General features: G+C 37.7%; 1 long non-coding RNA gene across 1 annotated transcript; it reads left to right on the top strand.

Annotated features, from left to right (window-relative positions):
- Nucleotides 1–16,281: 16,281 nt before the first annotated feature.
- Nucleotides 16,282–65,564, top strand: LOC114051531. Its single transcript, XR_003570171.1, has 3 exons — nucleotides 16,282–16,433; nucleotides 61,950–62,054; nucleotides 65,369–65,564. It is a non-coding gene; the product is annotated as an uncharacterized LOC114051531 (long non-coding RNA).
- Nucleotides 65,565–72,089: the final 6,525 nt, after the last annotated feature.

Here is a 72,089-nt window from a genome sequence, read left to right as displayed (position 1 = left end):
CTTTGTTAATTTTAAAATTTGTTTTCTTCTTGACATTTCTTTTAATTTAATTTAATTTTATTACATTCATCAACAATTTGAGAAACTGACTTAAAAGTCCATTAAAAAGGAATAAATGTGTTTTTTTTATGTTGCACTAGTTTGTCTTTATTTATAATTAGGCTGAGCTGGTAGATAGAATAAAGGCAACTTAATTATTAGTTTTAACATTAATGTGTATTTTTTTTTCTTTTCCCCATGCATATATTCAAAATAAATATACTTTCAGGATTTGTTGGAGGGTAGTAAACTTTATATTATATCACCATTTTCATTAACAAATGAACAAATGAAAAGGAAATGGAAGTACTAAAGGGCCTCTCAGATTAGGACAAAAGAATCTGTATTTTAAATAATATCCGGGTGTGAAATGAGAGAATCATGCTGGGTTGGGAAAGGGAACTATGTCTTATTCTAAACGATGTCAGAGTACATACCTCGATGGAAAACAAGATTAAGGGCATGATAAAATGAAAATCAAATTCCTGAGCATGATCATTTACATGTAGCTGAGCAAGTTGGCACTTGAATATAATAGACATGTGTCGCATTGGGGGCCATCATTAGTCAGTCATCTGTAGGGAGTTTACATGGTATAGTGGAATGATCACTGGCTTTGAAATCCAATTACCTGCATTCAGGTTCTGACCCTATCACCTCCACCTGTGTTGCTTTGAGCAAATAATGTCACCTCTCAACCTCTTCAACTGTAAAATGAATGAACTAGACCAAAAGACTCCTAAGGTCCCTTCCCAGGTTCAAAACCATAGTTTCAGGAAAATTATATCCTCAATGTCCTAAATTAAATCTACTAAGCTCTCATTGCCCCACAGCAACTCCATAAGACTTAAAGCACTGAAATGCATCAGTGGAGGGAGCTGCCATACTGAGAATTCCTTATAGAGATAAATCCACAGATGTGGTCCAAAACAATTAAATTAATCTTACTCATGAACATACCAATACCACTGCATCTTTTGGTGATAGACATTATTTCAGAGAATTTTTTAATGGAGGGATTGACAGGGTTCTAGAAATTATACAGCTGGAAGTTTCTAGTCCTACCTACCCCCCCATTTTAAAGATACAGAATCTATGGCCCATCAAGTTTGTGTATATTGTAGGTATTTAAGTGCTTTTTAAAAGAATTTCGTTATCTGAGCTCAGATGTTTCCCATCATCTCACTCTACTATTTCCCAACTATTGATTTGGTCACCCAGAGTGACCAAAAATTAAAAATAAAATAAAATAAAATGGCCTAGAGTTTATTGATTAGCAAGGGATGAGGAGCTATACATGATTCCTCTTGGGATCTTCTGATGAGAGCAAAACCCTCTACTTGACTGTGAAAGCACTGTCATTTGCACACTTTTTTTTCAGGCCTTTCAAGAATAAGAGAAAAACAAAACTTTCGTAGTAGCAAGCAGGAAAATTTACATGAACAAATGACACATTCTCTCAGGGAATGTAACAGTAAAGATAGAAATAGCCTATGCTCAATATTCTGTGCCAGTTGGGACGCAGGTGTAATTTGGTGTAATTTTTACTCAATGCAAAACACTACTGATTTTAATGATTTTCCATTACTTTGGGTTGGCATCCTCAGTTCTGTGATAATCCCCTCACTCCCTCAACCCCCACCCCCACCCCTGCCCCATGTCTCAGTGCCTGGAGTACAACTGGTTATTAAAGGTGAACCAAAAAGAGAAGACAATAGTAACAGTCCATATAGACATAGGGACTGGTCCAGTGATAATGTAGGCATAGAGGACTCCCAAGTGAGGAAACTCCCTCTATGAAAACAACTCAGCACCTTCCCTGGAACACATAGACTTTATTTATAAAGTTGGCTAGAGGACTGGGAAGTTGTGACCTACCCATACTATGTGACAGATCTTGAATTGAGTCTTCCTGGTTTTAAGGGTGGCTCTCTATTTGTTATGTCATGTTCACTCTTGTCCAATTGAAATAGTAAAGAAAAAGAAAATTAAGAAGAAAGAGCCTGTAGAGAAAAAAAAAAGGTCTTATTTGATTAAGCAGAATACAAGATTTACTTTATTCTAAGTTTTGAAAAAATGTATTTAGTCCATGAGTACATGTCATCTATCTCACCACAAAATCAAATGGCTGTGCTCTGCTTCAATATCCAAAATGTTTTGGCTATTGGTAGTTGTAAAATATTTGGAAGAAGCTCCCCCCCAAACAACAACAACAACAACACATTTTGCTGTGGCCACTACTTCCAAAGCCTTCCTTAAGCAGTTTCTTAGCAGATCTTTTCCAAAGGATAGCACCCAAAACCTTAATTTTTTGTACTCAGGACAAGCAGTACAAAGTATGACTGGGTTATGTGGCAGAATAAGCCTTCTAATCAACTAAAAGATGAATTCATTTGGGGAGAAAGGGATCCTGAAACTTTGTCAGATATAGAGGATGGAGAATCAGTTGTACCCCATGAAGGACCTGGGACATGAGGTCTCCCACAGCCCTGGGGCAGAGGGAGAGAAGAAGCCTGGCTAGGCTTACATAAGGCAGAGTTTCCCAACTTTGGGGAAAGGAAATATGTCATCTCATAATTTCCTATTTTAAATAATTATTCTTACTTGTTAAACACTCAATTAAGTTGTTCCCATGCTGCTTCCATTATTCTCTAAATTTTGATAGCTTGAGGCAAAGCTCAGATCACCCTACCTTATTTATAATTTTGGATAGACATGTTTTGAAATATTGTGTTACAATCTCTTATGTCTTCTGAGAAGTATTTCATAATCTATTTCCTTGGAATAGTCAGTGGACTAAATGGTGTTACAAAAAGCCCTTATATTCAAAAATACCTTGCCATAGGCTTGACATAATACTTAAAGTTCTCATCATAGTAAGTACTTTTTGGTGTTAAGGTGTTGCCACCAGAAAGTTCACTGTCAAAATCCAAACTCATTACCTTGAACAGGAAAATAAACCATTATTATATTATCCTAGAGGTTAGTCTATCAAGTTAGTTGATTATGTATTTAGGTAGCCTAGATTGAATCATTAGCATGAGGCTTTGCCAGGAACAGGAAGTTTATAGGATCACTGACTTCGAGCCAGAAGGGACCTTGGGGATTACCTAGCTCACTTCATTCATTGAGAAGACTAAGGTATAGAGAGGTCAAGTGACTACTCACTGGTCACAAGTGGCAGAACTGGGTTTTAAATCTGTATCTTCTGACTTTAATCTCGACACTCTTTGATATGGGTTAAGGTGGGGTCCTCAATCAAATAGTAAAGACAGAATTAGAGAAATTAACACTAAACAAAGAAGTTGGCTAAAGGCCATCAAAAGTATAAAAAAATGGATGAGAGTCTTCACCTACTTCTCATTTTTGTGAAGGATGAGACAAATAAACCATTAGTTAGTAAAAATAAGTCCATCCTTGAACTAAATTCAGTTGTTTTTTCAGATGTTTAATCTTCCTAATTCATGCATTCACTTGGCCATTTAAATAGGTTCAAGCAGTGAGTACACTGTAAGGTAAGGTACTCTCAGACTTGGACTCAGATAATCTGGCTTCAAGCTTTATTATTTACTGCCTTTGAGTAAATTCTCTGAGACTCAGTTTTCCCATCTCTGAAATGTCCCCTACCTAAGAGAATCAAAGCACTGGAACAACAGATTTTATTGATATCTTTCATTTATGTGTCATTACCTCTTCTACCCTGCTTAATCCTTCTCAGAGAGCTAGCCCTAATAACTAAGAACTTAAAAGGTTAGAGGCTAGGGAGATTTTAAAAGTTGAGAAATGGAAAGAAAAATAGACAAGTCAACTAAAATAAACTACACACATCAAGCAAATAGCATGTCATAATCCTTTGCCTCTACTAAGAAGGTAGAGTCACACAGTATTATAGCTCTTTGCCAGGGGAGTGGGGGAAATGGGGTAGGCTTAGTCATCACAGTATAATTCCAGAGTATTCAGTTCTATTTATTTTGTTATTTTTTTCAGCTTGCATTGTTTTCATTATATATACTCTTTTTCTTATTGTATACTGTCATTCTTATTCTCAGTACTTATGACTCTGGGTAAATTACTCCCTTTCTTTCTACCATCCAAAAGAGAACGTTGGACTAGACATCAAGAGTTCTTAACTTGGGGTTCATTAATTTGAATATCTAAAAAGCATATATATTTGACAATTACATCATAATATACTTGGTATCCTTCGAAATCATGTACCCTTGTCTTATACATTCAAAGACATTCTGGGATGTTTTTGTCTATGTTTGTCTATAGGTTTCAGCTTGCCGATGGGGTCCAGGACATAACATAAAGCAAATTAAAAACACCTGTTCTAGGTGGTCAGGGACCAGGAACATTTTCTTACAGCAGGTGGCTTTTAAGCTGACTCTTCAAGGAAGTTAGAGATTCTAGGACACGGGGGTGAGAAAGAAGAGCGTTCCAGGTATGCAGGACAGCCAGTAGTACAAAGGCACTGAGATGGAAAATGGAGTGTTATGAGGAAGGAAGGGCAAGTAACCAATAAACATGTATTAAAGACATCCTACATACTAGACACTGAGCACTCATCAAAAGGAACTGTTCATTCCAGTAGACTGTAGGCTCCATGAGGGCAGAGATTGTTTTCATTTTTGTCATTTGTATCTTCAGCACCTAGAAGAGTACCTGGCACATAGTAGACACTTAGTTAATGCATGGTAAATTTAATTAAATTGAATTTGAAACCATCTAGTTTTGTCTCTAACCTAGGGGTTCTTAACCTTTTTTTTAATGTGTTGTGGGAAGAATATCTGTTACCTACATCATCTGCCTCATTCACCAATAAGACATAACACTGGAAGATTGTGTTTCTTAACTTTCTCTGTGTCATACATCTCCTTGGGCAGTCTGGTAAAGCATATGAACCTCTTCCCAGGAAAAAAAAAGTTTTAAATGCGTAAAACAAGACATAGAACTATGAAGAAAATCAATTATTTCAAAATGTAATTATCAAATATTTCTTTAAAAAATGTTTACAGACTCCATAGGTCAAGAACCGTCGCAATTAATTACTCTAAGTACGGAATCAACTCTATGGTGGCTTTATGGAAACATTTTCCTTAATAGGAAGGGATGAGGCAGGCCAAATGGTTTCATAAGAATCTTTTGAGAATCCACATTTCATAAATTGTAACTACAAATTTGAAATTTCTAGGATTAACAAATTTCTGTTAATATTTTTAAATGACCATGGCATAATAAATATTTCTTTGTTTTTGTGTCTATGCGTATACATGTTTAATCCTATTATATTTTGGGATTTGGGAAATGGATATTACTGAACCTTATATCATAAAGCATATATCATAAAACATTTGAAGCCGTGATCCTATATATTAAAAAGGTGACACTTATTGATAATATAAAAAGACATTTTTAATATGTAATAAAAAAAAGACTTATCCTTCAATCTATTTTATGCTATCCATTGTCTGCCAAATGCATTCCATTAAAGAGCATAGACACTGGGAAGGGGCACAAGGCCCTCAGAAATTCATTTGAAAACTTTTAGATAAGTTCAAGGTGCAAAATCACAAAATAAAACCCCTGTTTTATTTATATAGGATTTTTATAATTGATGACATGTTCACAGGTGGGAAATTGGGACTCTTAAAGGAAGCAATAAGGAGAGCCCCATCCCCAGCCTCGGTAAAGAAACGGTGGCACTTCTATCTCCTGGTAATGAATTCTCCATTTTATAAGGAAGTCAGGGAGAAACATTTCTTGGTAAATTATATTCTCTCTTGTGATCCTGCCAAATGAAACACTTGAACAAGTGCAATTTCACATCCAAAGCTTGATGTGAGTCTAATGTCACTATATTTGGAATGAAACAGTGCTTAAAAATTCGGAACAAAAATGTTTTTGTTTCTAACAGCTCTCAACTGTTTTTCTCCTCTTGTTTCTGCAAAGTATTCTACTGAAACTCTTATGGGAAGGATCAAAAGAGGCTCATTTAGCATTTGCATATCATATCTTTGACAATGAAAGTCCAGACTAGAATGAGGGACTGGGAAAATACTGCAGGCCATTCCATATTTGGCACAATGGCCTTAATGTATGGGAGACATTTCAAGAAATGTTCAGTGTCAAAGCAACAGTGAAAAGACAAAATAGTAATCTCCCATGCTTTCATCTGTATAAAGCCAAACAGTGCCCACATGGTATAATATAGTACTGAGTGTAAATGGAATCTAAGCAATTCTATTTTTCACTTTTTTAAAATTGTTATCTTTGATTTTGTCTACTTCCTTCATGGTTAGATATATCCTCTCTTACCTACCCCAAGCAGCATCATCCCTCATAAAAATGAATAAAAAAGAACAGAAACAAACAAAAAAGTTAATTTAAAAAAAATCACGGACCAACGCTAATACTATATAGACAGCATGCATTTGAAGCATTAAGGGTGGCTAGGTGGCACAGTGGATAGTGTCGGAACTGGAGTCAATAAGACTCATGTTCCTCAGTTCAAATCCAGCCTCAGACATTTACTAGCTATGTGACCCTAAATGAGCTGGAGAAATAAATGACAAACCACTCCAGTATCTTTGCCAAGCAAACTCCAAATAGTGTCACGAACAGTTTAACACAATTGAACAATGATGATGCATATAAAGAATTTTATTTTTTTCCCACTTTTTTCAGTGAGCCAATCGGGGGTTAATTGACTTGCCCAGGGTCACACAGCTAGTATGTTTCAAGTGTCCCAGGCCAGATTTGAACTCAGGTCCTCCTGACTACAAGGCCAGAGTTCTATCTACTGCGCCACCTAGCTGCCCCTGAGAATTTTAAAGTATTAACCTTCCATTGCCTACCCTTATACATCCCACATAACACTTGCTAGAAAATCTTCCTTAAGTGATTGAGGTATACACTTCCCTCTTCACAAGGTTTCAATGACTCCCTATTTCATGCCATGCAAAGGCTGTTTTCTTTTCCTGTCTGATTTCCAAGACTCTAATCTATTTATCTTAATTTTTTTTTTCCAATCACTTCCCCAAACTCACCATGCTGTAGTATGTATGTACAAGCTCATTCTTACTGACGTGTACATACCAACTCCTTTTTCTGAAATGTCCATTCTTAACCTCAGACTCTCCAAATCCCATCCTGCCCTAAGCAGCTAAGTGACACAGTAGATAGAACACTGGAGTCAAGAAGATCTGAGTTCAAATCCAACCTCAGCCACTTACTAGCTATGGGACCCTGTGCAAGTCACTCAACCTCTGATTTCCTCAGTTTCCTCTATTATAAAATGGGGATGATAGTAGCACCTGCTTCCCAGGGTTGTCATAAGGATCAAATGAGATAATATTTATCAAGGGCCAAGCACAGTGCCTGGCACATACTAGGCATTTAATGCCAAGTTGATGAATCAAACCTCAGTCTCCTGAACCAATCGAATCTCAATTTCAATGACTTTCAAATACACACACACACACACATATATGTATACATATATATATGTGCTGTATATATATGTATATATGTATTATATATATATATATATATCAGCACATTTGGAGAATAGCAAAGAAATAAAAACAAAAAGGCTGCCCATCGTTTGGGGGAGGGCTTAACAAAATGTGGCACATGAATGTGATAGCCATCATGACACATTCAGAAATGATGACTAGTCCAGATTCAGAAGAATCTGGGAAGACTTATACAAACAGATGCTGGGTCAAATAGGACATGTTTATGGGGTGCTGGGAGAAGAATGCAGTGAGCATGATTTCTATCTTTAAATATTTGAAAAGCTATCACATAGGAGTTGATTTGTTCTGTCACAATCGCTTTATACCTTGTTTTCCTCTTCCTTAAAAATAAGGATAAGAAGACCTGCAGCACCTACTTCACCAGGTTGTTGTGAGGCTTAAACAAAATAATGTGTCAAGTTGTGTTGGAAACTTTAAAATGGCACATAACTGTTAGTTATAATTATTATTCTGTTTGGACCCAAAGGGCATACTAAGACTAATTGGTGAAAATTGCAGGGAAATGAAATGTAGTTCAATATAAAGAAAAATGTCTTAATAATTAGTGTTGTCCAAAAATGGAAGAGCCTGCTTTAGGGGGTCACCACTTCCCTATTAACAAAGTTCTTCAATCTTGAACAGGATAACAAGATGTCAGAGATGTTACAGATGTGATTTATGCTTTGGGTAGGGATTGGAGTATGAGATCAATTGGGTCTCTTACAAATCTGCAGTTTTATGGTTCTATTAGTTACTCAGAAAGTAACTAGTAATCAATTTCCATGTTTTAGGGACCTGTATTACCCTCTTATTCTTCACTGTTGTTGTTTTTCCATGTTCCTCCCTTTCAAATCCTATATGGCAATGGTATCAAACCCAAATCAAAACACGGGCCATTAAACCATATATATAGATATAGATACACAGATAGATATCTATATAAATATACATAGTAAGTGCACATTGATTTAGAGAAACACATATTAACATTGTCTATGTTTTATTGTATTTTTTTTATTTTGTTAAATATTTCCCCAATATATTTTAATCTGGTTCAGGCTGCGCTCAGGAGGATTTCAGGCCAGATAAGGTCCAGAGGCCTCACATATATGACACCTCTTTTGAATGGCACATACTAGGAATTTCCTGTAAGTTTAAATCATTTCATTTTGAGTTTTATTTGAATTTTGAAAATGTCCTAACAGCCCTTAAGATTAATGGAGACATGCATGGGAGCCTCTAAACAAGAACTAGGAATTACTATTCTAGAGACTGGTGAAAGAAAACCATGGCATACAGTAAAGCTGTTGGTTTCTGGGAATCAAAAGTGACAGACAGACCAAATGGCATTTAGCAATGCCCAGAAAGGATGTTTCTGTTAGAACCAGGGTACTGTATGTGCTTTGAAGCCAAGAGACAGGAGCCATCAGCCACGTACCCTGCCAGAGATTTTCATAAAAGAATTGATTAAAGGATCTAAGGGCAGTTAGCCTTGGAAAGTAGGAGACATGATAGACACCATAAAATGTGTGAAAGGTTGTCTTATGGGAGAGGGCATATGTAGCTGTCAAGGGCAAAACTGAAACCATGGGGTGGGATTTTTAGAATGGAGTGAATGCTAGCTGAATAGGAATGGAAACTAGGTCTGACATTTGGTTGGTTTAGGGAACTCCCAGGTGAAGAAACTTCCCCTACTGATACAGTTAATCAACTTTCTCTGTATCTTTTCTTAGAACAGGGAAACTTTGTGGGTGTGTTGTGGTACCCTTTGGCAATTTGATAAAGGCTATGAACCCTTCTAAGAATAATATTTTAAATGCATAAAAATAAAATGCATGGGATTAAAAAGGAAATCACTGCCTCTTTATGGCTTGATATAAGGGAAAACTTCAAAATTATTGAAGCTGTCTAAAAAAGGCAAATATTAATCACTTGAAGCAGTGAATTCTTTGCCACTGCAGGTAACAAGATCACAGATTTACTTTCAGAAGATTGTTTAGGGGCCATTGGTCTAATTTCTGTCATTTAACAGTAGAAGAGACTGAATGCTATAGAGCTTAAGTAACTTTCCTAAGATCACACAGGTGGCAGAATCAGAATTCAGACCCAGCTCCTCTGACTCCCTATCCAGCTTTTCTTCCACTACATGATGCTACACATAAGCAAAACCCAAATCATTGCTTCTTAGGGAAGGGTGATGTAATGCATTACTGGTTAGGTGAAAAGTCAGATGCAGTAATCTCTAAAATTTCTTCAGATTCTCAAATTCTGTGGCCATAAAAATGACTGAATGTGATTTCCAGGTAGAAATGTCCCTACTGCAGTCATTGCGGGATGCATCAAAACTTCCCTAGAGAGATCAACACTTACTGATCCTACTTCTGAAGCATCTTCCCTAAATAAGTACAACATCTTGCATGTCAACTACAGTTGTCCTTTCCACATCTCAGGAGTTAGGGGCACAGTTCACGACCTGGAAAATCTATGTAAAATTTTTTGGCCCTCCCTTTGTATCGGAGAAGAAGTCTGAATTTTTTTTTCTTTTTCTTTTTCTTTTTCTGTTAAACGGTGTTTACAGTACCTTATTATAGAATTTGGGTTAAGTATCTTGTCATTGATTCAGTGTTGTCTGCTGGATTTCATGTGTCATCTGCAGCTTCTGCAAAACTCACCCTTCTTATGCTAACCCATGATACATAGAAACCGCAAAGGGGAAAGCCACAACGTGGAAGGGATAACTGTACGCCTCTTCCCATTCAAGATTTGCAGCTTACTTTCCTGCTTGCTCTAACTTTTTGATGTGGATACATATGCATGAGGAAGGATGCAAGGGTGGTGGAGAAGCCCCCTTCTTCCATAAACAGGAACTCCCTCCCACTCCCGGTCTCACCAACAGAAAATGTCAAAAACTGGAGGATTAAGCCATCGACACAGGATTTGTTTTTGTGATATTTGCTAAATCCTCCTTTCTCTAAAGGAATGTAGCATTGTGCTGTGTTTGCTCTTGTTTCTGACAGACATTTTCTTTGATGCTACAGAAATATAAAAGATGTTTCATTATTATAGTCTTTTTTTTTAAAATAAAAAGGATCGTATCTTATGCTCAAAGGCCAAATATCATATTAGCAAGATTCTCAAGCTAATACTTCAAAAATCATGATGGTGATATTAACTTTCATTGATCTAATACTTGAAGTTGTACAAAGTACTTTACTTTTTTTTCACATATGATCAGGTTGATACAGAAGGAAAGTCGTGGTATTCACAAAAACTAGGTTCAAATCTTGAACTTGCCACTTAATACCTGTGATTTTGAGCAAATAACCCCTCTGGACCCAATTTCCTGAAATGTAAAATGAAGGATTTGGCACAGACGACCTTCAGGGTCCCTTTCATTTCTAAATCGATGATTCTCATAACCACTCTTTAAGGTAATCACTCCATCAACTGTCTAAGGGGCGCTAATAAGCAAGGTTCACTGGGAGAGGCAGCTGTTGGCATCACCCTGGTGGGCCAAACCACTGCCCTTGCTTTGACTACCACCTTCCCTCAGACTCTAGGAGAGGTAGTCACAGGGACAACAACACCCAATGGTCTTGCTTCCATCCCATCCTCTATAGTCATCAACCAAGGAAACACCTTCTATGGAAATTCAACCTGACCACTGCCTCTGCTAAGGATGGCGTCCCTACCTCCTCAGAAGTTGTGACTGTTCAAAGCCCAGAAAACAAAGTTCTCATCACCAGTATCCTTGACAAATTCAAGTATCTAAATATCTGAAATGTGAGTTGTTTTATCAATGGAAATGACACTAAAGATGTTTTATCATTTCCCTTGTCTCTGTACCCTAACAACCCTGGACCTTTCCACCTGTCCTGTAGCTGGACCATCTTGTATGTGTTCTCTCCCACATTAAAATGTAAACTCCTTGAGACAGGGCCTTTTTTTCACTTTTTTCTCTGGCTGTAGCATTTAGCACAGTGCTTGTCACACAGTTTTAATAATTTCTTTCTTTTTCTTCTTTTCTTTCTTTCTCCCTTTATTTCCCTTCCTTCCTTTCACTCCCTTCCTTTGCTTTCTTTTGCTTTGTTTTCCTTTCCTTTCTCTCTGCGACCTTCCTTTCTTTTTTCTTTCCTTCCTTCTTTCCTTCCTTTACTCCTCCCTTCCCACTCCATTATACAAATGAGGAAACAAAGACTCAGAGCATTCAAATGACTTTCCCAGGGTTACACAACTTGCTGTTATCAGGGGCAGAGTTAGAAGCCAGGTCTCACATATTATCAATTCCCCCATGCCCTACTCTCTGACTCCTAGCCCTTCCCTTTTGAGTAGGTCACATATAAAAAGTCAGGAAGTAAGATGGCAAGAAGCCTCTGGCTTGGAACACCTGAGTTTTACTCCTAGATGTGGTACATAGGCCTATTACTTAATGTCCTCTGTCCTTAATTTCTTCCCTAGCAATATGAAAGTCCCACTCCCTTCTATTTACCTGCTTTAAGTGAGACTGGATGAGAGAAAATGTGTCCTCAGGTCAAAGTGTCCTAAGTCACTACTGTAATTTTCAAGGACGATTTATGAGTACTTGCTTCATATGCTATAATGGAAATGGAAATTATTTACTCTGGGAACCTGGAACATGCTATTGTTAAGTCATTTGCATCCTGCTAAATGATTTGCATCCTAATGAGTGTGTTTTCCCAGAACCATATTGCCCACCATTCTAGAACAGTTTTTCCAGGCTGTGCTTAGGACTTGATGTACAGAGAAGAATCAGAAAAGGTTTGCAGTTGGAGATTCACCATAGTTGATTTTTTCCCCTTTCTTTCCCCCTTGGGCTTTGCTCTTTAATTGAGCTGGGGAGTGACTCATTTTAAGCTTATCTTCTCTGTTGCCCTCCTCTCACTGCTCCTCTCTGAAGTGGGATTTTTCACCTGACTCCTGATTATTTTTTTTTTACATTTCTCAGGAGGAATTTTCACAAATAGTTAGCTTTCTTAGAGGTAGGATTAGCTGCCAGTCTTTCTGTGTCTTGCTAGAATGAGAAAGTTACAGTACCCTGACAGGGGATTACAAACAAAACCAAAAGTACACAAGCAAAGTACAATAACCTTATCTAAGACAGAAATCTCATTCCACTCTAGAAGTGTGGCATTTGTCGTTTATCCATATATAACAAGGAAAAATGGAAAGAGTGCTGGATTTGGCACCAGGGAACCTCCATTCAAATCCTGGCCCCATTCTGTATTATTTGCATGATAAAAGACAAGTTGCTTGACCTCTCCAGGCCTCAGTTTCCTCAACTGTAAAATAGAGGGCTTGTACTAAATCCTTTGGGCCACTTCTAGCTCTAAATCTTAGTAAACAAGAAGGAAAAACAGAAATCTTTTCTTTCAGCTCCAAAGATGGATCTTACTGATTTGAGTGAGTTTAATTCCATCCTTCTTTCTTTTTATTGTCTTTCTCCAGAGATGACCATCCACACCTGGATCATCTCCTCCGTTGACAGTATACATTTGATCTACTACATCCTAGATAACTATCGCATACCTAGATGTGTATATATGTATATGTGTGTATACACATGTGTGTATAAGTACCAAGTTGATCCTCTCAAGGGTATCCTAGCATGAGTTGAAATAAAGCTGGAAAGGTTAGTGGATAAAGGGTTAGTTCCCAAAGGGAAAGGCTACTTCCCCACGCTCCATTGTTGGGATATAAGAAGCTAATTGGAAAAACTAGAAGTTCTGGGGATTTGCAAGTGAAACAGGTGAAAATGTAACTGGTGATAATTAAAGGCTAATTATCTTCAACCCACAATTGGCCACAGGAGGTTCTTCTGAACCACATTAAAAAAAGGACGTTGGAGTTTTAAAAAAAAAGTTATCTAAAAAAATATGCAATTTTTTTCATATATTTGCTCCACCAAATATTAGCCTGAGAGATCTGCTTCTGCCCTGGAGTCCTGCCTCTCCACCCCCATCACAGCCTGTATCAGAGATTAATGCATGTAACTCCCATCAGCATTAATAGGATTTATCCAGCTTAAATTTCTCTCTGTTGATTAGAAAATAGATACCCCTCTGATATCCTGAAGACAGCAATCCCTGACACAGTGGAGCCATTGTATTAACCCTTTGGAGAAGCACTGGGATGTAAGCTTCTGCTGGGGTGATTTTCATAGTAGGAACCCAGAGAAAAACCAAGGACATGAGCAGGAAATATATAAGTCCTTGAAAAAAATTCTCCCTCATCCTGAAAAAAACACTGCTGTTTGCTCTTCAGGAAGTGTCTTTAGGATAGGTTAGGGGCCAGCAATATTTTTTCTGACACTTGTTCAGTCAGCAGGACAAGCAGCATGGACACCATCCCTTCCCCCATAAGGAGGCAGTGTAGTACTGGGGAAATATAACTGATCCTAGAATCATGGGAGTATGATTCAAATCCTCCCACTGACACTCTATGCCCTTGAGAAAGTGACTCAAGTTGTTTCACTTTAAAATCCTTAGAACTTCTCATTATTCTATTATTTTTTTTGTTTCCCCTGTTAAGTTAAGGGAATTGAAAGGGACCCCACTAGCCAACCAGTGCAGCCCATACAAAAGGAGGAATCCCCTTGCTATAACAGAACTGATTAATATCATTCAAGTTCTGCTTTAAACTAAACCTCCAAAGAAGAGAGACTCCCAATCTCTCAAGGCAGTTCCTTTTGGATGGTTCTAATATTAAGGAATTTTTTTTGTTTGTTTTGAAAGGGGATTCATTGTGTTCTGTTGTGTGTATGAAAAAAGTGGCTGTTTTTTATGTTTAAATTAAGAATTAAAACAAATCAATGAAATTCAGGCTGCCAACAACTATTTGAAAGGATTTTCTAGGTCACTAATAATAACGAAAAAAATGCAGATTAAAACAAGTTAGGGTTTTTAACCTTATACGTCTCATATTGGCAAAGATGGAAAAACGCAAAAATGACAAATTTTGGTGGGGCTGTACGAAGTTGGGATCATTAATGTATTTGTGAATTAGTTGAATAGTTCTGAAAAATAATTTGGAATTATACTAAAAAGTCACTAAATTTTATACTCCCTTTGATCCAGTGATATTTTAGTAGGTATATACTCTAAGGAAGTCAAATAGAGAAAGAAAGGTCCCAAACATACTTGTAGCAGCAAAGAACTGGAAGGAAAGAAGTTATCAGTCAGAAGAACAGTTAAACAAATTTTGGTATAAAAATGCAATACAAAACTATTATGCCATAATAAATGAGGAATATTATGAATTCAGAAAAACTTGGAAAACTTGTGTTAAGGACTGCCTCTTTCAGATACAAGATGTGAAAGGAGTAGAAAATAAATGTTTGGATAAAGAGGAAAGCAGCTTATGAGGGACATAAAGTAAACACCCTTTTGTATGAGAATATTTTGAGTGGTAAAGTGGGGGGATTCATAAAAGAAGAACTTCACTTAAAAAAGGATAAAATCCATGTGTAAAGAAATAATATTGCCACTAAGATGCAAGAACAAAGATTGTTGGGAGTTGATAGAGAATTACCGCTCAAATAAATGGACTGAGAGGACCTGTTGGGCATAGAGAAATTATTGAGGTTGTAGTGTACTTGTATTCAAAGTTTTTTTAGAGCTTGAGAGATCAAAACTTACAAAGTGGTCAATCAAATAATTTTCTGGACACTGAGAAGATTAAATAAGGACTAGGTTTCATAACTGAAGGAAAGTTAGATTTTGTGAGTTTTACCTCATAAGGGAATGAACCAGAAGGCTTTGATTTGAATTATTGGAGCTAGCGAAGAGCTCAGAAAGAGGTGAGTTAAGAATGCAGCAGGAGCTGAGTATGAAGAGACCAGCAGGAGCAATCAGCTGACTGTAAGACTTCAGCTGCTGAACATGAAGCAAGGTTATTGGAAGGACAGCATTGATTTGCCGATTGCCTGGAGTAAAGGCTGGTATCCTGCCTTATTGGGAGAGGGATGAGATCTCCTTCAGTTTCAATTATTGCCCTCTACCTACCACATACAGTTTGATATAGGTAAAAATCTCTCAAAGATACCTGTTGGCTCTCTGCTACCCCTTCTGATTTTAGAGGGAAAAGCAGAAGGAAAAGAGAGGTTTAGAAGCTGCTTTGCTATTAAGTATATGGTAACTAATTGGAGACAATCAGGTGGCTCAGTGGAAAGAGTGCCAGGCTTGGAGTTGAGAAGACCCGAGTTCAATATGGCTTCAGACACTCAGTAGCTGTTTAATCCTAGGCAAATCACTTAACCTTGGTTGCCTAATCCATTGGAGTAAGAAATGGTAAACTATTCCCATATCTTTGCCAAGAAAATCCTGTAGAGGTTCATGAAAGGTTGGACAGGACTGCACAACAGTTGGAATGTACAGCATCCTGTTGAGTGGGCTTAGTTTGCATTGCCTGGAGAACCATTCCAAAGAGGTTTGCTGGGATTTCTATTCTTCTGTAAGCTGGATTGAAAAAAAATTGGAAAATAAAAAAAAATCCTAGTGAATGAAGTTTGCTGGGCTAGCTTGTATTAACTAGAGAGATAATTTGAGAAGCTTTGCAATTCTATGGCTCAAATGTTTGACCTTTTCACTGCTATGGTGTATTAGCTCATTGTACTTTGAAGGGAGATGGTAAATTAAAAACAACTTTCCATGGTTTCATCAGTTTGAGAGTAGAAGAGGAACTGTTTTGCACAGCAAGAGAGCAGTAAGGGTCAGAAGGGGAACAACCATCAGAGAAGATTTTTCTGAGGCATGTTATTTCTAAGGAGACCGAGGACATCAAGGACTACAGTTCAGAGTTGTGAGTTTCCTCAAGCACATGGTTTTCCACATTCATGTGTATCCCCACTGGGTTTCTGTAAGTATGTTCCTACTTTCCCTCATAGGTACTGCATGTATTGGTGGGAGACTATGATCCAAGTGTATTCGTAGACTGTGATGAAAATACTATTGCTATATTAGTTTTACGTTCTATATATGAAATTACTACTGTTTTTGCCTTAGCGTTTACTAAATGTTTCATGTTTATGATCTAATGCAGTTAATTTTTTATAAATGGGAATCACACAGATGGGGGCTTAGAAACTACAGTGAGAAGTGGGATTGAATCTCCCATACAACCCAGGTATTCCTAGGATCCTGTAACCAAGTGGTGGTTACAGATCTGTAAGCATGAGGGAAGGCTTGTTAAGCAAGGCAACCCTAAAAGGGAAGATGTTGTCTCTGGATTCCTACATAGGGAATATACATGTATTACCTTATGTGAAAGAGGTCTTAATCATTCAGCCTATCTCCCATTTGCAAAGCTATTTATATAAATTTGGAAATTATTATTTCCCCAAAAATGTGAGTTATAATTTGTATCAAAATAGTAACTGTTTCAAAAAATCAAAGCCCTTGTCATCACTTGGCACTATCTATATATTGACCAACAAACCATAGGGTAATTTTAGTCTTGGATTTAAGTAGCTGATTATTAATTTAACATTGTCAAGCATTGCACATTAGAGTGACAATCATTGAGTTTTATTTAGTCCCAAATTCCTATTAAATTTATGTTCCTGGTAACCAATATTTATTATAGGTGTGTGCGTGTCTGTGTATGTGTATAGAGAGATGGAGAAAGAGAGAGAGAGAGAACAATTAACCATAATAATATGTGTCTAGAACTTGATTCACTCATTCTGTTAGAAATTGAAATACATGTTTAGAAAAACTAGTCAAAAAGACTTTTTCAAATCCAAACAAATATGTGATATAAATACATATATATGTATGTATGTGTATATATAAACACATACGTATATACTTGCATGTATATACATGCATATATGCATATATAAATATGTAGGGAAACATTTATGTTTAAGTTATAACACATACAAATTTCTTACTTAGATATGCTCATGGAAGTGGCTTAACACTAGGAGAGTAAATGTTAGCTCTTTCAGAGAAGGGACTTGTTTTGTTTTTCTTTTTGTTTTTGCATCTTTAGCCAATAGCATAGTATGTGACACACAGTGGGCGCATAATAGATAAATGGTTTGGGGACTGGAATAGTGAAATGAGAAAATTATTTGATCTATGTGATATAATCTGTTCTTATGCTTTTACCCAAATTACTGGGCCCAAAGTATCTCTTTTGGCTTGGTTTAGTGGACTAATATTTCCAATTTTCCAATGTATTTTGTGTGTAGAACTGCTCTTTAAAATCACAGTGTTGTTACCCAGAGCACACTTCTTTACATCTAGCTCCTCTCCAGTGGCAGGAAGTTTTCTTGAGTTCCCCTTATCCACATGCCATCCACAATCCCAGGGCCAAATTAGCATAATAGAGTTGAGTTCTACCAGTGTTTTAGTTCAAGGGATGACAAGGTATGCCACATATCCCGCCTCAATCTGACATGCCCTCCCTATGCCTGTTTCACTGAAAATTCAGCATCTGGCTCCCATGTCAACAGCTAGCTGGGTAATGAAATACATACTGATTCGTATTGAAATGAGGGCATACAGCAAGAAAGATTTCAAAGCAAGTTTATTATTTATCTTACATTAAAACTATCATGAAATTGGAGCCGTGACATGATTCAATTTTGGCTTTGCTTAGAACTATTGATCCTGGCTTCAGCACAAAGCAGTTGTTTTGGGCTAAAGCTCTCCACTGAAAATCAATTTGCTTAAAATGCTTCCTTTTCTACATAATAGCTTACTCATGACGGGGTTGACTCTCTGCATGTGAATAATACCGCTGCTTCCTTCTTGCCAATCATGAGAAGCACTATGTAAATTATAATTGGAATATGATGGCAAAAAACCTGGAGGCCATCATCCTTCCACAAGATAATTGAATGCCAATAAGGATCCAGGAAAAACATTTAAAGCTGCACCTCAGATTGAGTACAAATGGCGGAGAATTAAACTTTTTTTTTTTAGTGTTTTAATATATATTCTACCATTCAAAGGGAGGTCATGTCTATGGATTAATAAACTACAAACTGGAGATTTTGAGTAATGGAAGATATTTGAAACTGGGAGTTAGGACACCAAGTTTCTGGATCTTGATGGTGCCATGCAGGGTTAGAATTCTTATACCAAGAAAATTCAAGGGAAAATTCAGCTGGAAGGGAGATGGAGGACCTTGAATTCCCCATGAGGCAATAGAACCCTGTCAAAATCAGCCTGGGAGTAATCTCAGTGTACAAAGCTAAAGGCTAGAAGGAGACCATGAGGACTTGTGTGGGGACCATGGTTACTGTGGGGGGAAAGTATACCTCACTCAGGAGGGAGGAAACCACTCCCTGTGACATCAGCATCTGGGACAAAATCTTGAGCTCCCTACACTAGTTCCTCCTCCGGTGTAGACACTGTGGTGTTGTAGAAAGAGTGCTCCACTTGAAGTCAGAGCATTTAAGGTTGATTCCTTGCTGTTTCACTTAATACTTCTATGACCTTGGGCAATTCACTTCATCATTCAATTGGAAGCCCTGATGACCTCTAATGACCTCTAAGGTCCCTTCCAGCTCTAAATCTTCAGACTGTTTGGGTAGCCTTGAGCAAATTACTTAACCTCTCCATCTTAGTTTTCTCATCTCTAAAAGAAAGGATTTGGATGAGATCAGCCTGAATGTCTCCTCCAGCTCTGAAGAGATGTGACTCTGCTTATGAAGCAATTTGACATTTATTTCTGTAAAACAGAAAGAACTGGTAGCTATGTACATTTAGTCAAAGGGTTATACACCGTAAGGCAGTAGAGAAGGTTGTAGACCATCCAAACAAATTAACCGATTAGAAAACATTTGGGTGTATACTCGATTTCTGTATCACCTACAGCACAAACAGATACAATACTTAAGAGTAGATGAAGTACAAGAGCATTCCTGCTAACAAAATTTACAAACCAAGCAGCAAGAAGCTGAGATGAATATCACCTGGTATCAGCCATCATTTCCAATAAATAAAAACATGAAATGAAATAGTTGTTCTCTCACACAATGGGGTCACTTCACTGATGAATTTCATAACCTGGTAAATAGGGATGTGTCTAATTAAGTCAACCTGTGTGTTATGTGGCATCTAGGAGATCACAATGCAGTCTATGATCTATTTATCTCCCAAGTCTTAAGAGAGAGAAAGACAATGTGGAATCAGGTCAGCCTGGGGTTGAGTCTGGCCTCTGTGGGGGTCTCTGGGTAAGTCACTGAACCACTCAGTACCCTACATACTTCTGTAATACTGTGAGTAGTAGAATGGGGCCCGACATCTTTGAGACTGTCTTCATCAAGACCACTGTAAATTGATGAAATTACAGATCTAGACAAAGCCTTAAGCAAAAGATTGCCACTTAAAAGAAAAGCACCAACTGAATGTCCTACAAATCACTGCATACACTGGGCTAAGGATAGATTGTCCAGCTTCCTCCTTCTGAACCTGGTACTGGATCTGAAATCTTTAATTTATTACCTGAATTACATCCTGACTTTATGAGAGATAACAGATTCTAGTCACAGATGTAAAATATATTTCTTAATACCATGCACTGAGTGTTACATTATGCCTATGATCTGTTCCCATTCAATTTCCTCAAAGCCAATTTTAAAATCATTTTCCCATAAAGATTTAATTGGGAGTATCTCCTCACTACAGATCTAATTATTCCCTACTATACCATGAACACCACATACTTCCGGCCTCTTTTACCCTAAAGGATTTCAATTAATTCTAGCTATTGTGAAACATTAGGAAAGTAATTCCTAACTCATTGTATGATGTGCCTAATTTGTATATATCTAAGGAAATGTGATCTAACAACATCATATTTTTCTAGAGGCCAGATAAAGGGCATAAATATGTTATTGAAAGACAAATCTAGGATGATTAAAATTTGTATTTTCTCTGAAGTATCATTTCTTCCAAAAATAGTAAGAAGCAGTGTATCTCCAAATATGTGTTAGGTGGGGGAGAGGGAGGATCTTAAATTTATCAAATAGATTTGAACTAGATTGATGAACACAGACCTGATATGAATGTATCTTTTGAGATGGAATACCCTGCGTTAATCTACTGCAGTAACAGAGTCATGGAATGTTTGAGCAAGGCAAGTGGTAGGCCGTTGTTCTTGTCCAGTTGTTTTCAGTCATTTCTGACTCTCTGACCCTATTTTGGGGTTTTCTTGGCAGAGATACTGGAGTGTTGCCCATTTCCTTCTCCAACCCATTTTACAGATGAGAAAACTGAGGCAAACAGGATTAGGTGACTTGCCCAGGGTCACACGAGTTCACAAGTGTCTAAGGCTAGATTTGAACTCAAGAAGATGAGTCTTCCTGACTACAGGCCTGGCACTTTATCCACTGCACCACCTAGCTGCCCAAGTAATAGATAAAGGCAATAGTAAATAAGGTAATGTGTTTGGGGTCAGGAAGATCTGAATTTAAATCCCATTTTACTCCCTCTGTGACTTTGTGCAAATCACTTAATCTCTTTCAGCCTAAGATATCTCACCTGTGAGATAGAAATAATTATAGTAATGGCAGTACCTATCTCACCAGAACTGTTGAGAGTCTGAAATGAGGTAATGCAGGTAAAGGGCATAGGAAACCTGTAAATGCTCTATAAATGCCAGTTATTATTAATGTGAGGAAGAAGCAGTTTGTTTTCTTAACTTGCATTTTTTTCTAAAATAAATAAATATGGAAAGAAATTAATCCATTCTAATGGTCAGTGTATTTAATTTCATTGACTGCTTAATGGTATCCTTTGCATGTATAAATGTAATTGCACAACACAGAATCAGAAGGCAGGTGAAGATTAGGGAAAGCCTGATTCATTTTCTTCCCCAGCTTTGAGGATGACTCCTACCTGCCACAGGAATAAAGTTGTCAATGCCTCTGATTTTAGAAGCCCCGCAGAAAAAAAGACGTGTCCTCAAATAGCATAGAGTACACAAGGGGTAATTGTTACCCAATGCTCCTCCATCCCAGGAGGCTAGTTCACTTTAAAAATGACATTGGATAAATAGCTATTGTGAAAACCACCAATGATTTGCCTCATTTGGGATGCTACAAGTGATTTCAAGTACAAACTCCCTTGTGTTGTAGCTATTCTTCCATGTTTATATCTATGATTCCATCATCCTATATCCCACATAATCAAAGTTTCTATTTTTCTATTACCTGGAGGTTTACAGAAGCCTCTGCTCCAAACAACCCTGAGAGCGAAACAGTACAAATGTTATCCCCATTTGACAGATGCAGAAACTGAAGTTTACCGAAATTAAGGAGCTTGCCTATAAACATCAGAGCCAAGATTCAAGCCCAGACTTCTCAACTCCAGGTCTAATATTTTTTCATCGGTGCATGGGTTCTGGAGTCAGAAGACCTGTGTTCAAATCCTACGTCTGACATTCCTTGTGCGATCTTGGACAAGTCAACCTCTCTTTTCCTCCATTTCTTCATCTGTAAAATCATGGAAGTTGGGCTATATGGCTTTTAGAGGTTCCTTCTTGTTCCAAATCTATGAGTTTATATAATCCAGTACCCCACCATCTCATTCTCCATTTGTTCCTCCACTCCAGCGATATTGTCTTTAATTCCTTGATGTTTTGTTTGTTCAGACAGGCCAACAATTCAGCATGGAACTAAATCAATCTCTCTGGGTGGGGATCATAGGCTCAGAGATTTGGAGCTGGAAGGGACCTTACAATTCATCTCCCTAATCTCTGCTCTGTATTGACTAGCAGTCCCCCAGTGGCCTGTTCATTCCCACATTAAACAATACATACTGGCAGGAAAGTCTTAGAGCTCACCAGACTCTTCTGATGTAATTAAAAAGCATTCCCATTTTTCTTTTTCTCAGTTGATATAGAGAACAGCTGGTCCTCATCTTCTGTAAAATAACTCTTAATATACTGGTAGACCATTACTAAGGATATGAAGTCAGATGTGCACAAAATATCACATTCAGTCTTACGTTATTTTGACTTGGATCCAAGAACATTTGGAAGTCTGTCTTGCTCTCAGTGATCTCCAAGGAGGGAGATTCCACAACAGCCCATGTTTCAGAATCCTTGGAGTTAGGAAGTTTTAACTTACATGTAACTCAAACCCCCTCTCCTATAATTTAAGCCTATTCTCTCCTTCTTTTGTCCTCAGTAGGTAAGGATAGCTATGAATTATTCAGAGAGTATTTTTCATCCTTAAATAAATTCTTCCTTCCCACTCATTTGAAATTGTTTTTCTCCTACATCTCCTCCAAAAGACTTTAGTCTCCTTGAAATTTGTCTTTGTAAGTAGTTACAAAAATGCACTTACACATGAACAATGTATGAATATTTACTCATTTAACAGATTAACATTTAACAGATCCAGTCCAAATAAATAATTTCACTGTTCACCATCATAACGTGTAACTTGCTGTTACTATCTGTTTGGGATTGTCTTTATGTACAACCCTGCTGAATAGTATGTCAGACACATTTTATTTTGCACAGTTGTTAATTGCAAAAAATTATTTCAAATTCTTCCCTATTCTCATTCTTGTTCTCTTATATCATTTTTAGTATTATTTTGAAATGTATTATTAGTTTGACTAATTCTATGCTCTTACAAAGAAAATACTCCTGTGTAAGTTGGGAAGCTTTTCTTTTGGAATGAATCATTCACATATTGGAGGATGTTCTACCTACATACAATTCGAGGAACAATGTGGAGTGCTGGTTAGAGAGCCAACCTTGGAGTCAGGAAGACCTGGGTTCAATCTAAGCCTTTGAAATATACTAGCAGTGTAACCATACTTAGGTCTTGAAAGTTTTCAGTTCCCCAGAAAACTCTAAGATTACAAATAACAGAAGAGTTGTTGATATATTTCAATGTATAGAGTTTCCATACTGGGAGTTGTCCACTCCAATGAAATCAAAGGTCTAGACCATTACCCAAGTGTATGCTGGTAAACGTTTAACAACTGACTTTCTTGGGAGGGGGTACCCCCATCATTCTTTTAAGTTTAAACTGCATCATTAACATTTTCTCCATCATTCTCAAGTCTGCACAATCAACAAATCAAGCAAGCAAATTCTGATTTAGGTTCCAAGGTATAAAAGTTTGCACTGAAAATTTAGCAAGTGACTCTGGTAAATAGTTAGAACAGATTCCAGCATACCTCTGCTACTACCTTAAGAATGACTGTCCTCTAAGCTTCCAAGCATTCTCTCAGTTCCAATAGCTTTATACAGGTCTCAGAGGTTGTAAACAAATCCCTCAGTCAATCTGAACAGATTTCCACTTGCACATAAGAAGGTGTCCAGGCCTTGTTCACATCTAGAGAACAATTGATATGTGTTCTGATAAAGGTATCAGGGGTAAGTGGTCTGCTCCAGATGTGTTTGTATTAGGGACAAATGTGGTGGGATGATTGACCCCACTGTTAGAGGATTTTACATTGTTGAAACTAATTTTTTGTTATCCTGTGGATTCTATTATAATTATTTTATGTTTAGCATACTATCCCTTGGTAGGAAAGGTTGAGTTAGTGAGGACTAGGAAAGTATCTAGGTTGTTATATGTTTTGCCCCATGATCAAAAGATGAAAATTAATAGCAGTAAGGATAAATATAAAGTCTCATACAGGTTCAAAAGTAAATAAATGCAAGATGTAGAGGTGTCGGGGGGATAATAGTTCATCTGTAAATGAATCACCAGTGTAACAAGCCAACCAAGAACACTCATGGAATCTGCAGCTGCACTGAGAGGCAGAGTGTCTAGGACCAAAGAGGTCCATAGTTGAAAGTCCCACTGTGTTTGGGGCATCTCTGATCAGACCTCAACTAGTATTATATTCAGTTTTAAGTACGACCATTTAGAAGAGGTCTTGACAAGATGACTATCATCCAGAAAAGGGCAGCTCAGATAGTGTTGGTTCTTGAAAGCATGCACATGTAAATTTGGAAAAATTTATGGAAAAAGCTAGAGATATTTAGCCTGGAGAAAATTTGTGGCAGTGGGGTGTATGATAGGTGCATTCAGTTCATTTATAGGCTATAACATGGAAGAGGGAATACTATTTGTTCTCTTTGGCCTGAGCAGGTAGAATTGAGAACAGAAAGGGCAGAAGTTGCAAAGAGGTAATTTTAGGCTTCCTCTAAGGAAGAACTTTGTCAAAATTAAAGCTTTACCAAAATGGAGAGGGCTGACTGGAGAGACAGTAGCTTCATCTTAATGGGAACTCTTTTACCAAACTCTGCTTAAGTCTTTGTCACATATGCAGCAGAGGGATTTGAGGTTCAGGTATAGGTCATAGCCCATTAAAACTTCACCGAGGACCTACCAAATACTGAGATTCTTTGATTCAGTGAAGCCATGTTCAACATTCGTGATCTCTGCCTGTCTTAATAATTCATAGAATTCACAAATTTTGAGGTAGAAGGAACCTCAGAGGCCAACTACTGCAATCCTCTCACTTTATGAATGAGGGCATTGGAACACAGAGAGATTAAACAATTTGCCCAGTGTCACACAGGACATTTATGGCATGACCTGTGTTTGAAGCTAGGTCTCTTTGATTCTAAATCCTGGCCCTTTCCATAGCACCATATTGGACCAGATTAGTTATTATTTTTTTCTAATTATCAAATACTTATTTTTTTCTCCTTTCCATCCCCCCAAACTACACTGAAGGAGGAAATAAACCCCTTTAATGGATAAGCACAGTCAAGAAAAAGAAACTCCTGTATTGCCCTTGCCCATAAATATGTGTCGCATTTAAACATTGGAAGAGTTCTAGAGCTCTTTCAATCAATAAGTAAACATTTATTTAACACCTACTATGTGCCAGGCACTCTTCTAAGTGCTGAGGATACAAAAAGGGCGAAAAGACAGTCCTTGCTCACAAGGAGCTCATGATCTAATGGAAGAGACAACAAACAAAAATGTATAAACAAGCAATATGCAGGATAAGTAGGAAATAATTAACAAGAGGTAAACATTCGAATTAATTTGCTTCCAGCAAAAGATGGCATTTTAGCTGAGACTTAAAGAAAGACAGAAAAGTCACTGGTGGAATTGAGGAAGAAGAGTATTCTAGGCATGAGGAAGAGCAAGAGAAAGCTCCCAGAGCCTAAAGATTGAACGCCTTGTTTGTGGAATAGCCAGGAGGCCATGTCACATGGATGGGAGTAAGGCGTAAGAAGATTGGAAATGTAGAAAAGGGCTAGACCAGTGAGAGCTTTGAATGCCAAATGGGATTTTTATTTGATCCTGGAGGGAATGGGGAGGACTGGAATTTACTGAATATGGTTGTACCTGCCATGTTAGGAAAATCACTTTAGTGACTGAATGGAGGATGGGTTGAAGTGGAGAGAGATTTGTAGCAAGCAGACCCACCAGCAGGATATTGCAATAGTCAAAAAGGTGAGATGATGGAGGCCTGTACCAGAAAGGGGCAATGCCAGAAGAGAGAAGGGGTGTATTTGAAAGATGTTGTAAAGGTGAAGTCAGCAGGCCTTGGCAATAAATTGGATGTGAGTGGGGGGAGGGAGGAGATTGAAAGATGGTGAGGAGTTAAGCAAAAGGGACCTAGACCTGGAACCAGGAAGGCCTGGGTTTAATTCCTACCTCAGATACTTACACGCTAATGATGCTAGGCTAGGCATTTAAGTTCTCTGTGACTCATTTTTTTTTCATCTGTAAAAGGCAGGAGTTGGGGTTGAAGTCATTTCAGCTCCTTTCTTTCACTGTCTGTGATCCCATCATCTGTGCCTGACACTACATTCTTGACTAACCAAAAACTTCTTTATCAGATAGGAGCTGACCCTCCAGGCATTTTTGAAATGAAATCTGGTCAGGCTTGTTGAATAATCACCTTTACTCATAGTCCTCATTGAGTCTCTCTTTTTGCTAAATGTAAAGGCTGTCTCTGTTGAGTTAACAGTTTCTATAATTGCTGGCATCTCCTTCATTGTATTTTCCAAGAAAAGTTCTAAATTGGATGATGTCATATTTTCAGGCCACACACATAGACTTCACTAATTGCAACATTTACTGGACCAATTTGCATTTCTAATTTTTCATAAAGTACCAGGAACCATTCTTAGGACTTAGCAGACCTCCTGTTACAGCCAGACATTTGTATTGCTGCTATTCCTCTATCCTCCCCACCCACCACCCCTAAAGGTTTGGGAAATGTTAATCATTTAATAAGAACATCCATTTCCATGAGGAAAAGTAAATTATTTTTAACCTTCCTATTCTTTTTTTTTAATATCATTGAACAATTCTGTACCAAAAAACAAAACAACAAGGCTTCTAACCTTATTTTAGGCACAAAAAAATAGAAGGCATAGTCTAATCCTGGCTCCACCAATGCCAATATCAATACCTATGGTATCTTGGGCAAGTCACTTTTTCTCACTGATCCTCAATTTCCTTATTTCTAAAAGAAAAGGCTTCTGCATGGTACTGGCTAAGAAATAGAGTGATAGATCAGTAGAATAGGTTAAAGACACAACAGTCAATGATTATACTAATCTACTCTTTGATAAATCCAAAGACTCCAGTTTCTGGGATAAGAAATCATATTTAACAAAAACTGCTGGGAAAACTGGAAAATAGTATGGCAAAAATAGGGTATAGAACAACAACTTACACCCTATACCAAGATAAAATCAAAATGGGTACAGGATTTAGATATAAAGACTGATACTATAAGCAAAATAGGAGAGCAAGGAATAGTTTACCTATCAGATTTATGGAAAAGGGAAGAATTTATGACCAAACAAGAGTTAGAGAACATCATGAAATGTAAAATGGATAATGTTGATTACACTAAATTGAAAAGTTTTTATGCAAACAAAGGCAATGCAACCAAGATTAGGAGGGAAGCAGAAAACTGGGAAAGAATTTTTACAACCAGTGTCTCTGATAAAGTCCTCATTTGTAAAATATATAGAGAACTGAGTCAAATTTATAAGAATACGAGTCATTCCCCAATTGAGAAATGGTCAATGGATATGAATAGGCAGTTTTCAGATGACAAAATTACAGCTATCTATAGTCACACGAAAAAATGTTCTAAATCACTATTGATTAGAGAAATGCAAGTCAACACAACTCTGAGGTACCACATCACACCTATCAGATTGGCTAACATGACAAAACAGGAAAATGATAAATGTTGGAGAAATGAGGGAAAATTGAAACACTAATGCATGTAGACTTGTGAACTGATCCAACCATTCTGGAGAACAATTTGGAAATATGCCTCAAGGTCTATAAAATTGTGCATACCCTTTGACCCAGCAATGCCCCTTCTAGGTCTATATCCCAAAGAGACCATAAAAAAGGGAAAAGGACCAATATGTACAAAAATATTTATAGCAGCTCTTTTTGTGGTGGCAAAGAATTGAAAATTGAGGGAATACCCATCAACTGGGGAATGGATGAACAAGTTGTAGTATATGAATGTAATGGAATACTATTGTGCTATGAGAAATGATGAGCAGGCAGACTTCAGAAAAACCTGGAAAGATTTATGTGAGCTGATGCTGAGTGAAATGAGCAGAACCAGGAGAACATCGTACACAGTAACAGCCACACTGTGATGACTGACTTTGATGGACTTGACTCTTTGCAGCAATGCAAGAATCTAAGACAACTCCAAAAGCCTCATGATGGAAAATGCCATCCACATCCAGAGAAAGAACTATGGAATCTGAATGCAGAAGGAAGCATACTATTTTCTCTCCTTTTCCTTTGTTGTTTTGTTTTTATTGCTTCATTTTCATGTTTCTCCCATTAGTTCTAATTGCTCTTTACATCATGACTAATGGGAAAATATGCTTAATATGAATGTGTAAGTACAACTTATATCAGTTTGCATGCTTTCTTGGGGAGCAGGAGGAGAGGGAGGGAGAGAAAATTTAAAACTCAAAATCTTATGGAAGTGAATGTTGAAAACTTAAAATTAATTAATTAATTATTAAAAAAAATAAGAGAGTTGAACTAGATTATTTGTAACCTGTTTTCTACTTCTAAATCCTATGATGAAGAAATCCCAGAAATTCTAAATATAATGGTCTTTGGAATCAATGTAGTCCAATCTCTACACCTTAAAGAATACCTACTGTGGTATAACTTACAAGTGGTTCCCTAGCTTTTCCTTGAATATTTCCAATGACAAACTCATTTTCTTCTAAGGTTACTCATTTCATCTTTAACTAGCTCTAATTTTTAGGAAGGGTATTGTTATATTTGTAGTGAGTTTGGCTTTCTTGTTTGGTTACAAGTACCCTAAATACTCAATGCTAACCCTACTCTTTGTATTTTCTTTCTACTTCTCCTAATTCTGTTCTCTGAGGCCAAGAAAAACTTGTCTAATCCCTCTTGTAGAGGTTGCATCTATTCAGGCATTTTTTCAGTTGAGTCCAACTCTTTGTGAGCCCCATTTGGGGTTTTCTTGGCAAAGATACTGGAGGGATTTGTTGTTTCCTTCTCCAGATCATTTGACAGATGAGGAAACTGAGGCAAAAAGGTTAAGTGACTTACCCAGGGTCACACAGCTAAAGATGAATTTTTGTGACTCCAGACCTAATACTCTATCCACTGCACCATCTAATTGCTGTCTAGTAGAGTACATCCTTTCAAATACTTAAAAACAGCTAGCATAACTCCTCCCCTTCTTCTTTTCTCCAGTCTAAATAGACCTTGCTCCTTCAACTAATCCAAACACATCATGTGCTCAAAGCCCATCACCATTCTGTTTGCCTTCTTCTCACTACTCTCCAGCTCATCATTGTTGTTCCTGAACTGTGGGACCCAGGCCTGAGCAAATCTCTTAACGTGTTCTGACCAGGGCATGGTACTTTGGGATCATATTCTCCTTCTTGCTAGACCTCTACCCTTTCCTCAAGGAGTTCCTCATAATTTTCTCTAAGGGCTAATGCGTGAGGCATGTGCTCAATAAATATTTACCAAAGATCACACAGAAAATGTTAAATACTGTTCTGTATTATGGATGTGTATCTCCTATTTTCTGTTTTTCATTTCTTCTTTAGCCTCATCTTTTTCTTTTCCTTCCATCTGGATAAACATGAATACACTGTGCCTTTCGTTAATCCTTTCAAGATACTTCAAAGAAAAAAAGTGTTGAAAATCATCATCATTTAATAAACAATATGGGAAATATCAACCTCAATTTTAAATGGTAAAAACAAAAAGGAACATCCAATTAAGAGTAATATTTTCAATCGTTTTTTTCTGCCAGATATTCTCTAATTTAATAATGTTAGTCTTTAAATATCCACGTAACAAATCAAATGATTCCCAAATATTGGACAAATATAATATGGAAATTACAATATTATTGCATCACCATATTTTAGAATTGGAAGAAACATTGGAGTCCATACCTCTCTTTTGACACATGAGGAAACTGAGGCCCAAAGTGGCTAAATGACCTTCCTGGTGTTACTCACTTAATTAACAAGAGAATGGAAGAACCTGGATCAACTCATCCCTTCCCTTTGAACAGAAAATCAACTTGCGCCTGATAATTGCCCAGTACAAATAGGCAAGAAAAGTAAATAAAATATAGCAAATATGAATATTATCCACAAAGTTGTTTTAGAATCTTAGGTAAGTAAACACATTTTTGTAAATATTTCATACATTCCCAATGCTTCCATGTAAAGTAGCCAAAATTTGAAATCAACTTGCAAATTTTAGCTGCCCTGACCTAAAAGAAAACATTTATTCTTCTGAAATGGTTGAAAGAAACTATTTTGGGATCTAAGTATTTTTTTTTTCCAAATAACAAACATCATATAGAGAGCCAGAACTTTAGTTGACCACTTTGCCTTTTCATCTCCTTGCTTCCACTTCAGATCACCAATTTTCGTTCACTCGTGAAATTTAGAACCAGATGTCATGACATCCAACTTGCCCCCAGGAAAGGGAACCAGGGCCCACACAGGAGAAAATTTCATCCAAGATGCATTCATTTCTTTTTTTTAAATTAATTTCTTTTGATTTATCAATAATCATTTACATATGCTTTTGAGTTTAAAATTTTTCTCCCCCTTCCTCCCTACCACCCTCCCCAAGATGGTGCGCAATCTGATATAGGCTATACATTTACATTCATATTAAACATATTTTCACATTAGTGATGTTACAAGTAGAAATTAAAACCAATAGGAGGAACCATCAGAAAGAGAAAATAAAACTCAACAGAAGAGAAAAAAATAACAATTCGGCTTCCATAGTTCTTTCTTTGGGTGTGGATAGCATTTTCCATCACAAGGCCTCTGGAGATGTCTGATCCTTGTATTGCCAGGAAGGGTTAAATTTATCAATATTAGTCATCACACAACGTAGCTGTTATTGTGTACAACGTTCTCTTGTTTCTGCTCACTTCACTCAGCATCAGACCATACAAGTCTTTCCAGGTTTTTCTGAAGTCAGCCTGTTCATCATTTCTTATAGCACAATAGTATTCCATCACATTCATATACCACAACTTGCTCAGCCATTCCCCAATTGATGGGCATCCTATCAATTTCCAATTCTTTGCCACCATGAAAAGAGCTGCTATGAATATTTTTGTACATGTAGGTCCTTTTCCCATTTGTGTGATCTCTTTGGGATATAGCCCTAGAAGTGCTATTGCTGGGTCAAAGGGTATGCACATTTTGATAGCCCTTTGGGCATAGTTCCAAATTGCTCTCCAAAATGGTTGGATCATTTCACAACTCCACCAACAATGCATTAGTGTTCCAATTTTCCCACATCTTTTCCAACATTTTCCTGTTTTGTCATGTTGGCCACTCTGATGAGTGTGATGTGGTACCTCAAAGTTGTTTTGATTTGCATTTCTCTAATCAATAGTGATTTAGAGCATTTTTTCACATGACTATAGATGGCTTTAATTTCTTCATCTGAGAACTGTCTGTTCATATCCTTTGACCACTTATCAAGTGGGGAATGTCTTGTCTTCTTATAAATTTGACTTAATTCTCTATATATTTTAGAAATGAGACACTTATCAGAGAGACTGGTTGTAAAAATTCTTTCCCAATTTTCTACTTTCCTTCTAATCTTAGTTGCATTGGCTTTGTTTGTACAAAAACTTTTCAATTTAATGTAACCAAAATTATCTATTTTGCATTTCATAATGTTCTCTATCTCCTGTTTGGTCATGAATTCTTCTGTTCTCCATAGATCTAACAAGTAAACTATTCCTTGCTCTCTCAGTTTGCTTATAGTATCAGCCTTTATATCTAAATCATGTACCCATTTTGACTTTATTTTGGTATATGGTGTGAGATTTTGGTCTATGCATAGTTTCTGCCATACTCTTTTCCAGTTTTCCCAGCAGTTTTTTTCGAAGAGTGGATTCTTATCCCAGAAGCTGGGGTCTTTGGGTTTATCAAATAATAGATTACTATAGTCATTGACTAATGTGTCTTGCATACTTTACCTATTCCACTGATCCACCACTCTATTTCTTAGCCAGTACCAAGCAGTTTTGATGATTGCTGCTTTATAATACAATTTAAGATCTGGAATGGCTAGGCCACCTTCCCCTGCATTTCTTTTCATTAGTTCCCTTGATAGTCTGGACCTTTTGTTCTTCCAAATGAATCTTCTCATTATTTTTTCTAACTCTTTAAAATAATTTTTGGTAGTTTGATTGGTATGGCACTGAATAAGTAAATTAGCTTAGGGAGAATTGTCATTTTTATTATATTAGCTCGGCCTACCCATGAGCAAATGATGTTTTTCCAAGTATTTAGATCTGATTTTATTTGCGTGAAAAGTGTTTTGTAATTGTGTTCATAGAGTTCCTGGGTTTGTTTCAGGAGGTAGACTCCTAAATATTTTATAATGTCTGCAGTAAATTTAAATGGAATTTCTCTTTCCATCTCTTGCTGTTGGGCTTTGTTGGTAATATATAGAAATGCCGTTGATTTATGTGGGTTTATTTTATAGCCTGCAACTTTGCTAAAGTTATTTATTATTTCATGTAGTTTTTTACTTTATTCTCTGGGATTCTCTAAGTATAACATCATGTCATCTTCAAAGAGTGATTGCTTTGTTTCTTCTTTGCCTATTCTAATGCCTTCAATGTCTTTTTCTTCTCTTATTGCTAAAGCTAACGTTTCCAGTACTATGTTGAATAACAGTGGTGATAATGGACATCCTTGTTTCACCCCCAATCTTATTGGAAATGCTTCTAGCTTGTCCCCACTACATATTATGCTTGCAGAAGGTTTTAGATAGATGCTATTTATTATTTTAAGGAAGACTCCATTTACACCTATGCTCTCTAGTGTTTTTAATAGGAATGGGTGTTGTATTTTGTCAAAAGCTTTTTCTGCATCTATTGAGATGAGCATGTGGTTTCTGTTAGTTTTGGTGTTCATATGGTGGATTATGCTGATAGTTTTCCTTATATTGAACCAGCCCTGCATTCCTGGTATAAATCTTACCTGGTCATAGTGTATTATTCGTGTGATAAGTTGTTGTAATCTATTTGCTAATATTTTGTTTAAAATTTTTGCATCTATATTCATTAGAGAAATTGGTCTATAATTTTCTTTGTCTGTTTTGACTCTTTCTGGTTTAGGTATCAGCACCATATTTGTATCATAAAAAGAATTTGGTAAGATTCCTTCTTTACTTATTTTACCAAATAGTTTATATAATATTGGAATTAATTCTTCTTTAAATGTTTGATAGAATTCACATGTAAATCCATCTGGCCCTGGAGATTTTTTCCTAGGGAGTTCATCAATGACTTATTCAATTTCTTTTTCTGAGATGGGGTTATTTAAGTATTTTACTTCCTCTTCTGTTAATCTGGGCAATTTATATTTTTGTAAATATATATCCATTTCACTAAGATTGTCAAATTTGTTGGCATATATTTGGGCAAAATAATTTCTAATTGTTGTTTTAATTTCCTCTTCCTTGGTGGTAGTTTCACCCTTTTCATTCTTGATACTAGTAATTTGGTTTTCTTCTTTCTTTTATTTAATTAGATTAACCAAAGGTTTATCTATTTTATTGGTTTTTTCATAAAACCAGCTCTTAGTTTTATTTATTAGTTCAATAGTTTTCTTAATTTTAATTTTATTAATTTTTCCTTTGGTTTTCAATATTTCTAATATGGTGTTTAATTGAGGATTTTTAATTTGTTCTTTGTCTAGCTTTTTTTAGTTGTATGCCCAATTCAATGATCTCTTTTTCTATTTTATTTATGTAAGCATTTAGAGATATGAAACTTCCCCTAAGAACTGCTTTTGCTGCATCCCATAAGTTTTGGTATGTTGTCTCATTACCATCGTTCTCTTGAATGAAATTGTTGACTGTTTCTATGATTTGTTTGACTCAATCATTTTTTAGGATTAGATTATTTAGTTTCCAATTATTTTTTAGTCTATCCTTCCATGGCCCTTTATTACATATAACTTTTATTGCATCATGATCTGAAAATGATGCATTTACTATTTTTGCCTTTCTGCATTGGATTGTGAGGTTTTTATGCCCTAGTACATGGTCAATTTTTGTGTATGTGCCACATATCACTGAGAAAAAAGTATATTCCTTTCTATCCCCATTCAGTTTTCTCCACAGGTCTATCATACCTAACTTTTCTAATGTTCTATTCACCTCCTTAACTTCTTTCTTGTTTATTTTGTGGTTAGATTTATCTAGTTCAGAGAGGGGGAGGTTGAGGTCCCCCATTAGTATGGTTTGCTGTCTATTTCTTCCTGTAACTCCCTGAACTTCTCTTCTAAGAATCTGGATGCTATATCATTTGGTGCATATATGTTTAGTAATGATATTACTTCATTGTCTATGGTGCCTTTTAACAGGATGTTGTTTCCTTCCTTACCTCTTTTGATAAGATCTATTTTTGCTTTTGCTTTGTCTGAGATCAGGATTGCAACCCCTGCTTTTTTTACTTCAGTTGAAGCATAATATATTTTGCTCCAGCCTTTTACCTTTACCCTGTATGTGTCACTCTTTTTGAAATGTGTTTCCTGTAAACAACATATTGTAGGATTATGGTTTTTAATCCAATCTGCTATACGCTTCTGTGTTATGGGAGAGTGCATTCCATTCACATTTACAGTTATGATTACTATCTGTGTCTTTTTCTCCATCCTCCCCCCCCCCCCCCCCGTGTATGCTTTTCTTTCTCCTTTCTCCTTCCCACCCCACCAGTGTTTTGCTTTTGACCAGTGCCTCCTTTGGTCCTTCTATTATCCCTTCTATTATCCCTTTCCCTTTTCTTCCCCTTTACCCTTACTGCTTCTTCCCTCCCTTCTATCCCCCCTCCCTTTTCTTTCCCCTTTCCCCTCCTACTACCTATAGTGCAAGTTAGATTTCTATACCTAACTGATTATATTATTCCCTTCTTGAGCCAAATCTGATGAGAGTAAGGTTCAAACAATGCTCATCCCCCTCCTTTCTTTACCTCTGCTCTAATAGGTTTTTGTGTCTTTTCCTGTAATGTAATTTACCCTTGTTTGCCTCCTCCTTTCTCAGTACATTTTCTTAGCTCAGACTAATCCACTTACTTGAATCCATTTAACCCACTTGATTAATTTTTTTATCACTACATCAAAGTCAACTTATATCTACCCCCTTTAACATGGTATAATAACAATACAGTCCTCAAGAGTTGCAAGTGTCATCTTTCCTTGTAGGGATGTAAACATTTTGCCCTTATTAACAACATATTGTATCTTTCTGTTCCATTTACCTTTTTATGTCTCTCTCGAATCTTGTACTTGAAGATCAACTTTTTTGTTGAGCTCTGGTCTTTTTATCAGGAAGGTTTGGAAGTCCCCTATTTTGTTGAATATCTGTCTCCTTCCCTGAAAAAATTACACTCATTTTCGCTGGGTAGTTAATCCTTGGCTGCATTCCAAGCTCCTTTGCCTTAAGGCATATCACGTTCCACACCCTACGGTCTTTTAATGTAGAGGCTTCAAGGTCCTGTGTAATCCTGACTGTGGTTCCATGATATTTAAATAGTATCTTTCTGGCTGCTTGAAGTAATTTCTCTTTAATCTGGTAATTTTGGAATTTAGCTATTATATTCCTTGGCATTTTCAATTTGGGATCTCTTTCAGTCAGGGAGCGATGGAATCTTTCTATAGTTATCTTACCTTCAGGTTCTAGGACTTCGGGGCAGTTTTCCTTTATGATTTCCTGAAGGATATTGTTCAGGCTCTTTTTTTCATTGTGACTTTCAGGTAGGCCTATAATTTTTAAATTGTCTCTCCTGGATCAATTTTCCAGGTCAGCTGTTTTATCCATGAGGTATTTTACATTTTCATCTATTTTTTTTTCATTTTTTTTGTTTCTGTTTGATTCTTACTCTCTCATAGAGTCATTAGTGTCCATTTGTTCAATTCTAATTTTCAACATATTGTTTTTTTCTGTTAGATTTTGTACTTTCTTCTCCAATTGGTCAATTGTATTTTTAAGGGATTTATTTTCTTCATTGTACTTTTTTCCAATTGGCCAATTGTGTGTTTCAGGGACTTGTTTTCTTCAGTGTACTTTTTTTCCAATTGGCCAATTATACTTTTAAAGGACTCCTCTCCCTCTCTCATTTGACTTTTAAAATCCTTCTTGAGTTCTTCTAAGAAGGCTTTTTGGGCTTCAGACCAGTTCACGTTCCCTTTTGATGTCGCAGATGTGGGTTTGATGACAATGTTGTCCTCTTCAGAATTTCTGTCTTGATCTTCACTCTTTTCATAATAAGAGTCTATCGTATGTTTCTTTTTGCTCATGGTGTTTCTTTATTCCCTGGCCTTTAAAGAGATTAAGCTATCCTGCTGGGGAGCAGAGGGCACTGACCCAAGCTTCTTGTGTTGGGAGCCTAGATCTTGGTCACTGGCTTTGGGAGCTGGGGCCTCTTATGTTGGCAATTGGAGGCTGTAGGGTTCTGGCAGCTTATCTGGTGTTGGGATGAAATCAGCAAGGCTGGGACTTTCAGGTAAATCTAGGTTGCCTGCTTTTCCTTTCCTTTAGCTTTGTTTAGCTCCTTTTAGATGGGTGCTGCCAGGTGTTTATCTGCCTGGGGTCCCTTGCAGTGCTGCCTCCCTTATTTCTTTTGAGGCACTGGAAGACTTCCTTGCTGTAGAATGCCGAGGCATCTGGTGCTTTTCTGAGCTGGTTTCCAGTGGTTAACCCACCCTCACTGAGGCACTCGGAGGTTACAGCTGTTGGCGTTTGCCTCCTCGACCACCTGGACTTCGGGATCTCCTCCTGGTTGGCAGTTGGAGGCTGTAGGGTTCTGACAGCTTACCTGGTGTTGGGCTGGAATCAACAAGGCTGGAACTTTTTGACTAGGTTGCTTTCTTCAGCTCCTTTCAGATAAATGCTGCAGGGTGCTTATCCACCTGGGGCCCTTTGTAGTGCTGCTTCCCTTATTTTTGCTGAGGCATGGGAGACCCGTTTGCTGTAGAATGCCAAGGCACCAGGATCTCCTCCTGGTGTGCTAAAGTGGGTCTTTCCACTAGCTGGCTGGGCGACTCCTGTTTTGTACTGCTCCCCTTCCCCCAGGTTAAGAGGGGCCTTTCCCATTAATCCCTCTAGCTACCTGGGCTACTGCACTGTTGCACACCGTCTTTCTTCTGGTTTAGCTGTTCCAGGGTTTTTTCTGGGGTGATATTTTCTGGGTTTTCAGAGGTTGATAGGGAAGGGTGAGAAAGACTACCTTTTTACTCTGCCATCTTGGCTCCGCATTCATTTCTTTGTCAATTCTTTTTTTTTTATTGAGTACCTGCTATGGGGAAAACACTACACTGTATTATTGTTGTTACCGCTTTTTGAATATTTTGAGAGGTGGCAAGGAAAAGCAACACACCATTCTTGCCTTCATAGGTCATTTAGTGATCTTAGAGAAGTCACTGAACCTCTTTAGGTTTCATTTTCCTTATATACTAATTTAGGGGTCTGGGCTAAAGTTCCTGTGCCTTGTCTTCCAGCTCAGATTCTATGTTCCTGTGTTAAGGGGTCAGGAAAGGACCTTAGCTGACTACAAGGACAATATCCTACCTTTTTTTTTTATTGTAAGCTATGGATTTCTTTTAAAGAAAAATTGTTTATTTATTTTAAGTTTTCAACATTCACTTCCATAAGATTTTGAGTTCTAAATTTTCTCCTCCCCCCTTCCCAAGACAGCATGCAATCTGATATGGGCTCTACATATGCATTCATATTAAACATATTTTGACACTAGTCACATTGTAAAGAAGAATTAGAACCAATGGGAGAAATCATGACAAAGAAGAAACAGAGAGACAGAAAGAGAGAGAGAGAGAGAGAGAGCGCACAAATAGTATGCTCCATTCTGAATTCAGACTCCACAGTTCTTTTTTCTGGCTGTCAATAGCATTTTCCATCATGAGTCTTTTTGGAGTTGTTTTAGATCCTTGCATTGCTGAGAAGAGCTCAGTCTTTCAAAGTTAGTTGTAGCACAATGTAAGCCATGAATTTCTATCAAGCCAATATGCTTTTAAAATACTTGATGCTAATGAATGGAGATCACCCATGTTTCTTTGCCACACCCGAGAATCAAATCCACCTGGATTAATTCTGTTGATGATTCCTTCCTTCTGCCAAGACAACAAATGCCTCTTCTCACTTAAATTCTCAGTATTACTTTTTATTATTAAAAGTATAATTCCCTGCTCTCACCCTGTGTTCCACCTAAGCTATATGGCAACTACCTATTTGGAGAAGACTTGTTTGCGTTCATCACTATAATTTGTCTCCCAGGAATCTCTGGAAATCTGAATTGCTTTTGAAGGGGCTTTGTAAGAGTCTTTTCTGCGCCTCCTCTCATCTCTTTCCCTTTTGACTCACTTGTAGATTTGTCATGCTGAAATGCAAAGGACAGAGGACAGATGATTTCATGGCTAATGCTTCCACAAATGTGTAAACCCTTGGTATAAAGATCTGAGTTCCAATTTACTAGAAAATAGGGCCTTAATCATGGCCCTGAGCTGGGCTGTCTGCCAGCCTCAAATTTTTGCAGGCCTCTATTAAAGATTTGAGAAGCAATACAGTTTCAAATTTTCATGAGCGTTCTCAGGATCTTCCAAGAACAATACATATATGTATATGTATATATATAATTCTTAATCATCCCCCTTATGTGATTATATCCAAAATCAATATTGCTTTTTCTTATTATTGAAAAGAAGAAAAATATTAAAATAATGAACTAGGGCAAAGTTTCATTCCTCAGTATTTCAAACTTGACTTTCATGTTTGCCTTGGCAGGATAGATCACTTGCCAGGGTTTTGTTTTAAGTATCTTTTTAAAATGTTTAATGTAGTTGAAAAGCCTACTCTGGCATTGGCAGCATGGAGAGAGGAAGCATGAGAGACTAGAACAAGTATTAGACTTGGAGGCAGAAAATTTGGATGCAAGGCTGAGTTTAGCTTTAGACTAGCTATGGGACCCAGGGTGAGTTCCTGGCTTCATTTTCTTCATCTCTTAAAATGGAGTCAATAGTTCTTCTATTTCAAAGGATCACTGTGTCCCTACCCATCTTTCTATTCTTCTAACCCATTACTGTCCTCAACAAATGATATATTCTAGTCCTATTGGTCTATGTGATGTTATTCAAATGATGCTCCATTTTTCATCTCAGTGCTTTTGTGTTAGCTATCTCCCATGCCTAGAATTCCTACCCTTCCCACCTCTGCTTCTTAGAATCCCTGACCTCCTTCAAGACTCTGGTCAAGAGTCAATTGCTGTGGGAGAAGCTTTCTAGTCCCCTCAAGTGCCAATGCCTATATCAGAATCAGAAGAGATAATAAATGTAAGGCTGTTTGTAACCTTTAAAGTGTTTTATGAATGTTACCTTCCATCCTAGACTCCAAGGCCATCATCCAGGGAAGCATCTTCTGTGGAGACAGCCATGCCCACCACCTGCCAAACATTAGAGCAGGAAAGCTAACCTCACTGAGGCAGCAAAGTGCCCTGTGGGAGATATGCGGCAGCAAAGTCAGTGCCACCCTTTCAACTGTCACCTCCAACTTCTGACCGACTGCTACCAATAGGCATAAGCAGCAGCCCAGGCCTCCTCAGCAGCCACAGTGACTGTAGACCTGAACAAGAAAGCCCTAGGCATCATCAAATGATTCTAATGGATTTTTCTCCCTTCTTATGGAATGGACATTAAGAAAAGGCATCACCATTTCTTTTACATTGTACTCGAAGGTCACAAGACCTTTCCATTTGATATGTGTTGTTCCTGTGATTAGAAGGTGAGAGCAGGGGCTGTCTCAGCTTTTCTATGTATATCCCTAGCCCTTAGGACAATGCTTCATACATAGTACGCTCTAAATTCTGTTCCATTAAATGATGATAATAACAACAATAAGAATAAGAATTAGTATTGTTACGTGAATAAAGCATTTTGTAACTATCACATATATGAATGTATGTATATAAACATATATGAAATGAATGAAAAACCCCTAGGCAGAGTTTCTGGGTAATTAATAATCAATTTATTAACTAGATTAGTTGACAATCAATAAATTGATGTTTTCTCTCGATAGCCAAAAACCCCAAAAGAGATTCTGAGATGCCTTAAATACCTTCTGAAAGGGAATTCCCTTGACAACTGAAAATCAACCTTAATTGGTGGACATTTAATGAGGAGGTGAGTTAAGTCTTCAGCTCCTCCTGCAGAGAAGGTGACTTGATCATGAGACTCAGCAGTCTCCAGCAATCCAGACAGGAAGAAGCCATCTCCATCTGGACCTCTCTAGTTTTCTTCTTCATGAGTTTGAGTCACCCTACACTCTAATGGAAGAGACCAATGACAGAGGTTCCTTCCCTTAGGGCAAGGGCTCACCCAGACTGGATTTTGTTCATTATTCCAAACAGAATACATTACAGAACTGGGACTTAAGGAAACTAAGGCAAACAGGGTTAAGTGATTTGCCCAAGGTCACACAACTAGAAAATGTCTGAGTCAAGGTTTGAACTCGGGAAGATGAGTCTTCCTGACTGAAGGCCCTGACTGAAGTGCTCTATGCACTATGGCACCACCTAGCTGCCCCTTTCATCTTATATATAAGGTAAATGAGGGAAGTGAAGAGTCTTAGTTCACACAAGTAGCAGATGTGAGATTTGAATCTAAGTCCTCTGGCTCCAAAGCCATTGTCCTCTCTCTACTCTACCCCACAGGAGGTAGATAGATGCATACATATGCACATACAAACACATATGTCTTCCAGACTCTACCTGATTAGCTTTAGGGATGGGAAATTCACTGTCTATGAAGGGACAGTCTATTCTATTGTTTGACAACTCACATCGTTAATAAGCTTTTCTCTACATTAAGTTGAAATTCATCTCCTCATAACTGTAACCCATTGTTCTCAGTTCTATAATCTGGAGACAAGGCTGATTTATCTTGAATACGACAACCTTTAAAAAAATCAGGAAAAAAAGTTATCATGTCCCCTCTGCCTCCTCAAAAACCTTCTCCTCTCCAAGCTCCATGATATTGCTTTCTTAAGCAGTTCCTCACAAAATGACTCAAATCTTCTTAAACATTTGAGTCACCTTCTATAATTAAATGAATAAACGAATGAAAAAAGCATTTGTTAAGTGCTGTATATGTTCTTTTTTTCATTTCTATCTAGGCTGACTTTTCCATCATGTCCCAGAAACCTCTTCTTTCCGGAAGATTATTTTAGCACTGGAATTCCCACCTTGGAAGTATCCAGCAACTCTGAAGCTGCTCCATCTGATTGGTTAGCTCCTTCTAGAAGCTCTATTTAGGGAGAGCCAGCCATCTTTTCCTTTCTCCCTTAGCTGTATTCCAAACTTCTCCATCATCCTTCCTCTCTTGTTTCTACCTTGATCTTCCTCTTCTCCCCTTTTCAGATTCTTCTCCATGTTGTCTTCCCCTATTAGAATGTAAGATCCTTGTGGACACAAACTATTTTTCTTTTTGTCTAGATAAAGAGATATATATAGTCATTCCCAAGGCTCAGCACAGTGTCTGAAACATAGCAAGTATGTAATAAATGCTTGTTTATTGACTGACTGTTAAGTGCTGGTGATGCAAATACAAAAAGTGAAACAATTCCTGCCCTACTACTGGCAGCTACTTGGTATGATAGAGTACTGCACTTGGATTCAGGAGAAAAGAACTGAGTTCTAATAGTGTCTCATCTTATTTCAGATCTTCACTGGCTGTGTGACTTGTGCAAGTGATTTCACTGCTCTGGGTCCCTGTTTTCTCATTTATAAAATGGAAGATGTTAGATTTGAAGACTTCTAACATCCCTTCAAGCTGTAAACTGATGGTCCATTAATCATAAAGACCTTCTATTCTAATAGGGGCAGACACCATCTATAGGGAAATGCTAGTCTACAAGGGGAGTTTTGGTAGGGAGGATCACAGGGATGGTGACGGGATATATAGGGAAGCTCATCTATGGAGCCTTTCCAAAAGCAACGCTATTATTGATTTAATGACTATGCCAAAGGCAAAAGGTAGAAAGGGGTGAGGTAGAGGGGAGTAAGAACAGCAGACAGATGGCTAGATAGCCTGAGTGTATGGCTTAATGCCCAGATGGTATGTGAAGGTGAAACATGATCTGCTGTGTGGGGCCAGCAAGTATATAGTGAGCTAAATGAACTCGCTCGTACTTACTCAGCCACCAGTCAAAGTAGTGGATGCCTTAAGGTGGCACTTTCAAAGATGAGTGTGTTAACTTCACCTGGAACTAGGAGCATGTATTCTGATCTAATTTCTCCAGTTTGTCAATGTCCTCCCTAAAACGTGGTGTTCAGAGCTAAATATCATTGTCTAGATCTGGTTTTTCCAGGATTGTATCCCATGAAACTATCATCTCCCCAATTCTAATTACTATACTTATTTTAAGGCATACTAAAGTCATATCACTTTTTTTGGCAGCCATGTCACACAGTTCATGAAAGCTAGGGAAGATATTTCCCCTTTCTAGCCTGCAAAAACCTATTTCTCTTTTCCCCTGGACATTAAACCTTCCCCATACATGCGGGAGGGTTTTTTATAGTCATATTAAAATATTTCCTTCAGTTTGTGTGTTTGTTATTTTTTGAGCTTTTTGTCCCTTTCATATGAAATATTTTCCCACCACACTTCCCTTCATCCTGTAACTGTGCAGTTGACTTTTTGAACCTTAAGTGAGGATATTACATTTATCCTTGCTAAGTTGTATGTCATCAGATTGATTCTTTGTTTCAGCCTGTGGAGATTTTCTCATCCAACACGTTAGCTATCTATCCACTTTAGCTTCCCATCATTTTTGATGTTGAGAGCTATGTCAACCTTCAAATAGAAGCACAGAATTTCGGAATTGAAAGCAACCTCAGAAGGCATGCTTCCAACCTGTATTCAACAAAGAATTCCATCTGTAGTGCAACAGGGAAGGCAGCTGTTGAAATACTGGATAACACAGGGCCAGAGACAGGATCTGGGGACACCATAATAGAAATCTTCCAAGTTGACATTGATTTCCATTACTCACTGGAGTCAGGTCCCTCAACTACCTAAATCAACTCTCATCATGCCCACATTCTCCATCTTGTCCACATGATAACGTAAACGATTTTCTTAAATGTGTTTTTAAAATAAAGGGATACTGGGGCAGCCAGGTGGCGCAGTGGATAGAGCACTGGCCCTAAAGTCAGGAGGACCTGAGTTCAAGTCCAGCCTCAGCCCAAACACTTTGACACTTACTAGCTGTGTAACCCTGGGTAAGTCACTTAACTCCAATTGCCTAAAAATTTTTAAAAAATTAAAAAAAGATAAAATAAAGGGATACTATACTTAAAATACATGACATTGGTCATCCTTTCAAAAAGAGGCTTAACAGATGTGATCTGCCCTAGATGACACCATGCTAACTTTTGGTGATCATTGTATTGATCTCAGTGCCTACAAATCATCGCTTAATAACATATTCAAGAATTTTGTCAAAGCTTACGTGTCGAGCACTGTGTTAAATTCTGGGGACAGAAATATATAATAAAGGAAGACCTGAGTTCATATCTTGCCAGATATAACTAGCATATTGATTTATTTTTTCTAGTAATAAGGGGACTTTTTCCTGGGTTGAGGAGAGAAGGAGATAACAAGGTTGATAAATAATAATAGACAAGGAAAAATGAATGATATTTCATTCACTGAAATGAAATAATTTGACAGTAAATGGTTACTAAACTAGTTTGGGTCATGGTACTTATTTCATGTTTTTGTTTTTTTTTAATAAAAAGAGAGGAAGTTTTTTGGCACCGTAGAAAAAGCAATGCATTTGGTGTCAGAGTCTGGATTAAAAGCAAGTTCTATCACTTCTGCAAATATGACTGAGCAACTGCCTTAACTTCTCATAAATTAAGTTTGCTCATACATAGAAGGAGAGAGTTGGATTAGATGACCTATAAAGTCCATTTCAGATTTAAGCTTTTGATCCTAAAATATGATATTTTAAAGGAAGTGTTTTGTTAACTTCCACTTTAAGAAATACCAATGCACAAAGGAGTAGTTTCACAAAATTAATACATTAAGAAATTATTGTAGCAGCCAAAGTATAGTAGCCTTTGTGGCAGGAAGACTTGGGTTTAAGTCCTACCTGCTTGTGACACTTATTAATTGTGTGATTACTGGCCACTTGACTTCATCGGACCTCACTTTCCTCATTTGAAACATAGGCATGACAATAATAGGGTTGCCACAATGCTTAAATGAGTTAATGCGCGAGTATGTATGTGTGTATACACACACACACATACATACATACATATATACACACACTCTAGACAATTGAGTAGGGCTGCATAGTAGTTTGAGAGCTGGCCTTGAAGTCAGGGAGATTTGGGTTCAATTCCTGTCTCTTACCTTGGACAGATCACTCAGCCTTTCAGTGTCTCCAGTTAATTCTCAGAGACTATAATTTGCAAAGCAATTGCTGTTTTGCACTAGCGAAGGGAGTTTGCCCAATGGGAATTCCCCACATGAATGAAATCGCAGATCCCCCATACCCCAAAGTGATTATTCACATGAAAAAATCATTACTCTGTTTCAATAAATGGAATTCCTGCAGTTTCCCTTTAAATGGTTCCCTTAGTACATTTGAAAGATAATTTCATTTAAAAGGGCTTGACTTACATGCTTCTCAGACATGTATCTGTTTTGTAGAGTGAGGTCCATCTGTCATTGCAAATAGTTCATAACACATATTCTGGTTTTTTGTATAGAAAAATGATACTGACCCATCACCAGGAGGACATTCCGGTCATGTTGCTGGATTTGTACTAAGCCATCCACATTCCCTCACCTGATCCCACTCATGAGTTGCAGTAGTCATTTGTTAGACAGCTGGTCAGGATTAGCGGGGAAAGTCACTGGCCATGAAACAAAATGTTTCCTTTGGGCAAACCCATTCCTTTGGCCTTATTACCACCAGGCTCTGAGCAGCTGAGCTAACTGGTCAAGATAACAAAGACACTGGGAATGGACCCTACCACTCAGGAAGCATTGAATCTCTTCTATCCCTGAGATGGTGCTCCCTCTCCTCTACCTTCCATGGTAAGGAAACAAATAAGTGGCATTTGAGATACTATAGCTAACCTTTTAGTAAATTCAGGAATTTTTTTTTCAGTATAATCCATAGCATGAAAATTTATCAATCTATTTGCTATTTGTCAATCTAAAATGGCAATTTTCTTCTGTTTTTTTGTTTGTTTGTTTGCTTGTTTTTGCCAATCATTAAAAAAGACAATTGGAAGAATGCTCCATCCCACTTGTTATCATCTGTGCATTTATTCCATGCATGATACTGATGAATGTTTCTCATAAAGAAAACGACTCCTATAAATTTTTGAATGGGGTGGGGATGGGGTACAAGAAAAGGAAAATAACATAAATTGAACTTTATTTTTTTTACTCAGTTTGATGTTTCTACTGGTTTTAATTAATCAGTTGCTCAATGAGCATTTACTAAAAACTGCTTCAGTGACCTAGTGCTGGAAACACAAAGACAAGAAAGGGGTGAGAATCTCTGCCCGTAAGAAGTTTACCTTGGGGAAACAACACACACATATATAGATATATAAAAAGTAGATTCAAGGTATTTTGCCAGGGGTAAGCACTAGCACCTTAAGAGCCAGAATGGCCTCATCATTAGGTCTGACCTGAGTCTTGAATTTGATCTTAGTCTTGAAGGTAACTGAGAGTCAGAGGTGAGGAGGAAGAACATTGGTTGAATGAATGAATGAATGAATGAATGAATGAATGAATGAATGAATGACTGCATACCATTTAAGAGCTTGCTGAGTTAACATGATACCTTACAGATTGTTAAGTGCTTAATAAAAGCTTATGGACTGACTGTACCTAACGGTGCCTGCTGACACACTGTGGCTTCTTAATAAATGTTTTTTGGCTGATTTATATCCATTACCTCTCTCCCAGACCAATGTTTCTGGCTGCCAATAAGACTATTTCTGCCCTCTCCCCCAGCCACATTAGCCACTGGAAGTTGTATAGTATTTTAATTATCTGGAACAAGCCAAATCTCCTCAAAATTCTGTTCTCCTGGGCAGTCTCAGTGTGGTGAGCTCTTATAACCACATTGAAAGATTGAGGAGGTGTGAGCAACTTCAAAGAATCATGGTCTATTAGGATTCCTTCCTCCCCTTCATTTTCACTGTTGGGTTAAGCAACCAGGACCCAAGAATGAGAAGGCCAAGTGTGAAGAGACTCAGCTCTTGTGGTTGATGGTGGTGAGCCTGGGGCAGGAAATGTTCTGGAAAGTTGAAACTATCTCCCCTAATAGTTCTATTCCAATATAAAAGATTTAAGACACTCAAGTATTTTAATAGTATTTCTAAACCAGACCAAATAATGTCTTAATTTATACAATAAAGAACAAAGGAAATAGAGACTGCTCTGGTTCTTTTATGTTCTTTTGTTCTTTTTCCACTTAGATATTACTCATTTACACACACACACACACACACACACACACACACACACACTAGTATATGTGAAACTGTATATGAAGAGAGTTCACGTTTAGATAGAGCTCTGAGACTTATAAAGCCCTTTTTCTACATTATGTCATTTGATTCTCATAACATCCCTGTGAACTAAATGCTAGTATTCCTAGCTTACAGATGAGGAAACTGAGGCACAGATAGGTTTAGTCCGGGAGAATATTTAGTTAGTATCTGACTTGGGATTTGATCCTAGGTAATCCTGACTCCAAGTCTAAGTATTCTAGCAATTCTGTGGTGTTGCCTTGGCCTATTCAATGCAATTTAATTCAATAAGCACTTATTAAGCACTTACAGGATAGAAGCACTGTGCTAAGTGCTATCTTTTCTCTAAAGCTCACATTCTAATGGGGGAGGCAAACACATATAAAAGGCATTGCAGTCTCAGGGGAGAAGGGGCAAATTTCTTATAGATGATTTTTTTTTTTGGTCATTTCTCTCTAGATAAAATTCATGGCAGAGTAGGTGGCAACCTTCAATGATAGAGGGTGGTTGTCACTTCTGAGCTACGTATACCAATGAAATCACAAATGCAGTTCCTGTTCCTAACTAGTTAATTTGTGATGCATACATAAGGGAAGGGAGGAAGGAAATAAACATTTAAATAGCCCCTACTATGTGCCAAGGATTGTGCTAAGTGTTTTACAATTATTATCTTATTTGAGTCTCACAACAATCCTTCAAAGTAAATGCTGTTATGGTCCCCATTTTACAGCTGAGGAAACTGAGGCTGATTAAGTTTAAATGACTTGCCGGGGATTAGACTGCTAGTAAGCACCTGAGACAGGATTTGAACTCAAGTCTTTCTGACTCCAGGCTCAGTACTCTATTAGCTGTGCTACCTAGCTGCCTCTATACACACATGTATATGTCTATCTATCTATCTACACATACACACACATATGTATATATGCATGAATATGTTTATGGGTATATACACATACACACATATTTATAATATAGTACACATATTTATATATTTGTTATATATGCCATATATATGATATGCATATGCTATTCTAGAATGGGTTTTCAATAATTAAAAGAAATCAGATGCTGATATAGCACAGATAGTTACCCTGAAGGAAGGTGATCATTTTATCTTAGAATTTTTGAGAGAGAAAAAGGAGAAATCTGGACATAGCCTTACATACACCCTAGATTTTTGAAAACCAAATATAAAGAGTTCACTAGAAAGCCATGTAGGATCCCATAGGCTTATTTCCATCAGGGAGGTTAACCCAGGAGGGATGACAACTCTCAAGAAGAAAATTCTAAAGAGTCAAAGAGATATAATCCTGATAAGGGAGAAAGGGGTAGCCATGTAGATAATATTGACTGGGTAGAGTTCTACGTCTCCACTAGGGAGGAGGGGAGAAGATGGAGGTGGAAGAAGGGGAAAGGGCAAGGTAGGAGGCATTACACTTCACTTTCTATTGTCTGTAGCCTGAGGGTTCAATATCCTCTTAATGATCATACTATTTTCATCTTTGAAGACATGAGTGTTGTTCTTTTAGTTCAGCTAATTTCACTCTGTATTGACACTTATAAATTTTCCTGTGTATCTCTGAATTCCTCACATTCCTCCTTTATTCCCGAACAATAATCTGCCATTTTACTCATATGCCCCAGTTTTTTTCAGCCTTTTCCCGGTCAACAGGCACTCATATTTTTTTTTCTAGCTCTTCACTATCACAAAGAGTATCGCCCTGAATATTTTGATATATTAGATTATTGTTTCTGTTTCTGCTTTTTTTTTCTTTTTTATACTTCTTTGGAATATATTCCAGTAATAGGGATCACTATGTCAAAGGATATAGATGGTTTAGTCACTTTTTTGCAAAACTATATATTAATATCCAGAAGAGTCATGCCACTGCCCAGTTCTACCAACAGGACATTCATGTGTCTCTCTTTCTATAACTCTTTCCACATTGGTGATTCAAATTCAAATCTTTTTTTTTCTCTTTTCATCAGTTTGAAATGTATGAAGTAAACAGAGTTTTTTTTGTTTTTTTTTGCTTTTCACATTTTCATTTCTCTTACTGCTAATGATTTGTAGCATATTTCTATGTAGTCATTTATAATTATCATTTTCTTCTTTAAAAAAAACTGTTCATGTTCTTGACATCTTAGCCAAAGTATCTTTTTAAAAAGACATGTAGAGAAAATGGAAACCAGGGCAGGTAACAGAGGATGAATATTAAAGCATGACATATGGTCCTGTAAGAATAGTCTCTGGACAGCTAAAGCTCAGAACAAAAAGGTAATCAGCAGAATGAAAGCAAAGGACAAAAAATGGTCTCAGAATCCCAGAATGTCAGAGTCTGTAGAGCCCTCAAAGTCCAACCCATCCTTGGACATGAATTCCCTCTACTTTGTACTCAACAAAGGGGTCATCTAACCCCTTGTTTGAAGACCTTAAGAGAGGAAGAACTCACCACCTTTCAAGGGGTTCTAATACTTTTGGATAGTTTGAAGAGTTAAGAAGTTTTAATAAGTCAAGCAACTATGGAAATGTCACTTAACCCCTGAGTTTTATCGTATGTAAAATGATGATAATTATACTTCTAAATATACTTCACACTATTGTTGTACGTGGTGTCCCAAAAATCTCAGTGAAGTTTCAAGCCATTAGTTTATTATTATTAATAGATACTTATTATTAGATAAGGAGCCGAGTGTGTGGTTTCATTAATAACAAGATGTTTTAGGTAAGGAAACTGCCTTTACAAATGGAAGTCAGCACCTTTTCTGTAACTTACAGCCTTAGAGAGTTTCCCACAGTACCTACCCAGCGTTAATCAGTATGCACCAGAAGTAGGACTTCAATCCTTCTTGGTTTGGAAGCCAGATCCTCAGTCACTACTTCATTTTGCATGTTATTGAATAAAATGATCCCTGCTAAGCCATCTGTTCTCTGGGTCACATACCTTTACTTCCTTCAACAAATACTTCCATGCTGTGATCTCCAGGCCTTTCACTGATAGTTATTCTGATCTATTATCTAGTAACCCTATAAAAATCAAAAAGAAACAAACAAAAGAAAAATCACATAAGTTTGGTTTAATTTGTTCATAAGGAAACCAAACAGGCATTACTTAATTTTATGCTTTTACTTAATTTACTTTACTTAATTTACATTACTTAATTTTATGCTGGGCTTTAATAATATGTCTTAGTAATTTGCCAAGAATTGTCAAGTAAATCAATTTTGCTGTGAAATATTTTGAAGGTTACATCATATTCCTTAAAAAAAAAATCAATACACTTATTTTTTTTTTCTCACCCTGTACCATCTTCCCAATTCTGGATTTTTCAGAGGTAACTGAGTCTGACTCAACAACCATGTCAACCAGTTCTTTCAACCTTCCACTTCTTTGAATCCCTAGCTTTTTTCAAAGGAAACTCAAATACCCCTTCTTGTAACACAGCTTTCCTTACCTCAACCCATCTAGTTGTTACAACCTGCCCTTATCTTACCATGGAAATTGCTTGGTATCTCCTTTGTATACCCTTTATATTTTCTTGTCTGTGTATCATGGCATAAGAGTTTAAAACGAGAGAGACATTTCCAAGTTAATTCAGAAGAATCAGAACCCAAACAGAGAAAAAAAGAGTTACATTTTCTAGTGATGGTTTCGATTTTCTAGCCATGTCCTATTGAATTCTAAATTTGAAAAGGCCCCATGATCTCTGGCTGTAAAGATTCTATGATGTCTGATTCAAGTACCTCAAGAGAATAGTTGAGGCTTAAGAATTGTGACCAACGTAAAAGGTAATGAATCACAAGGTGTTTTCGAGTACTAGTTGACTTTTCCTGTATTTCTATGTCTGTGTCATGTGTCCCTGAGGAGGTCCTGTGCATCAACATGGTACAGAAGAAAGAGTACAAGATTTGCAATCTGAGCACCTGGACTTTAAGCCTATCTCTGACACTTACTACCTGTGTGATATTGAAGAAGTTATTTAACCATTCTGGGGAGGAGAGAGAGGAAAGAGGAAGAGAAAGAGAGACAGAGAGACGGAGAGGGACAGAGAGAGAGACAGAGACAGAGAGAGAGAGACTGAGAGAGACCGAGAGAGAGAGAGAGAGAGAGAGACCGAGAGAGAGAGAGAGAGAGAGAGAGAGAGAGAGAGAGAGAGAGAGAGCATTTACAGAGGTCTTCTAGGTACCAAACATTATTCTAAGCACTCAGGATCATTTTTGTCCTTCATAATCAAAGAGGAATAAAATGACATTGAGATTTAATTTTCAGTGTAGTGTGTCCAACTGAGGCTGATGAAACCAGTACAGCTCTGAAGGCTCTACTACAGATCAGGTATAAGCAGTCCATATGAATATTTGGGAAGGTGAGGTCTCTAAATGTGCTTATCTTCCATTTCTTTTGAGATACTGTAATTACGCTTTGCTCATGTAGCATAGTACCTTCTTTGATGCAGGCATGCCAGATGGTCCTGTGCTTTTGGGTAGATAACCATCTTCTAGGTGAAGAATCAGCCAATTAAAGAGGACTATGGCAAGAATCTTGCTGGCAATGACTAAGAAAAAATATCTTCCTGTGATTATCACAGGACAACCTATTTCCTTCTTCTTTATAAAGATGGAGACATCTCTATAATGGAGGCATCTTTGATCTCCTAGGAAATAACATCCTTTTGCCATATAACTCAGAAGATTTCAATCAGCTTTTGTAAGAGCAGTGAACCCCTTGCTTAGTAAATCTGTGCTGGAATAGAATCAGCACCAGGCACTTTGTCACCCAAGAGTTGCCCAATGTCATTCAAAACCTGTCCTTCAGTTGGAAGTTCAGCTAGAGATGGATTGATGTCAACTTGATGTATGTGGTCAGTGGCTTCAGCACTGATTGATGATGGTCTGTAGAGAACATTGTGGAAGTATTCAGTCCATCTCACCAGGATCATGTCCTTATCACTGATCATTGTAGCTCCATCAGTGCTGAATAGTTGAGATGCACCATAAGCCTTTGGCCCATAAATAACCTTCAGGGAATTGTAGAAGTACTTTGGATTGTTACTATCAGCATAAAACTGAATTTCATCTGCCTTCTTACTGAGCTAAGTATCTTGCAGCCCTCTAAGTTTTGCTTGTACTTCACTTTTGATGGAGTTAAAAGCTGCCTTCTTAGAAATAGATGAACTATCCTGCTGGTAAACCCTGTGGAGTTCTCATTTTTCATTTAGTAGCTTCTGAATTTCGCCACCATTTTCATCAGACCAATCCTAATATTTGCGAGTGTTCTGGTCCAGATGAGTAAACACAATGCTATACACCAAATCTCTAAAAACTGCCCACTCCTTTTCTGCTCTGCTGTTGCCAACTGTGTATTGGTTCGGCTTTCCCTCCGAGCACAAAAAAACTGTATAACCCTGGAGAAAAGCTCTAATCTGTTGAAATTGGATGTCAGATAGTTGTCTTGGGGCTGCCACTTTTGTTGAATATGAATGTTTAGCTTGAATAGACTAAGTCTATTGTTGACCCAGCACTCTGAGTCATTCATCACTCTCACATCCTATTTGTCTTTTTTCTTTGCAAAGACAAATACTAACGTTTGCTGCAATGTTGCACCCACATAATTTTATTGTATTTAGGTAAATGAAAAACAGTGTTGGTGATGAGAAGGTCATAAGAAGCACAGGTCTTCAGTAGTAAATGACTGTTGGCCATTGCTATTTCTGACTCTAGTTCTCTCAAAGACTTCCTGTTATGTCTGATAGTCTGTGCCTTCTCTGGCATTAAAGTCACTCTGAATTACAAGCTTGTCCTCCTTTAGCACATTGATGATAAGGGTCTCAAGATCTTCATAAAATTTTTCTTTGACCTCATCAGGGTTCATCATGGTGGGAGCATGTGCACTGATGATAATGGCATGGTATTTTCCTTCAAGTAGCAACCACATTGACATGAATCTGTCTTTTACTCCATTTTGTAAGCATACAAGCTTGTTGACTAGATTTGATATGATTGTAAAATTGAGGCCAGCTTCATGGCACTCCTCATCATGGTGGCCACCCCAGAAAAAATATATATCTGGCTCCAATGTCAGTAAGTGGGCCTTCATTTGCCAGCCTTATTTCACTCAGGTCTGCTATTTGGATGTGATGCCTGCTGAGTTTTCTCACAACAAGAGCTATTCATCTTCAGGTCTATTGGATTTCATGTTGTCCATAAGCATGTGCACATTCCATGTACCGATGATGAGTGAAATCATTTTCACAAAGGTTTTTGTGCATTTGTGTGTGTGTATGTGTGTGCATGTGTTTGTGTGTTTGCTGACTGTAGGGATCCCTCCCTGCCACAGTAAGCAAGGTTAGATGAAGCAGGTAATTTTTAGGGCACCATTTGTAACCCCTTCCTCATGCCAGGAGGTGAGCAGTACAATCCTTTATTTTTGTTTTTTGTTTTTTGTTTCTTGTTTTTTTGTTTTTTTGGTGAGGCAATTGAGGTTAAGTGACTTGCCCAAGGTCACACAATCTAGAATGTGTCAAGTGTTTGGTCTGAGGCCGGATTTGAACTCAGGTCCTCCTGACTTCAGGGCCTGTGCTCTATCCGCTGCACCACCTAGCTGCCCCTAGTGTAATCCTTTAAAAGGCTGCTCAGACACACAGGTGACTGCTGAACCCCACTGCTGCTTCAGTGCAGTGAGAAGATGACCTTAAGCCCTAGGCCACCTGTATGCAGGGTTGTGACTACAGCTCCCAGCGTATCTGCACCTGCTGCTTTGTCATTAGCCCATTGCTACAGGACTTTATTAAGGAAGGTAATATAGCAACATAAAAAATAATAAAATAGTTGAACAATGAAATAATAAAATACTTGAACAGTAAAATAATGCAATCACGAAATAGTGAAGTGGAAAATGCTAAAATAGTATTTGTGACGTCTTTTGACTCGCTTGTAAATTGGCTTTAAATGAAACAGATTTGCTTGAAGTCATTAGCTTAGTTTCTCTTCCAGAGTTATCAGAGTCTAGTGGCAAGACAAAAGTTAAGAAATTGCTTGGGCTGCAGTGGATGACCTAGACGTCTTCAATGTCTGACCAAGCTCTGAGCACTCCACAGCACCTGCTTCCTCCCCCTTCATGGCCCGTTGGAACAAGGTGTTCACATCCACCAATTCTACTTCAAAGTAGATGGTTGGGGTAGACATCTTCCTATTTTGCCGATGGGTTTGAGGCCTGTCAGTTACCCTCAACCTGGTTTAGCACATCTGCCTAGGCAAAATGAGGGTGTGGCACCGTATTACAGTTTCTTGGAGCCACAGATGAGAGTTGAGTGGCAGGTAAACACCAAAGATGAATAAGCCACTATGAAAAGGGCTTGGCAGACCTCACAGTTACTAACTATCCCTGAACACCCCATACACACTAAGCACTCAGGATACAAATACCATTAAATAAAATTGACTGCCCTTAAGCAGCTTATGTTCTAATGTGGGAAGATAATACATTAAGGAGTCTTAGAAAACCTGGCAAAGGAGGATAGGAGGAAGACTCCAAAGAAAGTCCAGCATGATTGAAGTGAAGCCTGCCTGGGGTCCTTACTAAATAGTAATCTTAGGGAGGGAGTGATGTTACCAACAAGAAGAGGAGAACCTCAAGGCAGATGTTTCTTGAGGTGACAACACTGCTCTTGAGGAGGAAAGGCAGGATTCTAGAGAGAGACCAGGAGAAATTGAATATATGCTAAAACATAAGCTTCTTGAGAAAAATAATAGTTTGTCTCTGTATCCCAACGGCTTTGCACATAGTCAGAATTTAATGATAATTTGAGCAAGAGTTGCTTTGATTTTGCCTTTATATTCCCATTAAAAAAATTCTTATCTATCCTGTCCTACAGGAAAATAGAAGGGGAAAGGGATAAGAGAAGTGTGGGGGGTGGAGATAGAAGACAGGGCAGATTGGGGAATGGGTATTCAGAATACATGCTGTCTTGGGGTGGGGGAAGGGACAAGATGGGGAGAAAATTTGGAACTCAAAGTGAATGTTGAAAACTAAAAATAAATAAATTAAATTAAAGAAAATTTTTTTTAAAAAAATTCTTATTGGATTGAATTAGATCTGCACAGTAAAGGATTTGGATTCAATGATCTCCCAGGTCCCAGGTGAAAGTGAAGCTGATGACTTTGCACAGCCCTCCCTCACTTAAATCACTTACGTGCCATGGTATCACCTCCCTGATGTCATTGAGGTCCTCCTCGAGAAAGACGGACAAACAGCAGCAGCAAGTACTGGGGAGACATAGACCAAATAATGGAACAGTTCTTGCCCTCAAGTAACCTACATTTTATCTGGGAGACAAGGGCATACATAGGTATGCAAGGTGATTAATTGACGGTAGAGTTAATTAGTCACTAGAAGCTGTAAGATTTAGCAACCAATTGGCTATGTGGAGTGAAGGAGAATAAAAAGTTAAGGATGATTCCAGAGTTGTGAACCTGAGAGGCAAGATGAATGGTAATTAGCTATACAAAAACAGGGACATTTGGAACACAACTAGGTTTGTGTAGGAAAGAAAGTAATGAGTTTTGTTCTGAACCTGTTGAGTTTGACATGACTATGGAACTCCTCTTAACTGTTCATCGATTGGTGTCGTAAGACTAGAGCTCAAGAGAGACCAGCAAATCCATATGATAGCAGCTTTGCTGTAGGCCAACCAACCAGAAACAGAGCGCAAGAGGTAGAGAAATATTGAGAGCTTCCAGGATTGAATTATGAGAGCTCCAAAAGACAGTTCTGGAGACAAAATGTTTGAAGACTATGGGGAAATTTGCTAGATAGGGAAAAGTTTTCTTGTCTAGGGACCAAGGTAGCAAGGGTTTGAATTCCCCATATTTGTGGCCAGAACATTCCGAGCACCTGCTGCCAAGTTGGGGCTAGTGCTTACAGTGTGCCCAGAACTGTGCTAAAATCTAAAACCTATATCGTTCTTTCCCCCAAGAAACTGCTGTTTTATGGAGTCCATGCAACAAGTACATAGAAACATGGGTTCTTATTCTGTCTCTGATACTTGCTACTTGTGTGATGCCGAGCAGATCATTTCCCCTCCCTCATCTTCAGTTTCATCTGTTAAATGAAGAGACTGGATTGGAAAGTTCCTTCAATTTCTAAATCTATGATCCTATGGCCTGTATTTGGCATGGAAGGCCAGGATTAATATGTAAGATCTTTGTCACCTGTGAGACTTTTAGGGCTTTCAGGAAGAAAGTGTGTTACAAAGCTTATGTTCAAATTCAACCAATTATTTGAATGGTTCAGCCCAGGAAGAAATGTAGACTAAACATAGCGTAGATAGAATGCTAGAAACCAGGAAGCAGACTGGATGGGGCACCCAGTCCAGACGGGAACAGTTTGTTCTGTTAGGACCCACAAGGTAGAACAGGGAACAAAAAGTAAAGTTGCAAAAAGGCAATTTTAGAGTTGTTATGAACTGACTGGGAGGAAGTGAGGCAATGTGGTAGGTTTCCTCCTAGAGTTGGCATCAGGAAAATCAGAGGTCAAATTATGACTCAGATGTCGATTAGCTGTTTGACCCCCAAGAAATTCACTATTCTCTCAGCCTCAGGTTCTTCATTAGTAAAATGAGGATAATAATGGCACCTACCACTCAGTGTTGCTCTGCCAAATGAGATAGCATGTAATAGTGCCGGGAAACCTTAAGTGCTATGGAAATACAATTTATTATTAAGAAAAGAAGTGCTAAAAATTAGAACTGTACAAAAGGAGGATGGGCTGCTGCCATCCCTTGAATGTTGGATGACCACATTCCTAGGGATTCTTTTGCAGCTATGGGTTGAACTAAATGTGATCCAAGATTCCTGTAATTATGTGATTCAATGAAGACCATTAAAAAAACAAACAAACAAACAAAAAATTCAAACAGTTGCCTGTTGTATCCATGGAGAATAATAAGAGAGAAAGGAAAAGAACAAAACAAAACAAGATTTATGTCTTCTTCTTCAGGTTACTGGGGGAAATCTAAGAAAGGAAGGCACGGTGAAGGGTGCCAGTGATAAATCGGCAGGGGTGGCAGGGAGTCAACTCTTTAGGTGAAAGAAAAGCTTGCCCTCCATTGGGGTTACAGGGCAAGTGCTGTGAGCCCTACAGCATCCCAGCTGCCACTTGCTTTTTTGCCAGCCTCTCGGTAGATTTGCTCACCTTGATTTGTCCTTCTTGATCTTGGTCGATTATAAAATTGTTCAACAAAGTGCTACCAAGGTCCTAAATTTAGCAGCAGATTTTAGCTCCTTGTGAACAAAGAAAATCCCAGTCCTTGGCTCATGATCTATATTTCTTGTCCTTGCCTTAGGTCTTCCTCCTTCTCTCCTTCCCTCTCTCCCTCTTTCCCTCTTTCCCTCCCTTCCTCCTTTCCTTTCTTTCCTTCCTTCTTTTCTTCCTTCCATCCTCCTTCCTCCTTCCCTCCCTTCCTCCCTCCTTCCTCTCTCTTTCTTTCTGTCTCTGTCTCTCTGTCTCTGTCTCTGTTTCTCTCTCTCTTGTCTGTTTCTCCACCTCTCTCTCTCTCTCTCTCTCTCTCTCTCTCTCTCTCTCTCTCTCTCTCCCTCCCTCCTTCCCTCCTTCTCTCTTTCTTCACTGCTGTTAGGACTCTGAAGAGCACTCCTAACTTTGCTGCTTGTCCTTTAGTCAGAAATCTTTAAAGGACAGGCTAGCTCAGACACAGTAAAAGGTTTGGATGTATGTCTCAATGATGTCCAGTGGTTTTTAAAAATATCTTTTGGTGTAAGATTTTTCAGATTTCTCAAAAAAGGTTTCCATATCTTTGCTGCCCTTAAAAATAATTCAAGAATATAACTTGATTCAGGGGTTGAACCACAGTAATTGATAATAATTATAATACTACTTATTATTAGAATTAGCATTTTATAGTCTTTAAAGGTTTGTGATGTGCTTTATATGTGTTATCCCATTTGATCATCAGCACAACCTTTTGAAGTAGCTCTTGTTATTATCCCTGTTTTACAAATGATGGATCTGAAACTGAGTGAGGTTTAGTGATTTGCCCAAGGTCACCCAGGTAGTGAGCAGTGGACACAGGATTCAAACTCAGATTTTCTTGACTCAAAGTCCAATGCTATTTCCACTGCGCAGTTCTAGAGCTAGACTTACAGGGCAATTAGTCTAATCATTTTACTGATATAGAAATTGAGGTGGGGGCAGGGCAGGTTAAATGACTTGCTTACATTCATATAGGTGGTAAGTGAACAGAGATGAGAAAAGAGGAGGATCCATCCAAATGAAGTCTGGCCAACCTTCCTGAGAATTTTTAGTGGGAAAATCACATCTTGTGGGCAGAGGAGATTTTTGGAGCATAACCTATTAGGGTTACTGAAAAAATTCTACAATGAGATCAGCCCTGGCATCCCCAGGGATCTTCTGCCTCTACCTTGGTCTGTGAATCTACTAGCCCTAGATGAAATGATGGAGCCCACTGAGAAAACAGCACTTGGAGTTTAATTGAAGGGAATAACTACTGTGCACTAGTCCTTTTAATCAAGACGTTAAAAGGAAACTTTATTAAACTGTGATTGAATATATAAAATTAAGATGTGATGCATTTTAAATATATTAGCTCAAATTATAAAATATTAAATTAAGATTTAATATATTAAATTAAAGACATATTAAACAAGATTGAAAAAAAATGCTTTTAAAAATCTCAAATTCACCAGAGGAATTATTAACCGTTTTATTTGAAAGTGAAGGTCTGGCGAGCAGAAGAGCAGTAAAATGAGGACTCTTTAAGGGATGATTGTAGACCCCAAAGGCAGGGCAGCTAAAGGTGAGCTCTTAGCAAGCAGAACAAAGCTAAGAAGCTTTTCACAGCAATCCTGGTGATGGATTGTTATGTCTGTTGTCCAGAACTGTCCCAGCTAAGTTTGGAGCAGCTCATTGCCAAGTTGGCCAGAGGGTGATAAATGTTTTCCTATAAAGCAACTCCATCAGACCAAGGCACAGGGGTGCTGCAGTAGGGGCAGTTGCCCTACTTGATAACAACCTTGATTCTTTAGGCATTGAACTGAGTGGTCCTGAGTTTGCAACAATTGACACAAATATAGGGAACCCTAAGCTGAAACTAAAAGTAGGATTCTAGAGCTGCCCACAGGAAATGGAAACAAGTGGTGAAATATACCAGGTATCCTCAGAACACAGTGGCCATCTATCCCTCATGGGAAATATGGGGCTCATTTATTTCATGGGAAGTTCTTTTCCTATCTATGCAGAAAAGCCCCTGAAATTAGTCTTACTCCATATTTATAAATATAGGGCCCATTCAGACAGGTTGAATCCCTAAAAAGTGATCCTACTGGCTGCCGTGTGGAGCAAGGACTTTTTTTTTATTTTATTTTTTTTTTAGTGAAGACTATCTTTCCTCTCAGAAGAGTGCCTGCTGAAAACTGCAACTGATTAAATGAACCTGTAAATAACTGAAGAAGGCAAAGACATTGGTGTACGTTTTCTGTGAAATCAGTAAAATCAAAGACTTTGATCTGGAAAATACCGTAGAGATCATCTAACCATCTAGACCGACCTCTTCATGTTACAGATGAGGAAATTGAGATCCATTAATGCTAAGCTACTTGTCCAAGATCACTCATGAAGGTTGAAAATAGTAGAAATAGGATTTGTAGTCAGATCTTCTGATTTCCAACCTCGCCCTCCTTTCTTCACACCTCATTGTTTCAGGGATGTAGCAATGTAACTAGGGTAAAATGATAGGGCTTTACATCAGGGTGTCAAATTTAGAGGGAACCAAATTTAGAAGGTATTAATGATACCTGGATAGAAATTTCAGCACCAGAGAAACAGCAGAGCCTAGCAACTAGTGAGAATAGGAACTAATAGACCTTCCTTAGCCTCAGTTCCCTCATTCATAAAATGGGATGATTTCACTAGATGTCTTCTAGCTTCTGCTATATGATTCCATGGAGAGTTGTGGGCAATGTACCTTTCCACCATGACTTACCAGGCCCTGACCCTGCCCCAGAAGCGTTAGATAATGGAAAGAGTGCCGAGTTTGGAGTCAGTGGTCATGGATGCATTTTCTGCTTATGTCATTTATTATCTATGTGATCTTGGGCAAGCCACTTAAATTGGGGGGGGTGGGGTCTCAAATTTCCTTAAATCAAGTAAACAAGCATTCAGTAAGAGCCAGTGCTGAGGATACAAAGAAAAACAAAAATAGTTACTTCTCTCAAGGACTTTGATTCTCATAACAGCCTATGTGATATATTATGGACATATACATGAGGAAATTGATGTCCAGAAAAGATAAGTATGTTCCATAAGATCGCAGACAGACCAAACAAAATCTTATTTCACGTCCAATTTTTTTTTATACCATTACACCATGACATATGAAGGCACTTAGGTATGTCAAAGGCTCCATAATTTCACTGGTCATGGGCATTCTGTTTTCCAATTAAAATCTCCTTGGTCAATAACTTATAGTCATAGATAATTGACTATGTCTCAGAGTGTCTAAGGAATTTGCCCATGGTTGCATAAAGAGTAAGCATAAGCAGGTCTTTCCTCTTTGAAAGGCAGTATAGCATAAGAGATAGAGTGTTAAATTTGTAATCAGAAAAAACCTGAGTTCTTATCCCACATCATATACTTATTTGTTTTATCACCTCTGGGTGAATCCCTTGGCCTCCCTTCCTCATCTGTAAAATGGGAGAGGTTGGTCAGACTAAATAGCTTCTAATGTCCTTTCTAGTAGCAAAGAACTAGAAACAAATTAGGTGGACATTCATTGGGTAATGACTGAACAAATTTTGGTATATGAATATAATGGAGCACCATCTTCTGCACGAAACCTTTCCTGATCCTCCCTACTCCAACTAATACCTTCCCTTGCAAAGTACCTGGTATTAACTACTTTGCATATATTTGCATGTATTCACTTTGTTGATGTATGTGTGTATATATATATATATATACACATATATATGTACTTTTTATCTCTTTCATTAAAATATAAGATCCTTGAAAGTAAATTTCATTCTTTGTACATGTATACCTAGCACCCAGCATAGTACTTGGCACCTAGTAACCGCTTAATAAGTTCTTATTGAATGACTGATTTAGAAAAAAAAAAGATAGGTTTATATGAACTCACAGAGAGTGAAGTGAGCAGAACACAGAGAATAATTTATACTATGAGCATAACCATAAAGTGAGAAGGAATAACTTTGAAAGACCTCAGACCTCTGATCAAAGCAGTGATGAGTTATCCTGGCTTTAGAAGACTGAGGATGTAACACATCTTCCACAAGTTAGCAATAAAATAAGAAACTATAAATGCAGAACCATACATATATCCTTAGACACAGCAAATGTGTTGATTTGTTTTGCTTGATTACATATTTTCTATGAGAGAGTTTCAACTTGGGGGGAGAAGGAGGAGAGAGATATGTATATTAGTGAGTAAAGCTAAATATGAAAAAAAAAATTGATCGATTATTTTTAACAGAGGTAAAGGAGGATAGTTTTAGAAGTTGGTAGAGCAATGTATTACATATATAGTTTAGAAGATGATAAAATAAATCAATTATTTACATATAAATATATATATTTGTATAAGTATATATTAAGTCCCTTCCATCTCTAAAATCTGTAATGCAGATTCCAAGTCCAGCACTCTATACCAGATTTTCTAGTTATTATATAAACTCATTTTTTTGGCTAGGTAATGGGGTTAAGTGACTTACCCAGGGTCACACAGCTAGTACGTTTCAAATATCCAGGTCCTCCTGACTCCAGGGCCGGTGTTCTATCCACTGCACCACCTAGCTACCCCTAGTTTTTACACAACTCAATTTAAAAGGATGAGCAGAGAACTATCACTTGTTGATCACAACTCATTAAATACATAAAATATTTTTAGTAGAGAAATATTATTAAAGAAATGTCACAAAATAGCCTGGTTCATTAGTTATAACAACCTGTTGTCTACTAGACCTTAGACCAATTAATTGAGAAATATAGTAAAAATGATTTTTTAAAAAAATATATAGTTGTTGCTTATATCCTTGAAAACCTTCAGATTTTAAGTGTAAAAACATAAATTTCAGCAATGATTTTAAGGCTGCCTTCAGTTTTGAGCTTGTTTTATTTTTGGCCTTGCAAAACTTGTATATTTGTCAACCTGTTTACGCCTGTGAAATAGAATGTAATTAAGTCTGCAAATGTATTCATAAGCACATTTATAAAAATGGTAATGGTGTGTTTTTTTTTTAAATTCCCAGTTGTGTGAATCTTGAAATTGTTGGGAGTTCAGGAGGAAGATAGAAAGCTTGTAGAGAATTCTCCTCAAATCTTCCACTCAGCTTACTTTTATCTGCCCACATCAGGTAAGATTTCCCTTGGGCTATTCATCCTAAGAAGTTTCTCAGTGCCTATATGTTTGAGAATATGTTTTCTTTTTTCCTATCTGTGACTAGGTAGGGCCCTCTTGATTCCTCTGAGAATTCTGAAGAAAAGATTAGAGTGAAGCATAATGGATAGATTTCACTTTTGTTTTTAAGTGTCAGATTTTTTGTATTTATCTAAAGAAATATCTCTTTTATATTCCAAGTTTTTTATCTGATGTATATATTTTTAAACTTAAATTAATGAGCTTTATATACAAAGTGTTTTACATTGTAGATCAATCATTGTCAAAAAAAGATGAAATAACAGGAACTTTTTTTTTCTCTTCTTTATTTCCTCTTCCTACATATGTGTGGTTTTGATTCAGAAGTTAGGCTAAAGAGAAAACAATAAAAATAACATTTACATGGAGTTAAAAAGAAATACTATTTATTTTGTCACCTCCTTCCCAGACTATAACAACCACATTTTATCAGTTTCACTTATCCTTCGATAACCAAAATACACCACCAGCTATAATTTCTCTCCAGAGGATTTTTCTCGATTTATTTTCCATGAGTTAGCAATGATATTTCCCTTCTCATATGCCTCCAGGGCATATGCTCCATTCTGTTTATGACCATAGATATCATCATATTTGAAAAAAGGTTTACGCCACGTCTCTATGTCTTCCTATACTATGTAAGGGAATCCCCACTCTTAGACTGCCATAGGAGATCCCTGTTCACTTGACTACAATATTTTGCCTTAAAACAATATGTTTTCACATCCGGAGTTCTAAACCTCAGAATGGACCTTGTTTCATAGAAATCAAGTTTCTCCTCATTTGGTTTTAATATCAGGACAATTTTGGAGTTCATAGCACAGAATTTGCCTGGCAACAAGACTTTATTCCAAATATTATTTAAGGACCAATACACTTTAAAATTCCTACAAGTAAGTCAATATTGTGAGAAGTTAGCACAGAGGGTAAGCCTCTTATTTGCAAAAGGACTTGGCTGTCTCTGACAGCAGAGACCTCCATATCATCTGGTAGATGTCTCACTGCAACGTTTCCTTTGTGATATGTTCAGCTTATATAAGACCATATAAATTATTACCAGTGCAGGTCACTTCTTCCTCTTTGAAATAACATCACTTTTCAAAAAACAAAAAAAAAAGCCAATGTGTTCTGTTCCTGTTATTAGAGAATACGTTTTTAGTGCTTGAGACATTTTGATCTAAGTACCTTCTTTGTCCAGTTGGGTAACAATAAGTCTTGGAGGAACTTTGACTCCTTGAAACACATTGAGACTAGTTCAGCTCCCATATTGGTCATTTGTAAGCAGCATAATGATGCTCACTTGAGAAAGTCCAGGACTAGGCATCAGGAAACTCAGTCGTCACTTCTGGAACGAATCAAAGCACCTACCTATCTTCCCAGCATCACTGAATATCCTTTCCTTTGTTATCTCTGTGGTCCAGCCAAACTTGACTTCTCTACGTTGCTTCCATGGGTCACTCCATCTTTTCTCTCCGTAGCTTTACCCTGGCAGGACCCACAGCCAGAATGCACCCCCACCTCCCCTCTGCCTCACCAAGTCCTTCTCCTCCTTCAAAATGGAACTCAACAACCACCTTATGAATGGCAGCATTCCTGATTCCCCCAACTGCTAGCGACCTATCTCCCTCACAAACATCCTTGCTTGTAGTTAATTTGTTTTTGTTCACTTTATATTTGTTCTATATACACTTGTATGTATACTGTTTATACTTACATGCTGTGGTTGTAGGAATTCTTTCATTCTTATTTATATTCGCAGCATCTGCATAGTTCTAGTGCATATTAGGAGCTTCTTGATTGTTACCATATGCTGAGGTGCTATGGAAAAAACATAAAAACAAGAGTCTCTGCCCATGAGGAGGTGTCTCTCTCTCTCTCTCTCTCTCTCTCTCTCTCTCTCTCTCTCTCTCTCTTTCTCTCTCTCTCTCTGTCTCTCTTTCTCTTTCTCTTTTTGGCTAGGCAATTGAGGTTAAGTGACTTGCCCAGGTCACACAGCTAGTAAGTATCAAGTGTCTGAGGCCATATTTGAACTCAGGTCCTCCTGACTCTAGGACCAGTGTTCTATTCACTGTGCCACTTAGCTGCCCTGAAATGACACTCTTATCAGAAAGACAAAATGTACATTTATAAAGCTACACAGAATAAATAAGAGGGAGGAAGCACTGTGTATTTGGGAAACTAGCTCAGGAGGGGAGGAGTCAAAAGTCCAGGAAGTGCTTCAATTAAAACACACACACACAACAACAACAACAACAAAAGCATGGATTAAGTGCCTACTTACTCACTAACTATATGACTTTACGCAAGTCACTTAACCCTGTTTGCCTCACTTTCTTCGTCTATAAAATAAGCTGGAGAAGAAATGACAAACCATTTCAGTATCTTTGCCAAAAAAAAAAAAAAAAAAACAGACAGCTGAAAAAACTGAGCACAACGTATACTGAGTCTGTCAGCAAGAACTGATTTAATCTATCTCCTATGTGCCAGTCACCATGCTAAGTGATGAGAACATAAAACAAAAATGTTCAAAATAAATACAAACTGTACAAGTAGTTACTGAGATAAAAAGAGATGATGTAAGTGAAAAATCTAGGAAGTTCTTTAATTTAAAAAGAAATCAGTGAACAAGCATTTTTAAGTGTTTACTATGATCTAGTCATTAGAAATCAATCAATAAACATTTATTAAGCACCTAATTATATGCCAGGCAGTGCTAAGTGCTGGATAGAAGAAAACATATGAAAAGTCCCCTGCCCTCACAGTGTTTGCTTTACACTGAAAAGAGGAAATATGTCCATAGACAGAAGTAGGATACAAAGTGACTGATTCTTTAAGGAAGAAGAGTTCAGACAGTCAGAGATCAGAGTCTCAGCTAGAAACGTGTGAAGTCTCGGCTGGCCTTTATTTACAAGCTAGGCAGGGTCTAAGATCTAGGTTGGATGGTTTGGGGCAGGAGAACTAATGATTCAGAGATACCCCCAATGAACTTGGTCCCAGCATAGAGGCTATTTGCCCTCTGCCCTCCTGCATACTTCCTGCTGGGCATGGGCTGCTCTGGGTTCCCAGATGTGTAATTACAGCCAAAGGGAGAGAATCTCAAGGACTGCAGGTGTCCTAACTGCTAACTGGGGCAGGGGCAGAGGTGCTCACCTTGCCAGGAGGTTCTCACATTCAAATAACGTTTAAATTACCAGAAGCACCCTTAGTCTGTTCTACTGAGGTTCTGTTCTTCTTTCTTTCTTTTTTTTTTAGGTAGAAATGAGTGAAAGTTGTTCAAAACTCTCAATTGAATTTCTGTGCGGCAGAAATGAAAACGATTGTCGAAAAATGGTGGGTAGCAGGATAAACATTGCCAAATGTTGTTTTGCCCCTGGGAAGCTTGATTTCCGCTATTGAGACCAAAAGACAAAAATGTAGAGCCACATAACACAAGCTTTGAACACGCAGCTGAAAGGCAGTAGCAGCAGAATGAAAATAAAGAATAATTATGTTTATAAAGAAGAGAAATTTTGTCACAATGGGAATTCGGTGTGGAGTTGAATTACAAGTGAGTTTTTTTGCTTTGTTTTGGAAAGTGAGTTAGCAGGAAATGCAAAAAGTTAAGGTGGGTGTTATTTGGGGAAAAAGAGACATTCAGTGCCTTAAATTCTATAAGAATGGGAGGAGGAAAAAAAGTTGATTGATGGGCAGTTTTTAAAGGGTGACAAGGCTTGTGTGGTTTTATGTGGTTATTCTGCTTCCCAGAACCAGTGAAAAGAACGGTGAGTGGGAAGCTTGATTCTCTCAGCTAGGAAATGAAGTCGCATATGGTGTGAACAGGAATAATGGTTGAACACTGTGCAACAACACTAACATGACAGTTTGGGGCCCGAAGTGAAGACGAGCATTGTATCCCATTGAAACGGCAAGGGGAGTGGAGGTGAGCAGAATGTAATTATTCCAATTGGAATCTGGCCAGGATACAAAAGCTAGAGTAAGAACTGTTGAAGCTTGTTGCTTTGGGCTTATGGGAAAATTTGAGCTTCTCATGCCAGTGTGTACACACACGTGTGCGTTTTTGCACATGGATGTGGGCTGCTTGCTAGTTTCATTCACAGTGAAATGTGGGAGCTGCTCCACCCTTTTCTTTGTCTACGGAAATGATTGGCAAATTTTCCTCCATTCCTACTGGGCTGCATGGACGAGTTAGACCATATTATGCCCGCAACCACCACTATTCTTAAGCTCCCAAGCCAAAGTAACTATCCTGATTCTTTCCAGAGTTCCAGTTTGCTTGCTACAGTATCAATGCCAGCCATTGAAGTGACTCATGTTCTTTAGTAACACTCCCCAGCCCCAGTAGCTTTCTGCTTCACATCTTACCCATTGAGGAGGATGGAATCTGGCTAGCTTTGGAGAGCTGATTCAAATTTGTAGAGTTTCTTTTTTTTTTTCAACTGGTTCATCTTGGAATGATTCTTTTTTAAAACGTTCACTAGTTTGGTGATAACTTTTATGGACAGAGTCACTAGTTAATTAAATAGAAAAAATAGCTTCTCTTTCCAATCCACAGGTGTTGCACATAGGAAAGAAGGAATAATAAGTAATAGAAAAAGCAATTTTTAAAAGGCTATTCCATTTTTTCTAGATACTTCTATAAAAGTTGCTCTTTTTAAAAAAATATTCCTCCTCAACATGATCTTTTTTAATTGGTTTCTTTTAAGTTTCCCCTTTTTAGACCCCAGTGCAAAGGAAAACATCTCCAACTATATTGTCCCTCACTTATCCTATAATAATGATAATGATAAGCAACTAACATTTACATAGTATTTTAAAGTTTATGAAATCTCTATAAATATTATCTTTTCATCTTAAAAATGATTCTGGGAGGTAGTTTCCATTACTATCCTCATTTTACAGATGGGGAAACTGAGTCAGACAAAGTTTTAATTGACTTACCCTTGTCCACTCAAGTCTTCCTGACTGTAGGTCCAGTTCTTTGCCACTGCACACTACTCCATCACATATAATAAAGACAAAGACTGTGATTTGCTCAGGATCACTTTACCAGTATGTATCTGAATGTAGATTTGTACTCAGGTCTTCCTGTCTACAGTTCCAGCAATAAGCTGTGCTACCTACAAAATAATGTGAAATAACCCAAGAACTATATGAACAGAATTACAAAACATTTTTCACACGAATAAAGTCAGATCTAAATAATTGGAAAACACCAGTTTCTCATGGGTAGGCCAAGCTAATATAATAAAAATGACGATTCTACCTAAACTAATTTACTTATTCAGTGCCATACCAATCAAACTACCAAGAATTATTTTATAGAGTTAGAAAAAATAATAACAAGATTCATCTGAAAGAACAAGAGGTCCAGAATATCAAGGGAACTAATGAAAAGAAATGCAGGGGAAGGTGGCCTAGCCATTCCAGATCTTAAATTGTATTATAAAGCAGCAATCATCAAAACTGCTTGGCACTGGCTAAGAAATAGAGTGGTGGATCACTGGAATAGATTGAATATGCAAGACACAGTGGTCAATGACTATAGTAATCTATTATTTGATAAATCCAAAGACCCCAGCTTCTGGGATAACAACCCACTCTTTGAAAAGAAAAAACTACTGGGAAACCTGGAAAAGAGTTTGACAGAAACTAGACATACACCAAAATCTCACACCATATACCAAAATAAAGTCAAAATGGGTTCATGATTTAGTTATAAAGGCTGATACTATAAGCAAACTGGGAAAGCAAGGAATAGTTTACCTATCAGATGTATAGAGAACAAAAGAACTGATGACCAAATAGGAGATAGAGAACATTACAAAAAGCAAAATGGATAACTTTGATTACGTTAAATTGAAAAGGTTTTGCACAAACAAAAAGACAATGCAACTAAAATTAGAAGGAAGGTAGAAAATTGGGAAAGAATTTTTACAACCAGTCTCTCTGATAAGGGCCTCATTTCTAAAATATGTAGAAAATTAAGTCAAATCCATAAGAATACAAGTCATTCCCCAATTGATAAATGGTCAAAGGATATGAACAGGCAGTTCTCAGACAAAGAAATTACATCTATCTACAGTCATACAAAAAATGCTCTAAATCACTATTGATTAGAGAAACACAAACCAAAACAACTCTGAGGTACCACATCATACCTATCAGATTGGCCAACATGACAAAACAGTAAAATGATAAATGTTGGAGAAGATGTGGGAAAACTGGACACTTGATGGCCATGAGAGTCTAGGCAAACAAGTAAACCTAAGTCTTTTATTATATGAAGAAATGGCTCTTATATAAGGAGTGGCTCTGAGTAGAGGAAGAGATATATTTGGAAGATGATACGAAAATAAAATAAAATAAAAACCTACAGGGGAATACGATTTCATTGGTATGGGGAACTCCCAAATGAGGAAACTCCTAACAATTCAGGTCAGGCTTTTTAGCTATAATTTATAGTCTTTAGAATTAACTAGAACACTCAGAGATTAATTGACTTACCCTGGGTCACAGAGATGGTAGGAGTCAAAGTGAAAGGAAGAGAAGGGAATAAGTATTTGTTAAATACCTACTATGTGCCAGGCACTCTGCCAAGCACTTTTAACAAATATTTTCTTATTAGATATTCATAGCAATCCTATGAGGTAGGTGCTAAGGCAGGATTTGACTCCAAGGCTTTCTGGATCTGAAGCCAACTTTCCATCCACTATACTATAAAATCTTAATTTCTATAAAACAACCAAAAATCTAGCTTGGGATCTACATAAGAGGAGAATTCCCAAAACATCTGTGTACCACGAAACATTCCTTTTACCCCCTTTTTTCTGAAGTTTAGAAATAGGAATGTTAGCTTCAAGTTGCCTGGACTCTTCCAAGGGCAGTGAAAATTTGCAGGGAAAATCATTTCAAAGCAAGTCCCAGCAGCCATCCTCCATGAAAGTGCCCTGATCTGAGAGCCTGTGAGATAATGTCTGATTTAAGCCTTGATCCTAAACTAACCAGGCCTCAAGCTGGGTTTCAAGTGTACAGTTCCATGTCGGGCCTTGTAATGAGGTGATAAGGCCCCAGTCACAGGCAGTCAGGAGCAGGCTGCTGCAATTAGTAGGATTGCACTAACCTGGAGAGGTGCCAAGTGGGTGAAAAGGGGATTAGAAAATAAATGAAGTGAACAGCCATGAACCAGCAAATAGGACTTAATGGTCAGTGAGGATCAGTGAGGCAAAAATGACCCAATTTGCCCTCATTGATTTTCACTGTCCATTGAGCTGTATTCCTCCTTGGTACTCTAATGTGCTTATCTAGTCCCGCCACAGTTTCTTTAGCAATATTGTGGTTATCCAAGGGCCAATCCCATTGACCCTAGCTACCCCAGGGATGCCTGGGGTAGACACAAGCCATGGGGCTGCCCTTCAGATGTATTGAGGAACTACTAAAGTGATTTGGGAGAAGGGATACGCATTGAGAGGGATTTTCCTATTAAGATACTAATAGATACCCCTAAAGCTGGAGGTTTTAGGTTCTAAAGGTTTTTTGTGTGTGAGGGATCCCTTTGGCAGTCTGGTGAAACCTGTAGACCCCTTCCCAGAATATTTTTTAAATTTCATAAGTGGAGAGAAAATTATCAACTTAAATAAAGGTCAATGAAAAAGAAAAATGTATTATTTTTCTCCATCCAAGTTCAACGACCTTCTGAAACCCATCTACTGAATAGAACTCCTTCCTTAAGGTCATTTCCAGGAGGAATAGAGGCAGCATGAGACCATTTTCTACCCTTCCAGGCTTGTTTTATCCACCAACATTTCAGAAAGAATCCAGGTCACTAAAATTGTTCTTATGTTACTTGAACGTTCATCACAACCGGCATAATTGTCTCAAAAGGAAGGAGAATGTTCTTTTTCAACCTTGTGATTTATCATTGCTTTTCTTATATTCTACCTCTACTTTCCTTAAAAAACTTGGATCAATCCCACCTTAGATCCAAAGCCTTTTCTGAAGTGCCCACCAACTACTCCCTCCTCTACTGCTACTTGGTATAGCAGAAAGAGTACTCAAGACCTAGGTGCAATCACTACCACAGACACTAAATTTGGGACTATAGGCTAGTCATTTGATTTCTCTTGGCCTCAGTTTCTTCATCTATAAAATGAGGGCATTGGAAATGATGACTCCCTAATGTCCCTTCTAGCCCGAAGTCTATGATTCTTATTTCAAAACTACCTTGTATTCATTCTGTATATACTATTTTTATTTTAAAGCCACTTTGTATTCATTCTCTCTGTGTGTGTATATATATATACACATATTTAGACATATATGTAATATATGTGTATGTAAATACATATATGTATTTGTCCATATCTATCTATAGCTATCAACTAATCAATCCACCCATATATCCACATCTCTAGATTGATGTATCTATCATCTCTCTAATGTTTCCTCTCATTATGGTGTAAGACAGGAAGGCAATGACTGTTACGCTTTTGTTAGTATTTTCTCAATGATGAGCACATTGTCTGGAATGTAGTTGGTACTTAATAAATGCTTATTGGTTAAATAATTCTACAGTAATTGGCATCTCAGCTAGTTGTATCCTGTCATTCCTCATTAAAGAAAAAAAAGAAAAAAATCATATATACTTTGATTTTCTTTGTCCTTATTCCCTAACTAGAAGGAGAAGCACATTTATCCACCTGGATCCTAGTCTTCAGGTTTAAAATGGCTTCATAATAATTTTGATGGTGTCCAAGAACTGCGATTTCTTTGGTGTAAGGAAGAGGTTGTCAAATACAAGGCCTGCTAGGCATATAGCCTCTCATACTTACAGTAAGTCTGAAATGCCATTAAAATGTAGTTGGGAAATGTTTAACAAAATAATTACAAGTACAATAAAATAAATAACATAATTTGTGGTTTTCTAAGTGAATATACAGTCTTCAGGTACCCCTTTCTATATGAGTTTGATACCACTGGTATAAGGCACACCCAATGAGGAGACTTGCTCTATGAATTCAGATTAACACCTGCTTGCCACTCACAGCCTTAGAGGGGAGCATGGGGCACTTACTCAAGGCCACACAACCAGTATATGTCTGAGGTACTACTTGATACCAAGTTCTCTTGACTCTAAGGGCAGCAGCTCTCTAACCATTACTCGAGGGATTTTTAACCTGGAGTCCATGAACTTTTTTTAAAAAGATATTTTGATAACTGTTCCAAAATAATTGCTTTCCTTTGAAATCTGTATTTTTAATGAATTTAAAAACATTATTCTGAGAAAGGATCCAGAGGTTTCACCAGGATCCCAGAGGGTTCCATGACACACAAAAGTTTAAGAATCTCTGCTGTACATCATGCTGCTTCTCTTTATAAGGTTAGCTAGGCCACTAAAGATAATCTCTAGAGTGAGAATAAGCATATCTCTTTCTCTCTCTCTCTCTCTCTCTCTCTCTCTCTCTCTCACACACACACACACACACACACACACACACACACACACACACACATTACTTCTGACTGGTTGCTTCAGACATCCTACACACATAACCTCCAGTATCTGCCCCAAAAGTCCATCAACCTTACTTCATCTAGGTGTGAAATTCTATTTACTGCTTATGGTACAGCGACTTGTAAGTTGGACCTCATATAAAAAACTAAATTGAGTCACAAATGATGTTTTCTGTGCCTTAGTACAAACCCATCAGAAGTTTTGATGTTTAGAAAACACCCCAAAACATGTTGCAGACATTTAATATCCAATGCAAGGAACAGAATTATGGAAATATTCCAAAATATGGAAAATGTGGGAAAATCCTTCCTCAGAAGAAATTCCACCAAGAAAAAAAAAGCCCAAACCAGTATGTTCTAGCAATTCAGGGCTCACTTCATCCTTTTGAAAAAAAATCAGAAGAGATGCCCATAATCTATCTATCTCCATCAGAGTTCACTGAAGCCCTTAGGTTTTCCTTAG

The sequence above is a fragment of the Vombatus ursinus genome, unplaced genomic scaffold, assembly GCF_900497805.2.
Source record: "Vombatus ursinus unplaced genomic scaffold, bare-nosed wombat genome assembly UNPS02014803.1, whole genome shotgun sequence".
NCBI classification, from domain to species: Eukaryota; Metazoa; Chordata; class Mammalia; order Diprotodontia; family Vombatidae; genus Vombatus; species Vombatus ursinus.
Note: the sequence above shows the minus strand (reverse complement) of the source record. Positions and strands in the feature narration are given on the sequence as shown.